This window comes from Plectropomus leopardus, chromosome 2 (genome assembly GCF_008729295.1).
Source record: "Plectropomus leopardus isolate mb chromosome 2, YSFRI_Pleo_2.0, whole genome shotgun sequence".
NCBI lineage: Eukaryota > Metazoa > Chordata > Actinopteri > Perciformes > Serranidae > Plectropomus > Plectropomus leopardus.
Window position 1 is genome coordinate 18,143,078 of NC_056464.1, and position 60,948 is coordinate 18,204,025.

Genomic DNA, 60,948 nt, shown 5'->3' on the forward strand with positions numbered 1-60,948 from the left:
AGGATCCCAGTAAGAGCCCCGCTGCAGCCCCTCCTGCCCAATAACACACAAGTAAAGGGTTAACAAGGCTGCACAGACACTTAGACACATCACTCCGAGGCTTCCTTTACACACTACGATGATGAGCAATCCATCGCAAGGAGAGATACATTTGTTGTGTGCTGTGTGATAACAGATAGGAATGTAGTGAAGATTAAACACAGCTTCTCTCCGTTTATTATGCGACTTATTGTAGAAGCTGGTCAGTTTTTTAGGATGAGGGGTTGAAACTTGAGCAACACTTGTAGTATTTAATTCAACTTTATTGCAAGACAAAGGCGTTTCGGCTTGTGGACTTCATGAGGGTGAAGCCAAAATGTGTTTGTCTTGCAATTCAGTTGTTCTAAATACCACAAGTGTAGCAGCCTGGCCGATTATCGGGGCCAATATTTGGCATTTTGCCGATTATCTGTATCAGCATTTTATTTTAATGATCACTGATAAAATTCATTAATCAAATAGTACAAAGAAATTGTCAGCATGGGAGGAAATTTTACTTTGTAAAACCTCAGGAAGCTTTTTTATTTATTTATTTTTTATTTCAATTTTTATTTGACTCCATAAAACAAGTTGCTGGGAACTTGCTGTATTTGATGTTGAAAGTCTCAGTTTTGAGTAAACATTTGCCAAAAGCATTTAAACACAGTTTTGTGTTGGCGTTTGTTATATTCCAAATTCTAAATATTGACAGAAAGTTTTTTTATTTTATTATAAATGCATATCTGTTCCAAATATCAGTTATCTGTCTTACCTCCTAATAATTGGTATTGGCCCTGAAATTTTTTTTTTGGTGTGACCCATACTTGAAAGTAGGCAAAGTTGTGCCACAAATCCTTACCCTGCTTAACAGCTTTCAGGCTGACACAGGTATTTCTGATGTAGAAGCACATTTCCAAAAGTGTGATTAAAAAAAGATCTTGTCAGTCATTATGCACATTTTTTTATTAAAGAGTCAGTATCTCAAAATAATTAGTAGGCCTATCTTCTTTTTCCATGAAAATTTAGAGTTTATTAAATGAGGGAAAACCTGTTAAAATAGCTGACAGACTTTTTTTTTTTTTTTTTTGCCAGCTGTAGATGAGTATGCTTTTCTTTTTTATTCTTTTATTTATTTTTTATTCTATTGTTTCACATTCAACATCACAGCCAGGCTAGACAACAGGGTAGGAAACAGTAGAATGCATAATGGAGGTAAAATAAAAAGAAATGGTAGTTACTTCTTATTTGTATGATACTTATTCAGGCTCTCTCTCAAACTATGTACCAACAAAATTTTGAACAATGTTCAAGCGCTTCTTGGACAGAGATCAACTGTATTTTGTGGCGGCCGGTTGTTGCATCTCACCAGCAAAGGGGCTAAAATAAGCACGTCTACCTGGGAGTCTTATTTCCATCACTGCAGATCTGAGCTGGAGCTGATAAATAACTGTGACTACTGCATTATTATTTGTCCCCAGAGAGAATGCCAGTTTTAACCTTTCCAATCAAATACAAAAGCCAAATGTTAGTGGCACAGGGACTTCACTATCTTTTTTTTTATTATTATTTTGAGTTTTTTAAGTCAATATTTCAAGGTTTCTCATAATTTGAGATACTATATCATTATTTTGAGATACTAACTCATAATATTGATAAAGTTACTTATTATAATGACATGCAAGATCTTTTTTTCCTCACAATGGCAAAAATTGACTTCCACAGCTTCTTTGCAGTAGATCTTTATAGAGTCATTTGAATCTCTCAAAATTAGTCTCTTAATGCCATTATTAAAATTAAACGATTTCTATTTATATTTCTGAATGTTGTCTGCATGATGATTTGAAAAAAAAAAATAAAAAAGATGTCTATAGTGGGTTTACCCATTTACAGTAACATCACTGACACTTTAATGCCAGTGTGTTTCATACTGTCACGTCTCTACAGAACAGTTCACACAAAGATATATTTTTAATCTCTTGTATTTTGGTTCCAATGAAATCACTGTTTCTAAACAGCAGCCCATGACTTCAGTTGCTCTGCTTGACTTTAAATAGACTTGGACGGGAAACCTGTCTAGCTGCTTGGAAAGACCTTCAGTTAGTGACCTACAGCATCTCACTGTCAGGGGTGGACATAGTTCCACCTAATTTACTGTCAGTCCTGTTGGGGGTCTGTTAAAGACGACCACGGATGCAGGTGGCAGTGCTCGCCCTCTGACCATAATTACTGTTTAGACAGAGCTGCTGTCACAATGAGAAGCATTTCAGTGAGCCGCGTGGTGACTCTTTCACAGTTTACACAAGCTCCAAGCCATCCTGTATTTCTTTTATACACACATTCACCAAAGTGCATGCATACACGCAATCACTATAACCACCTCTCAACACAGGGGACGTCACCTGTTGCCTGTGGCAACTGCTCATACACACAGAGGAGAAGTGGCCGACTGGCAGCTCTTGTGTCACACCATCAGATTGTGAGTTCAATTGATTTACTTGGTTGCCAGGCAAGAAAACTGACACAGGTCAGTCAGGGGAAATATCAGCTGAGGCAGAGAGACGCTCTGTGAGCAAACACACTGACGTGAGAAGAACTGCTGGCCTGCTGGTCGTCCCAAGGATCTGAGGGATATAAATAAGACAAACAAAAAACAAACAAAAAAAACTCAAGACATATCTTTTTAGCCTGACTTATGCTTCATGTTGCTTCATCATTTGTTGCCTCTGTTTTTAAGTCTTAACTTTGGTCCTTTGTAGCCTACTATTTTTTTATCTCAAGTTGCTTGTTCTTTAGAATTTTATGTTAACCCCTCTTTTCTCTATTGTAATAATTTTTAGGGTTTTTTTTTAATCTAGTTTTTTGTACCCTTTTTTTTTTTTTTTTTTTTTTTTTGTGCTGCAATGGCCTAACAAATTGTATAATGTCTACTGTATCGCCGAAAATGTCCCCAGAAGTCCCCTGAGTAAAAGCAAATGTCACAGTCCTTTTCCTGTTTTCTATGGACATGTCGCACTAATTTATAAGCGTTTGTGTATTTCTCCTGCATCGACAGCCCAGTTGAAAAACTGAAAAGACCAGCTTTCCAGCAGTGAAAAATGTATTTTAGTAGAGGCAATAGAGGTAGGAAAACAGTTTTCCATCCACTGGTTTGTTGTTTGAGATTTTGGGTTATTTTGCAACCAAAATATGTTTCTTTAAGACAAGTGGAATAGAAAATGTTTAGCAGACACATTAAGATGCTTATTTCAGTTACTTCAGTTCTGTTCTAAAAATGTATATTTAGCCTAATTAGGCCTAGATAATGCCTGATTTAAAAATTTGAATGTAACATTAAAAAGATGATTACAAAAAATAACAATATTAATGTAAGAAATTAAATGGGAAAGTTTTATAGTTTTATATATGTATTAGTAGTTTTTTGTTTTGTTTTTTACTTTACTTGGCTTTATCAGCTGTTTGAAAAGTCTGTAATCAGAGCATATTTGCTTAGACCTCACCTGATTTGCATATTATTCCAATTTGAATTTTGGATCTGAATTGAAACAGCCTGAATCTTCTTTTTTAAAATTATTATTATAAAACTTGATTTTTTTTTTATCTCAGTTTGTAAACACTGAAAAGGTATATTCAAATTCAGCTTTTAAAAGTGCAAATCAAGAGATTTAAATTTCAACAACGTAAATTCAGAACAAATAAAGTAAGATATTTGGTTTTCATCGTAAAATATTTCAAACGGTGTTTAAATTTCAATATCAAGTATTCAGCAGCTGTTAAAATTCAAATACTCATGTCTCTTTTTTTCTCCATAATTCTGGTGTACATGTGAATGTGGGGGGTCTAAAAAATAAAAATGTTTGGAAATCCTGGTTTAAGGCGCCAACAGCTGACAGATATCAAGGCATTCTGGGTTTAAACTGAGCCATGAGCGGCTGCCATGTGTCGTCCCTTTCTCTTTGTCTATTTTTTCATGGATTTCTGCTTATTACCTCCAACAACTGAGAGGGAAATTTAATCTAAATGTAGTCATTCTTTCATCTGAGCGAGAGCTCAGATTCACGCATGACAACTGTCAACGCAGTTATGTCTTGCTTGGCTCCAGGGGTTTTTTTACCAGCAGAGGGCATCATCCTAAAGCCTCCACCGCAGGCCTCTGTGAGAGCCTGCCAACATTTAACAGCTAGTTGGAGCTATGTGGGGCCCCAGGATGTTGAGCAGTAAGAAGCTGGAGCAGAAGCAGGTGAAGAGAGTCCTGAGGGAGAGCCCTGTGCTCCTGCTTCACTCTCCGAGACGTAACAGAAGGATCAGTTTGGCATTCAGAGAAGTGCTACTTCCCGGCAGCAGGCCAGACACTTGGACAGCTGGCACAGTGTGTGTCTCAATTCTCCTCTTCTCTCACACTGCATTTAGCGCACAATACAACAGTGTGTTAGCAGTCTGTTGTCATCTCCTAATTGGCAGTGCAAGAATAGTGTGAACATCAGAGGTTGGGGTCTCAGGGGGAGTCAGTTTACCTGCGGCTGATGGCAAAACGTAGGTGAGGGAAAATTTAAATGTGCAAAAGCAAATTATAGAATTTTGTGTCGAGAGGCAAATATTTCCTTCTGAGTGACTGTTTCAGGTCCTTATGGCAACTGTATATCAGTCAAAGGTGGAGCAAGTTCACCCTTTTGGTGAAACTACTGACCAATGCTACCCTCTACTGCCACAGAGTGTCAATCACATGTCCGCACTGTCACTGTTACCTCTATGATGACATTTAGTTTTTGTCTCACACTAAATGTATTTTGTTTATTTATGTATTCATACTTTGGCAGACACTATGGGTTCTTGAGGTAGGAGATATCTACATGAATTTTGAGATTAAAAAGCTCAAAGGAGCAGTGAGTAGGATCTAGTGGCATAGAGGATCGCAGATTGCAACCAGCTAAAACTTCTACCAGTTAGAATTACTTCAGTGTTCATTATTTAGGTTTTTTTTTTTTTACAGGGAACCAAATTATATACAGGTTTCTTCTTCTCCAAAACAGACAGACATAGTGATAAAAACTGATTAAAAAAAACTGAATAAAGCATTTTTACATTACAAATCAGTCTTTCTCCAGATAGGCCACTAGCCCAGCACCTGCCAATGTGAGCTCACCTATTTTTTTGATCCAGACATTCAGGGAGCTGAACCAGGGGCTGAATCATCTGCAGAGGTCTCCTCCTCTCCACAACAAATGGACCACGTGATTTAAGCTGGCAAAAACACAGAATAAAGCAGTTTCACATTAAAAATCATTGCTTTTCCAATGCTGTTTGGCTCCTCGACGAAGGGCAGCTAACTACAATAGCTTGTTGGAAAACGAAAATGGCAAAAATATTGAGCCAGTGTTTGGTTTGTCTTTTCTTGGCTACTGTAGAATTATGGCGGTGCAAAGTGGCGATCTCCATAAACGTGGACACGTGGATATAAACGACTCTTTTGTTACTCTAAGGTGACAAAAACACGATTCTCATTTTCAGGTGACTATACACATTTATTATATTATATATTGTATCACATTCCATTTTACATCAATATAGTATCTTCCTAAATCCCTCTAAAGAGAGAAAGAAAAGGAGACGTGTGCTTTATTGTGAATAAGGACTGGTGTGTTGGTGGACATGCGAGGTGCTTCTGGTGCAGCTGTTTATAACTGCCATAACATTTCACCAAGCAGAGGCGACTGCAGTGCAGCGCAGCAGGAATAGCGACCATACGGATTATCTTATTGGGAACAGGATGTGTGAACAGCTAAATCATCCCACAACCAGAAACCATGCATTACCAGAATCATCCAGTATCACGGACAATTATAAAGTAGCAGCCAACAATGTAAGAAGATGCAAAAAGGACTAAATCACAATGCACAAGTTAAAGAAACTGATGGGATCCCATTTCACTGGAATTGTATGATGATGTATTTTCACGTGACACATATGTGATGACAGATAGATGAATTGATTGATAAGTCCTACATACTGGACCTTTGTAATTTATGCTGTTGTGTTTATCTTGTATATTTATGTTGTCTTATTTATTGTGGTTGCTTTTGTGTTGTGATGACCTGAACCAAATGAGTTGACATCTAATCTAATCTATATGCAGAGAGGGAGAAAAGTATACATCAATGACTCGCACTTGCTTTGGAGGAAGACTAGCTGCCGTTAAAACTGTCATTATATTAGAATAAAAGAAAACACTAAAATAGTGTCTCACAAGCTCGATCCACAGTTCCATAGCAGAGGTCACCACATGATACCAGGAGCAGATGTGACCATTTCATGTTTTAAGAAAAGGTTAATTAATATTTATTGGATCACTCCAAATAAAGTGGATGTCCATCATCATGTACACACCTCTCCTGTGATTATTTTAAAGATGCAAAGTCAAACAAGTGAAGGTTTTGGAGTTTGTGCTTTTCTGAATACATCAAAACATGTCTTAGCGATAACATGATGACGAATGCTCAAAGAAAGTTTCGCCCTAATTGGTCTTGTAGCATTTTCCTCAAATGCCTGATAAGTCTTGTAAGATTGTTTAGAAAGTTATGACTAACTTTCTTATGTTCAGTATAAAGAGTTCATCTTAGGATCGACGACATCCTTCAAGATAGCACAGGAAGCAGGCAATAGGAAAATGGAAAGGGCCAGACACGCACCTCCATGATGACAGTTTTTATCATCACAGTGAACTACTGGTGCAGTGCTGCACCTTTGCCAGCAGAGGAAGCCCTGCTGCTGCACATGACCATCAACATCATAGTTGTGAATGTGCTCACATGTGGTGAGCTCAGTCTGGGAGGAAGCACAAAAGGAACCTTGTGAGTGAACTGCACCTTGCAAGCAGCTGGTTTCATGGCTAACAGAGACAGAAGAAAGCTCTTCTACAAAAATTAAACTCATGGTTTATCATATGCCAGTACTGGGCACAAACCCTGATACACTTGCTTGGCTGTAGTCGCACACAGAGTAAAGGCAATTCCACCTAAAAGTCATTAATATGGTGTTTCTCTATGTTTCTCAATGACAGGAAGGGGCTATCTCATAGGAAGTGGAAGTAGGAGCGTCCCTCTCTCTCTCTCTCTCTCTCACACACACACACACCCCCCCCCCCCCGGTTGTCCCCTTGCCTGCCCATCCTGTAGCAGTAAGCGATGTGAGCCAGGAACACCCCCTCTCTGCAGGGCCATGGCTGCCTGCTAGTATTTTGGTAATCGTCATCCTCCCTGACCTGCTGGCCCGATCCTGGCGCCAGGAGTCTCCACGCCTCCCCTCCACCTCCCAGAGCCAACTACCCCCGACCCCACGGATAATTCAGACCAGCTGTTGCAAGGTGCCTTGCCTGCTCCCACCCACTATACTCACACTTGCCTCTTCCACAGTTTTGAATTTGTCTCAGGGAGAAAAAAAACTGCCTGGCTGTGGGCTTTTTTGGAGGCCTCTCAGTCTTTGCATGGGGTCTCACTGGTGCATAAAATAAATCCAAGTCAATCACAGGCCTGGTTCCTGCTCTGCAACGAATCAGCACTGTGTCTGGATTTGATGTTGCAATATGGAAACACACATTCAGTGAGTATTGTGCTGTGGCAGGGAGTCAAACTCTGATATTTGCTGCTTCTCCACAAGTGTCACTGACCTGAATTTCTCTCATTCTGAACTGCTCAGTCTTAATGGAGAGGAATGTGTGTCACTGTGAAATGAGCGTCCCGGACAGAATTGAGTTTTGTTGCTATATGCCTCAGCAGAGGCATCTCTTCATTGGAGTCACATGAAGAGCATGTGCGTCCTCCATGATCAAGTGATAGTGTGGAGGGGATTGAGAGTTATTGCCAAGGAATGTTTGACGAGAAGAAAGAAAAAGGCCTTGATTTGCCACAGATCGTTTTCCTCCTGCGCTGAATTTATGTAGCAGGAAAGGAAACAGTGTGTGTGCTTCTTCTTTTGTGTTCTTGAGTGTTTTTGGCATTTGGGGGCTCTGTGTAAAATAAGGTGCCTCTCTGTCTATGGCCTAACCACAGTGGGACTTTGGACTAAGATGGAGGGGAACCCCAAGCTTTGATCCCCACTCCACAACCTCAGCACTGCTGAGTAACGGCCCTCGAGTGAACTGCGTACGTGTGTGTGTGTGTGTGTGTGTGACAGAGGTTTAGATTGTTTTTTTCATGGTGGTAGTGGCGGTGGTGGTGCGGTTGCTCTGTTGAACAGCAGTGGATGGCTGTCAGAGGCCCGATAGAGGGGGGTGGGGAGTGGTACAAAGAGCTGTTCTGGTGGAACTATGGAGGAAAATAGTTCATGCTGCACTGGGATTTCCTGCCTTTGCCCTGGCTAGCCCCCCTCCCTCTTCTGTCTACGCGCTCTGTTCTCGACGCCCTTCAGTCTTATGGAAACTGCTAGGACAATATTTCAGCTGGAGATGGGTGAAGCAATTGATTCAATGAAAAAGGCTGCAGAGATCATGGGGCGACAGATTCAGTGTTGATCCAGACTTTTGCAATTGGGTTTCCATAATTCCACCCCCTCCCCTTAATCTGGATGAATAGTTTTGACTGTGCACAATGTCTCATTCACATCTCTCACACTGACAACATATCTGATCTCTTATCATACACAGCTGGAATACACATTACTTCACCCTGACTTTGGTCCTGTGATTCTAAGCACAAGACCGCCATTGCTGCTTGTGTTAAATGTAGAAATGACAGGTGCGTCACCATTTGGCTGCCCTCAGACATATCGCATGGGTGTCAAAGAGGAGGTGGACGGGGATGAGGGGACCGGGTTTAATGTCTAAACCAGGCTCCGTCTCTTCCAGGGCTTTGATCTTAGGTGTCAGTGGCGGAGCTAGGGGGCATGTGTCACTCATTAGCAGTGTGGTGAGAGTGTGCTGGCTGAGAGTGGAGAGGATGCTGTGAAAAATGGCTGCTCATGGGATGTTCCTGCTAATAAACCCTGAGGGTGGCGTCAGGGCCTGGGGGTGGGGAGCTGAATGAAAAAAAACTCGGAGGAAGGCAGTTTAATAACTGTATGTGTTGAGCATCGCTTTCATTACCCGGCACACACTTATGCTAAACTGATAGCACAGGAAGTCGAATAGACGATTTCATTGAAAAGCCCCGCTGCCAGCACTCACTGTCTTGGGAGAGGAGGGAAATGGAAACCAGATGTCTGAGATCCACCATGAATATGTCAAAGCTCTCAGACTATGTCAGTTCCTCCATGTCCCATTGGTGGACTGAAACGTTTCTGCACTGTCATCAGTAATGTCTATAATACTCCCTCCCTGTGGACATCTCATACAGTCTTGGCTGCAGCTACGACCTGGAGACTCCGGGAAAGAAGCTTCACTGTTCCAGAAGATGATTTTTTTCCTCTGTTCCTTAGGTTTCAGACCTCACCACATTCCTCAAATTTCAGGGTAACTTCCCATATCCCAAGGCTCAGTCGGGTGGCAAATCTCTCAGCACTCCTTTGTGGATAGATTGCTTTCTCTTGCTTGAGAAAATAACAAGCTATAGAGTAATGACTTAACAAGCAACAGGATAATGGCTTCAACATGTGCAGGGCTGTGTGTGTGCGTGCATAGATTTGGGATTGCGCGAGTGCTTCCTTGCTCGCTAGTGTGTCTATTGTTTGGGAACCAACTGTGCAGAATAAACTGGGTCTCTGTTTGGTTGGAGTTGTTTGAAAGCTGGGTCGCTGATGAATGGACCGCTCTCCCCCCCAAGATCTGGAGCCTTGAAGGCTATGGGGAATCAGCAGCCCCGGGTGCGTCACAATGACAGGGACGGCCTGTGGGGTGTTGGTGGGAGTACCGGGTGTTTTCCATCATAACCAGCTGCTGTGTAGGCCTCCCACACAGAAGAGCGCTCCTCTGTGTGTTCACCTACGTCTGTATGTTTGTATCTAGGGATGTTGGAGACAGTGTGACAGCATGTGTGGTGATCTATGACAACATGACAGCTGTCGTTTGTACTCTTTGTGTGTGTGTGTGTGTGTGTGTGCGTATGTGTGTGTTTGTACATGAAGCAGACTGTTGGTGTTTTGGAGTGTTTTGAGGCCATGCATCTGTTTCTGGTGAGCTTCTTTGATCTCCACTGGAACAAATGGAGAGGACTCGACACCTCGATCTCTCCTGCTGGTGTGTCTTTAAGATGCTGTGAATCTGTTATTCCTGGGAAATGACATGCAACAGACACAATCATGACTCAATAAGCAATCCTCTTCCTGTCGGCAGTGTTCACCATGCATGCGACGGATTTATCCACGGCGTGATCCAGCTTGCCCGAGTAGGTGCTTCTCCTTTTCACACACAGCTTTTTAAGTTTCAGCAAATCAGAATCTTGAATCATAAGGATCAAGTGGAGAGACAATGTGTTTCCCAGCACACCACCTGATGCTGTTTACACACTGTTACACCATGACATGTCCCGACAGGTGGGCGCAAATCTACATTACTTCTTTCATAATACTCTTTCAGGGCCTCAGGCAACAGCTCAACGTCCTTTTGCACCTTGTCTGGGAAAATATGCTCAGGTGCATTCCAGTGTGGCAAACAGGTGATATTTCCTCCACAGTCAGGTGTTGAGGAGTCTTTAGTAAGGGTTCGACAGGTGGGGATGGCTATCTCTGATCTCTGACAACATGGCTCTCTGTTTTGGCAATGTTGGTAAGTTGTTTGGTTGGTCCATCAGTTTGAAATCCAGCAACAGCTATTGGATGGATTGCCATTAGACTTTGTAGACTGTCATTGTGCCCAGGGGATGAATCCTTGTTCTGTAGTGCCTCTGTGAGGTTTACATTTGTGTGTTGTTGTGTGTATTTGTGAATGTCTCCACAATGGATTGCCATGAAACCCCCCCCCCGGGATGAATTGTATTCACTTTGATGATCCCTAAACTTTTCATCTTTGAGTCAAAAAAATGTATATGCACAATACTTGTTTCAAGACCAAAAGCTTTAAAAACTAACTCTAGCATCAGCCTCAGCTGTACTTTGTGTTTCGGATATATAGCCTACAGTGGTGAAGGGATGATGTATATTTGGAAGGCCAACCCGGAAGTTAGCGTCACTCTGGTTCCCTCTTTAAAAAGCTTATGGGTTTTGTGCATTGGATTTTGGATTATTGCAGAAAATAAGCTCTGTGGCAAACAAATGTTTATGATAATTACATGTTTTATTTGGCAAGATAATCTACACAAATGAACACCACTTTCAGGATTTTTGAAGCATAAATGCAATTGCCAGAAGTTAAAAGCTAATATCGGCTATGAACCAACCTTGGTTGCATGAATTCAATCGGCTATTGCCACCACAACGAGGCTGTATGCGAGTATGGAGTGATGACGTTCTGTCTGTCATTTAGCCACTTGTTAGCAACCGTCTTATTTTAGACAATAAAAGCTTCAAAATTCACAAGTGTCATCTAACATCTACCAAAAACCCACTGACACAGGAGATGGGAGTGCTAAAATACTAACTCATTTCTAGGTTTTAGGACTCTTTCCTGCAGCACGCTATCAGCAAATGTTAGCATGCTAACACCCTAAACTAAGATGGTGAACTTGGTAAACATTAAACCTGCATGCAAGCTTTGTCTGTGTGAGCACTTTAGCATGCTGAAATTTTGGCCATTAAGCTCAAAGCACCACTGTAACTAAATACAGCTTAACAGAACCGGCAGAATGGTTTTAAACTCTGAGGTTTACGCAACCATATGGATCATGTTAATTTCTCCTGCTTTACTCAACTTTTCCTCCATATTTGATGCAAACATGCCACAAGTTTTTAGGCTAAAGCTGAAGAGCTGAGCTGTTCTTCATTAAACCGTCTAACGCTGTGCTAGAAAGTGCAGGAAGGTGAGATGGTGAACATGGTAAACAATATACATGCTAAACATCAGCATGTTGACTTTGTCAATGTAAGCATGTTAGCATGCTGTCATTTGTTTAGCATTTAGCTCAAGCACCACTGTACCTAAACGCAGCCTCACAGAGGTGCTCGCACGGCAGTGTAAGAGTCACATTAAATTTATGATCCCCTGTATTTTTCATTCTGTTAAGGTCAGACAAAAATGTGTTTTGGCTGATTTGTGTTCAGCAGTCATGCTGCTCCTCAGCTCACTGAGATGCCACACAAGAATTTGGGAGTAGTGATAGTTGAGAAAGCTGGGTCACGACACTCTCTGAGAATCTCTTGTTTCCTGTCCCAGGGAAGAAGTTGGGTTTATTTTGTCCCTCCTTCTCCTCTCCATTCGCACCAGCGCCAATGTGAGGCAATGCCCAGAAGGACACACAGAGGAAAAGCAGAGCACTCCGGCGCCATCCATCCTTCTACCCCCTCCCCTCCTCTCTCTTGCTATGCTTCTCACTGGCATCGAGTCCGCAGCAACACATGTCTCTGATCAAGTCCAGCCTGCGTCATCAGTTAGTAAACTCCAGGCTCCAGGAAAACCAACAGAGAGCACATTCATAGCCGGCGACCCTGTGACTGAGTGTGTGATTCATTACTCTTTAATATGCACCCCCTACCCCCATCCCCTAACCCACCCAACTTCTTCTCCAATCCAGCCTTGGGGCAACTCCACAGCCTGATCAAATCCTTCATTAAGCATACTTGTGGTGTTACTGCTGTTGGCCTTCTTATTTACCAGATGCAGCGATTGTGTCCCGGCCCTGTTTGCAGCTCAGCAGAGAGGAATTAGCTCTGCATTCTGACATTTGCACCAGTGCTCTGAACTTTACTGTGTTCACAGTGAGAAGACACTGCGGAAGATCGTCCAGGGACAAGAGCTCCCACCCAGCTTTAGACAGGGAAAGTTCTTAACACCAAAACACTAGAGAGTAATGAAGTGCTCTGGAGCAAGGTGACAGACATTGAGAGGTGCTAATCTTGGTGGAGGAGGCCAAGGAAGTAATACATGAGGTGAGAGGTGCCTAGGGAGTACAGCTGAGGATAGGATGATAGCTTCAATGCTATCAAAACTGCACAGTCTTTCTATTCTTAAGCATAAAGCGTGACACTGATCCCACTGTTGAGATTATATTTTACGCATTGCAACTCCCAAGTAACATGGTGATGTGGTCACACTTAATTTAGACTGTCCGCTGATCATAATCAGCTAATTATCAAGTGACTGTAACGTGTCAGGAAAATGACTACTGACTCTCAGGTGATAGTCACAAGTGTGAAAAGTGGTCTCCGCATTCACAGTGGCAATGTTGTGGCTCTTCTTTAGCTGGTCAATGACGAGCACCAGACTGAACCACAGTCTGGAGTTTAAGTGTCTGCAGGCTTTTCCTGGGAGAAATCTCTCCAGGTTTTGTGTGTCATGAGTGCAGGATGAGTCCTGTTTATGAAATGCTGACAGCTCCTTCCTGTCTCCCAGGCCATGAGCCCTAACTGCTGCTGCACCGAAGGCCACTCTACAGTTCCTGGCCACCCAACTCCACCCCAAAAAACTTGGCGAAACGAGCAGGCCTGGGTGGGACAGCTGATGGGGGGATGGGACATGGCGCTGGTTGTGGCAAAGTGCAGCAGCGGCGGCAGCAGCAGCAGAAACAGCACTTGAGCTCTGCAGCTTCTCCACCCAGGCTGCTTTTTTGGGTAAAGTAGGCCAAAGTAAACTCCCACTTCCTGTCGGCCTTGTCTCAGAGGGGGAGAGATGATCCTTCTGTGAAGAGGGAAAGGGCTGCTACTCTGTAGGGACCGTTTCTACTCAATACACACACACACACACACACACACACACACACACACAAATAGAAACACGGCTGTAGAGGCAGTCAAGAGAGTGAGTGGGAGAGAGCAAGCAAGCGAGTGAGAGAGCGAGGAATACACAAACACAGTGGGGTTCAGGAATGTTAAACACATGCTTTATGGCATAAATAGCAGCCACTTTTGGTAAATTACAGTGAGTGCTCTGGCACTGTAAAGCACACAGCAGGAAAACGCTCTCAGATTTCAGATCTAGGCCCTCCACTCTCCCCGAGGAACAAGAAGGGGAGCGTGTTGTGTTTTCATTTCTCTATAAAAAGGCAGAAATAAGTACAGTAACTTGTGATGCAGCAAAGATTTCAATGTAGGTTTTTTTTATGAGGCTATGCAGTTCCTGTGACAGTGGTGGCGCAGTGAGCCCAGAAAGATAGAAGACAAGATATGCTGAAATGTTGGTTAAAAAGTCACTCACTGATTAGTTGCCTAAGAAGTTAGGTGATGAGAAAAACTGCACAGCTGCTTATCAGAAAAAGTCAAACAACAAGCAAACATGAGAATAAAGTAAAGTCTAAATGGGGGACTTGTTTCAATTGTCTCTGCTAGCAGAACTAACACCCTCACCTCAGGACATAGCAGCTGAAATCATCAAAATAGTCCTGAGCTAACCTCCAACAGCTGAGATTTTAATGGCGCCTTTTAACCAAGAGCATCCTGGGTAAAAACATGAGAGCATAATGGCCAAAGGAACCGCAATCAAGGACTCTCACATTAGTTCCATATTGGAGCTTGTTGGCATCCGTGCACAGATGTTTGGGGAATCTGCATAAGCAGTTTGAAGTACTGAGTGTGCGAGGTGAGTCACTGCTACATGCTGCAGTGGTCGTCCTGGCTGGTAGCTGTGAGCAAATTTCCCTGACTCAGTAGGAAATAAGGAACTGTGCCGTGGAACAGCTTACCTCACTCTGTGCTGGCCCGGCTGGGCCTCAGCCCACGCACACCAACTAACTCACTGACTGACTAGTGGCCTGACTTGCTGACTGAGAGCAGGAGAGCCATGGGAACCTACAGCTCCAGTGTGTGCAGACTCTGACTCACCGTCTAGGCAGAGGAAGAGGAGAATGTTATACTCTCCCTGAGGAGGAAAAAAATATACACACACTGCAGTCAAGGCTTACTAGAAGTCCACCTTAAGGTCATTTTAAGAGCTGCAGTGAGCGCGTATGAATCCATGTTGAATCTTGGGGATGTCTGAAAACAGAAGTTGACTTTCACTCTCTTTTAACGGCACTCACTTGCACATCCAGCAGTGTTTGCACAGCGACAGTGAGAAGTAGATGGCAGGTGGAAACTGGAAGCAGGTGCAATCAGTTGCTCCCGTCCATCACACAGTGTGTTCACCTGCACATCTGCGCAATTCAGCCTCACCACAATGGTCAGCTAACTCGCCACACCTAATATCAAGATGCTGAACAGAAATCTCCCAGTTAATGATCAAACAGACCTTTTATAGGTACCAACGTATCAACTGCGCCCAGAGATAAAACTGTACAAGCGTGGGGTTTTTTTATGCTAATGCAAAGGACAGACTAAGTTTTAATAAACATAAATTACTTTATTGAATGAAAATGCATCAGTTACAACAAACAAGAAATAGAAGTGAACACACAAGCACGGTACAAAATTGAAATAACACATCGTCTGCACATTGCACTGTAAAACACTGCCATAAAATGTTTAGGAAAGTTTAAAAATTCATCTCTGTACTGTCCATTTACAGGGTTCAGATCACATATTAGTCAACCATGTCTCCATGGTGTAAACCTTAAAAATCTTTGGTCCCAGCCTTCTTGCATTTTGGCGCTAATGTCTACTAATACTGCAATCAATTTTAAATCCACAAATACTAACTGAGGTAAAAAAAAGGCACATTTTTTGGTTTCAAAAGTAATACAACTTAAAGGAACAAATTAATTTAAGTTACAAAATATGGCTTTGGCTGGTATTATTAACACTGTGGTAACCTTGAGTGCAACGCTTGCATTGCCATCCACATTATAGCGGCGCTGCAGAGTGAAGCTTCTTTGGAAAATAACAGACAGCATGGCTTTTCCTATCTCTGAAAATCATCAGATTAAAGAGAAGGTTTGGATGTAGACAAAATAGAGGCTTAAACTGATCCTCACGGGTGAAAAAAGACTAACTGATGCCATTCTTTTGTAATGACATGCTTCCTCTTTTTTCTTAAGCAAACCAAGGGCAGTGGAAGTCACCTGCTATCAGCCAGCGAAGGTCATGGCTGTAGCACCTGTTAGCACCTCGTCTATCTACACCACAGTACCAGGGACAGCTGTGTGTGCATTGGCTTTTATGTGTGTGTGTGACTTTGTGTGTGTGTGTGTGTGTGTGTGTGTGTGTGTGTGTATGTGTGTGCGCGCGTTGTGAGGCACGCTGAGAGATTTATTCCACCCACGCACCCCTACCTCTCAGCAGCTGTGTGTAGGCTATGATCCTGAGCTGGCCGGCACCAGGACAGAGACAGGAAAGAACACCTCTTACCCCGATGAGTTCACTACATATTTGGTCTTTGGAATGGGCACAATGGCAACAAAGGGGCTGATATTAAGTTGAGTGTCGGCATTGCTCAGTTCAGATTTGGTCCAGCCTCAATCTAGATTGTAAAGAGAACAAATCTGCTGCTCAGATGTTTTTGGGTTTTTTTTTTTTGCAGAGACGCTAAATGGCTTGTGAAGTCAGATCCGTAATGAGGCTTGATTCCCTCCAGGTCTCTTTAAAGTAGGCCATTTCATGCTCTTTGTGGCCTTACAGGTCGTCAACAGACCAGCTGGGCTTGTGTGGACCCCTCTCTCTGTGGCCACTAGCCCCTCCACTGCCCTGAGCTCTGACTGGATACCCTCTGTCTCTCTCTGTGGCGTCTCACACCGTGGAGGAGCAGCACCCGGAGGAGCTGTGTTTCTGCAGCAGCGACATGCGGCTGAAGGTGCGAGAGCAGACGCCACACTGGTACTTCTTCACCTCAGCATGGGTCTGCAGATGAGCCCGCAAGTTGGAGCGGTCGGCGAAGGCTCGGTTGCAGTGGGGGCAGGAGAATGGGCGCTCACCTGGGTAGAAAGAGGGAGGAAACACACGTCATATGACTTCACTGGAACTCATCAACAGCTGTCCTCATACATTTCTGAGTTTACAAGAGTCTTCATTAACACCTAACAAAAACAAACAGTCTGGATATAATGAAGAAGCACACGGCAGGCTGGTGGGGTCAGAGCCTGACTGAATTAGCGTGATTCAATCAGAAGCAAATTAGATTAGCAAGCTAACAAGTTGCTGCAGGTACAAAGTGCTCAGTGATAGCACAGAGCCTCCAGGCATTCTTTAAACCCTTTGTCCCCCTGTGTCCCCAATCTGCCGTCTTCCCCAGCAGCCGTGATAAGATAATTAGCCGACGAGTCATTGTTGCTGGGACATTAAACACAATGAGTGATCAATGAGCGCAGAGTCTACGGTGGGCTTCCCCATGTGATAATGTCTGCTGATCAAATGTTGAGCTCATCAAAGTGATTGTCATGGATATCCTGCTCTAAAATGACGCGGTGACTCACAATGAGAGCAACTCAAATGTAGATTTCACAGCAACACCTAGGTTGATTTCTTCACTCATTAATCAACAATAAAGTGGAAATTCAGCAGGTAAGAAAGGATGTGTGATGAGTCTCACCTGTGTGTGTGCGGATGTGGCCGCGCAGCAGCCACGGCCTGGAGAAAGCCTTTCCACAGGTGGTGCACACACAGGGCAGGGTGTGTGAGCGGATGTGCATCTTCAGAGCCCCCAGGCTGGTGTACTCTTTGGGGCAGTGTTTGCAGAGGAAGGCCGGCCTGGCTGCTGTGACGGGGGCCTCCCTCTCCTCCTCCTCCTCAGGGGGACTAATATGAGGCATAACGCCGGTGCATTTCATCCGCTGGCGAGGGGCATATGTGTGTACAGGTTCAGGGCTGGGGGGGTCTGAGGTGCGGCCTTCATCCTCCTCTCCACAACTGCTGGCGCTGCTGCTGAGGCTGGATGGGGAGCTGAGGTCCAAGGGGCCTGGGGCGGCAGAGGGCTCTGTTTGGGAGGTGGGCAGGTAGAGGGCAGGTAGGACGCTCAGGTCCCACACTAGGCCTGTTGTGAAGCAGGTGGATGTGTTATCCCCTGATGGCAGCTCAGCAAGAGGAAAGCGCTCCAGTGAAGTGTCTGACACAAAAGAAAAAGGATGGTTCACACATACAGCCAGTAACAGACAGTACAGAAACAGTTTTTAATTGAATTAAAGAACAGACAACAAATTCACCATTTCAAATGTATCATTAACTTTACAACTACATCCAAACTGTCTATATTAATTTAAGTGATGGTCATCTACATCTAAACTGTCTGTATTAATCTAAGTGATAGTCATCTACATCTAAACTGTCTATTAATTTAAGTGATAGACATCTACATCTAAACTGTCTATTAATTTAAATGATAGTCATGTTTTTCTCAACATTTCTGAGCATAAAGCTGGAGCCATGGGAAGATTTCATGGGCCGTTTCCTCCCACGTATTCACAAGGGCTTGTAACATGAATGGAGCTCTGTCTGGTTGCAGAAAGGGGGGAAAGTGCATCTAACGGGCCCCGACTTGAACAGGGAGTAGCTGGGTTTGTAGTTAAACCAGACACAAAAAGCATAACACAGTGTGTTGTTTTGTTTTTTCTAAAAAAAATTACATTCTACTTTTTTTAGCTGAATGTGCCACTACACTTGAGAAAACGGGTACTTTGGTAACTTTGTGCACTTGTGTAATCACTTACATAATTCATACAAAAAGTATTTTCAACTCACCATTTTGACATTCCAGTTCACTGTAGTTTGGCTTTTGTTTCGCGAAGTACTTTTTGACCAAGAAGGATCGAGGCATTGTCCTTGCGAGCGTTGAAGAACTGTGCGTAAAAGTATCCTGTGGTCACGACGCACAGTTTCTACAAGAGTGAAAAATAATCGAATCGTGGTCCTCGGATCCGCACGACACAAGAGAAATGTCTTCCTATGTAGTCCACAAGTTAGAGGAGTGGACTTGGGCAGAGACGTGCGTGTGTGCAGTTTTCATGCAGAGTGACTAAATACTGGTCTCTGTTCTGAAATACTCTGACACAGGCGGTAGGGGTGTGCTCGCCCCGAGGGCCCTCCCCACCTCCCCTATCACTGCTCGAGTGCGCAGGATGAAGCCTTCACACTCTTTACAACAACAAAAACACGAGCCTCGCAGCGTTTACACACGGGGACCCATTGGTGTTTGACCTGCAGACGAGAGAAGGTGAAGAAACAGTAGCCAACTATGGTAATTACTGTATGTAAATGACGCGAGTGTCACAACTTTTAATCACACACCGTGACACCATGCAGGTGTGCAGAAACATAAGAATATTATTAGCAATTTGCTTGTTTAATTCCGTTTTAAAATCCAACAGCACCTTGTATAAATACTGATGTCAGGACTTCCTGCTGTTACTAACGTCTGCTGGGAAACATTATCAAAAACACAGCCACGTTCAAACATATGATTCATTTAAAGTCTCCAGCTCACCGCATAAACGTGTCCGTGGATAACAATTGGCTGTGGTTAGAGTTATTCCCCTACACTTAGTCATCACAACTGTTTTGTTTTTCTGAATTTGGGATTATGTGAAAGTGAATGGGATCTAGACATTGAAAACACCAAAAATATTTCGACTAAATTGTACATTTCATCACAATTAAAATAACAGAAAGAAACAACTTTTAAGTACTGCTCTCGGGCTGGCTCGTGTTGTAAGATGCTTCTTGTGTTGTTTTGGTGGCGTCACAGTCATTTATAATTGATGATTCTAAATAATTATTCATCTATCTAAAGTTTCACCTTGACACACAGGCTGCAGCAGCCTTGCAACAACTCAGTAGATTAACAGCGACATCTTGTGGAGAAAAGGTAGTGCTCACATGTGCTCTCGTTATGCTAATGAACACAAAGTATCAGAAGAATCAAAATCAGAAATACTTCATTGATCCCGGGGGAAAATTTTGGTTCCTTCCAGTCGCCCTGATACCAGCACAGAAAATTATAGCAAGTATAAATAAGTACCATCACAAGTATATAGCATATAAAAGAGAATTTACTTATTTTTTGTCATTTAAATACGTCTCATATTTTGCATTTATTGTAATTACACTACTCCATTTTGTATAGACTACCATTTTTAATATATGAGGAGCACTTCTGTTTTCATTTTATGCATTTTTTTTCCTTTCTATTTTTTTTTCCTTTCACTATATGTGTTACATGATTGCAAAAAGATGTATTTTAAAACATGCAAAATCTAAATATAAATACTGTGGAAAAAAATCGAATAACACAGAAATATAAATACAGTGAGAGTACACAATTAGCACAGTATGTAAATATTTAAAATAAAGTATGTAAATATGCTGAGTATGTAAGTGTTTAAAATGTAAAAAAAAATTAGAGTAATAGACAATAACACTCATCAGCGAATATTTAAATTATAATATAGATGTGAGGAGTGTAAAATGTGTAAAATATAAAACTGCCTTATGCAGTTTTACAGTTGTTTACAATCCATCAGAGCGTTGATACAGTTAATCTTAAGTGATGAGAATCCACAGTTGTCACATATGAAATGACAAACTGTCCTGTTGGACTTGTTCTCCTCTAATTCTTCAAACAATGATTAAAATCACTTATCACTGATAATGAAGCTAGGAGATTTGCCAAGGGTTTTAAAAAAACAAAAATGAAAATAGCAGCTGTGAAAGTTGTGACAGGATGTCCAGGACACATGGCAAAAAGTTTGATGTAAATATATTCATGAAATCAAAACTGGGTCATTGACATAGATACTAAGGGATTTTATGAGGGTTCGTTTCCCACAAAATAATTGCTGTGAAAGTTGTGACAGGATGCCACAGATAGGACTGCCCTGTGGACATAGGCTGTGTCCTCGCCGCAGAGGTCGCAGTTTCGGGTCTGTCCCCGGCCCTTTGCTGCATGTCAGCGCCTCTCTCTCTCTCCACCTTTAACACTACATCTCTCCTATCTAACGGAGGCAAGAAAACCCCCCAATGTATATATATATATTTAAAAAGAGAAAAGAAGATGGTTTCCATCACTGAGTGGGATTAAACCGCTAGTGGGTAAAACAAAGAGACATTAATTTTGAGTTTTTGTGCTGGTGATGCAGCACAACTAATAAAAGTAGCTGGACTGAGACACACGCTCTGTGCATCATATTCACATGTATCAAAACTGTCACATGAATGAAGAAGCTACTGAAATCACAGCTTGATCTGTATTTGAAATTCAGAACAAAACCCTTTTTGGTTGTAATGCCACAGCCTTATATAGATCTATCAAAACATCAAAGGTGCCTACAAAAATGATCAGATTGACACTCAGCAATGGTGAAACTGCGACACACTAACTGCAGGTAAGGACACCGCAGAGCTACTTTCATTCAAGGGAAAAATTAGTGCATTTGTCAGACAATAATATAACCATAGTTACTTATATTAGAGACACATTTTCTGTGATTTTTATCCTCAAATTGCATTTGACGTTTACTGCTTGGTTGTCTCATTAGGAGACTATTTTCGCACGAAGCCATTTATGTTAACTTTAGTAAATCTAGATATCCCATAGGTGTATTAAGAGACCCATCCATAGGCTGAGGTCAGGTTATGTGGGACACTTTTTGGTAGATTATCAGGAAAACCACCTAAAAGTCTGCAGACTACCTTAAGTGTTACTTTTAGAACTTGTTATTGCTCTCTGCTATATTTCTATGAAAAAAAATATGTTGTTAAGTAAAATAATTTAGAAACTGTGGACCTTCAAACATGACATATTTTGGTGATGACAATATGGTGACATTCAGATAAAATGACACAGCTGGAAAGGCAAAATGGGACAATCATGTTTGTTTTTTAAAATGTTAAATCCATGTATCAGTTCAGTCATTAATTCAGTAAATAATTTATAAAATATGTGGCTATTCATTAAAAAAGATTGCCAACTTTTCTGATATGCTCTCCCGTTCTTTTGTTGCCTGTTTCCTTGGTACTAAATTGTCTACAATGGGCATGTGTGTGTTATGTTTATGGCTAATTCTGAAGTATTGTTGCTGACATGGACGCACAGAATCATTTTAAAAATTGTTTTAAGTGACAAAATCTTAAAAATGTCTGAGATTTCACAGGATGGCACACAATAGCATAAGTCATAATTTTATGGCAAATAAAGGCATAAAAACATGCTGCTTTCACTGTATAAAAATGTCGTATTTCAGCTGAATTTTTTACCCGATTTTACCTGAATGCATTAAGTACTAACTCAAAACCCTTTAACCCAAAAAAAGTCAACCCTGCTGAGAAAAACACAATGACCAAATTAAGATGGTTAAGTTGGTCGACCAGCTTATGATGTGTTTTTGCATCGTTTTTGATGATTTAACTGGTCATACTATTCTGTGATGGTCACTCTAGCTGCTCAAGTTTCTGTTAATAAAATCAATGCCCTTGAATATGGAGAAATAACAGTGTCATAAGGGGGGAGTTTTAAAAACAAAGGCCATCAATTATTTACCTCCCCTGTCATGTGGTATGAGTAAAAATAAATGTGCACAGCTTGACAGCCTGGTCACACCAACATGTCCAACCATCCAAGACCAGCAAGAATTGGGTCAGGACCATCTACGACCATCTTTGACCAGCAAAAGACTTTTTTCAATTTAAGTCAAACATTTAATATAAAGCAACACCCTACAAACGTTTTTGTTGTTATACTGTTGGTGTTTTAGCTGCAGAACTCCTACTACCAAACAGAGATGATCAACGTGCCACATTTCCTTACAAGTTCTGGGACCAGTCTGGCTGCTAATATTTAAAGAGGCCAGGATGTTTAGACTTATTTGTTCCATTTAACCTGATGTCACAAACTTCACCAAACATTTTGACAGAGTAAGCATCTCACAGGCTACATCCGACTTTGTCACGAGCGTTTCATGTGGTCAAACAGCAAAATACTGACGAATAAATTGGTGTAGGTGCTGTCAGTGCTTTGGATATTCACCAGTGTTGCAGTTTGGACAGCTGGGTAGACATGCGAGGAGCCGGCAGACAGTACAAGTGAACGCTTCATAAACTTTGACAGGCATGAATCACCATGTGAATCACCGGCCCAGGATAAGCGGAAGACGGTGGGTGGATGGATGGGCATTAGGGCGCAAGCGCATTCCGCGGCCTGTGATTGGTTGTTTGCTCCTGGTGGGCGGGGACAGAGGCGGGTCTTGTGTTGTTCTTGATCGGTTGAAGATTTGAAATACAGAACAACAATCCTGTTTGGCTGTAATGCCACAGCCTTATATAGACCTATCAAAACATTAAAGGTACCTGCGAAAATTATCAAACTGACACTCAGCAATGGTGAAACTGCGACACACTAACCGCAGGTAAGAACACCTCAGAGCTACTTTCATTCAAAGGAAAAATGAGTGCATTTGTCAGACAATAATATAACCTTAGTTAATTACATCTGAGAAACATTTTCTGCGATTTTGTCCTAAAATTGCATGTGACGTTTACTGTTTGGTTGTTTCAGTTTATTTCGATAGCAGCCATTGAAGGTCATATAAATTGCAAACATCTGAGGACACTGCATGACCCAAAAGACCTGAAACAAAATCAAAAAATACATTTAAACTGACTGAGTAAGGCTTATTTGATCTTTGCGGCTGCAAGTGTTGTTTTTTCCTCCAATTTTGTTTGTGATGTATCCCGTATTGCATGGCAGTGAGTAAAACGCAACACAATAGCAAGAAAACAACATTACATTAATGTGCATTGCAGGAAATAATAGTGTTCATTTTTGATTCAGTGCATTGGCTTAACATGGTGCCATCTCAGTCTATCTAAAGGAGCAGACGAGTTTTTGCACTAACAAGATGTTTGATAAAAGGAGCCCCTCCCCCATGTATCTGGAGACAGATGGACCCCAACAATGAAATTCTGGGGAGTGGACATAATCATTCAGACCTCTGTATTAAAGGAAATTTCATTGGACACCCCAGTCAGCTGACCCAGATTGCTTTAAATTTGAAAAATAATAATGAAGGAGGGGTCTCTTGGCATGGTATCACACCCAAACAGTCAAAGAGGGATTAGCATTTCTAGCAGTGATGCTGTGTGAATATGTAGCCCACGTTTCTTGTCTTTAGCAGTTAAACACCGTCCCAACACCCGAGCCTCCTGCTGAACAAAGAGGGAAAGGAAGACGGAAAAAACAGCAAACACAAACACCTCAACAGAAGACAAAGAGAAAATGTTCAAAACAATCACCCGTCTGTTTTTTGGGGGAGAGGAGGAGATCCCAGAAGACGTGAAGTCTGGAGAAGCAGTGGAAGAAGGGTGGTTGGTTGTGAGTCATCAAGGTCAGTCATGGAGCTTCTTATTCTTACTCTGAGGATATCTGTGATATGACAATAGGAATATGCATTGTTACAATTTTGAACAGGCACATTTTGTGGCTTATTTTGGTGTTTTCATCATTGCAACTTAAATCTGACACCAATGACCATGTTGATAAGTGGAAAAGTAGGACAGTGCAGTTGAAATTAATATCACATTAATAATAATCATATTGTTGAGCATGGTGTGTAATCATATTGTTGTGCATGGTGATGTCATTTTAGACTCATGAAGGAGGACCTGCTTTCAAATGAATATTGTACCCACAAAAAGACAATTTTTTGAACCAATTAGTCATGCAATGTTACTTCAAAATGGTGAAGAAAACTACATTTTTTTAAGGGGGGGGGCTAAGTATTGGACTTAAGCATTGAAGAAAATGTAGATAAGTTTCACTGTCACGCATGTGTTTGTCAAGCTCTGGGAATAGGACTGGATAAATAAGACTTGGATTATACTGCACATACTGTGTAAGCAGTTTTGCTGTTGTTAAATGTGTTGCCCAATCAATAAGTCAATATGTTTTCTGTTTATTGTGGAGACATGCGAGAAAAACGTTTTCTCCATGAATTTAAGGAAGCATAGAATGACTACCTGATATACAAATGGTCATTGTTTGGCTGAAGTGTCTCTCCATAATAAATTATTGCCTAATTATATGACTTTATCCTGTCATCACAGAGGCAGGATCAGCAGAGAACCAGAGTACAGAGCTAACTGACACCCAGCCACTAGACTCTGCTCCTCTTGGAGACACAGCTGCAGTCATGCAAGCTGACATCAGGTGAGCAAGCAGGAGGAATCCTTTCAAGAAATCAATACCATGGGGCACCCTGGTAGCACACAGAAGTGGGAGAGGCGGGTTTAAGTCTGACCCAGGGCCCTCTGCTGCAGGTCCTCTCATCTCTCTGCTTTCATATCTCTCTCTCACTATCATGAACAAATGCTACATACCAGCTATCAACGTAGTCCATTTCTTTGCAAATGCCACACAACTTTTTTTCCAAAATCTCCAAAAATTTCACATTGACTCATATTGATGAACACTGACTCAGGCTGTTAGATTTACACGGTTGCTTATGTTTCTCTCCAGTGTGTTGTCTCCAAAGCCTGCAGTCCAAACCAACAACAGCAGCAGCAGTCGAGCTATCGCAGACTCTTTTCCTCAGCCTAAAGCTCTGCTGGAAGTGACACAGCTAACCTGCGTCCAGAAGGCGAAGGCCTGGGCAGACCCACATCACATGTCCCGTAACGCCATTCAACGCCAGAACCGTGTTCGCCAAGGAGTCCAACATCATTCCTTCCACCTCCAACAGCCAGGACATCGCAACCTCAGCCACTGAGGCTCTGGTTGTGCTGGGAAATATTCCTCGTACATCTACGCATCATACTTATTAAAAACATACTCCAATACACACATAATATCACATTTCAGTCGTGTGCAGATTTAAGCTCTATATCTGATCTTGATGTAACTCATCACAATAACTCTATAACAGGCAGCTACAATATAACTCGTACTGTACATGAATTTGGAATGAAGATGTTCACCTCATGAAATGAGATGTTTTCTTGTTTGTATGCATGTGGATTTACATGTGGATGAGTGCAGCCTATGCAAAATGTATTCTCTCACATTTAAGACAAGGTGCTGTGATCTGTGTATGGACGTGCATTTATTTACCTGTATGTAACTGATGTAAAACATTTTTTTTGTACCACAATAAAAAATTATGACTTTGCAACTTGTGCTTTATTTATGAGTAAAATGATAATCTCCAATGACATTGAACTAGTCACAGTTTGACAAGTGGAAATGTTGAGATCTCATTGGTTGGGAGGCGATTGCACCTTCTGTGTTTGATTACTAAGGAGGGATGCAGTTCATGGAGTTTTACAAAAAGGAGACCTGTGAAGAACTGTTTTCTTAGCCTGCGAGTGAGTACAGTGAGGATGGATGTTTCTCCTGAAACCAAACTCAACAAGCAGTTACCATCCAGTTATAATAGTTTTGCTGGTTCATCACAGTTGGCTGATAGCTCATCTCCGAACTTCACCTGTGACCTGAATGAAAACCATGGTGAGAGGAAATATAACATAAGCAGATTACAATGGTAGCTCTCACTACACAAGATGCTGTTGTATTTCTTTTCAATTGATTTACACCTGCTATGATGGTAATTTGTGTATGTAAATCACCTGAATATAAATCAAGCAAGAAAACAGACAGGGTCTTTGGGTCTTCAAGACCTGGGTCCAGTTGTTCAAAAAAAGAATCTGGGTCAGACTGATCTGGATTTGGAAATCTAATGTTTTGCTGTCTATGATCAGCTAATCCATTTTACTTTTGCACTTTTTTTTCAAAGCAGAATAGGACTGGATCACACTGATCAAGATACAAACTTTTCAAGATAACTAAAACTGGATAACCAGTGCTCTCAATGGGACAGCACATCACAGCGTAGGTTGCTAGCTATGTAAAGCTTAATGTCTATTTTATCTACTCTATTGATGTAATGTTTAAACAAATCAAGCGCAAAACTTAAATAAAAACATATATATTTGACCAGTTAGAAAATAAACATTTTGTTCCTGATTCCACTCTTGTGCTGGGATCAGAGTAATCCCAATGTTTTTTGGACCACAAGTATCCCAGTTCTTCTAAAAAGTTTTGAAATACACATACTGAAGGTGTCTCATCCAACTGGACAACTGGGCCCTAAAAAACAGTTCCATTTTTAAAAGATTTAATAAAGATTTAAATTTTGTTTCCTTGCTGCTGCCACAGACCTCAGCCATCTCCCAAAGGACATCCCTCTGAAACAGCTGGCCTCTGGTAGCCCACATTTATTAGACGGCAGCGTGTCACAGCTCAAAGAGACAGACGAGGACTCCTCCACTGAGGACACACCCATGCGTGTCTACGCTGCATCTATCACCTTTGTTATTGCAGTGACCGTTGCTCTGATCTTACGTATATATCTCGGGGAGTGTCTGGTATGTCATGCTCTATAACATACACAAGAATTACCACAAGTACATCATGTATCCTTATTACAGTTACTTCCCAGGTGTTTGTAAAAGGTGTGGTGGTGTCAGATCATGAGCGCTGCACTGCACTCGGACAGATAGTCCTTCGTGATGGTGGATCCAGCGTGGATGCAGCCATCACTGCCGCTCTGTGTTTGGGTGTTGTGCATCCACATGTGTCAGGTGTTGGTGGGTATGTGACTGACCTATATGTTGAATGTAAAAAATATGTGCATGTGTCTCACACACATCACACATTCATCCTTTCCTAATTCTCTTTGTGCAGCGGCGGGGTAATGCTAGTTCATGACAGCCATAAGAACAACACCAGTGTGATTAACTTTCAGGGGACTGCACCCAAAACACTCAAAGTGGAGATGCTGCAAAATGCTTCAGAGTTAAAGGTAATGAAATAGGGGGAAGGGGCTCGATTAATCATTTTATCAGCCCATTTAACATGCATCGTTTCACACATGCATATTCAGGCAGGTCTGCAAGTGGGAGTACCAGGTATGCTTAGAGGGTTACACCGTGCTCACAGCCAGTATGGAAGGTAAATTACGTTTAGATAAAGTGTTTCTGTTTTTCTGTGGTCAGTCTTTTTCTACCATTAAATCAATATGACATACCACAAAATCTCTGCAGTCTATCATGGGAAGATGTGGTCTCAAGAGCTGCTGCTGTTGCCAAGGAAGGTTTCAATGTGTCTTTCAGTCTTGGTAGGTCAAAACATTGGTCTTTACATTTTCTCGCGTAAAGGAATGCCTCATCTCCCCAATGATCACTTGTATGTCAGTTAGTCACTCTTTGTTACTTTGCATGCCTCTACTGTGAGCGCCGAATCAAAAAGAAAAAGAACAAATAGTGACATTTTTGATGAATTTAAGTAAAAGGGGGCACTTAAAAACAATAAAACCACATCAAAGCATCTGTTCACACTGTCTCCCACAACTTGTGCAGTATAATCCAAGTCTCATTTATACAGTCATAAAGCATTTCTGCATCAATGATCTTATGCAGGGATTAGTAGTGCACCTGTGTTGAATATGCAAAAGTGTCTTAAGTGGTTTTAGTGAAAATACATGCATTTGACAAGTACTAAGCAAATGACTGGATAAATAAGACTTGGATTGTACTGTAAGAGTTGTGTAAAAGTTTGATATAGTTTTGCTGTTGTTCAACATCCTCTTTACTTCAATTCATTAAGAATGTTTGCCTTTTTTGGATTTTCCACACACTGTGGAGGAATGTGAGAAAAACAAAGTAGTCTTCCTAAATTCCCTGTAACAACATGACATACAAATGATCATTTGGGTGGTGACATGTATTTAAGCACTTAATCACAATCTAACTTTACAATATTACCTTAGAAGATATACCAGAGTTTGACACTCTTTTGTGTAATTCTACAGCTGAGGCTATGTCAAAGGTAAAGGGTGAGCAGCGGTCACAACGATTTAGGGACATGTTCCTTCCAGATGGCAAAGCTCTGCTTCCTGGTTCATTTCTGAGGATGTCCGGTCTGGCTGGAGTCCTCGAGGCGGGTCTGTTGAACTTCTATGATGGGAATTTCTCACAAGAAATAGAGGAGGAGGTGAATGACATCCACACATTAAATGGGTCTGGTTTTGTAGCAAAATATATAGTAAAATTTACTTCAAATTTCAATTATGTTTACATTTTATGCTTGGTTTTCATTCAAAGGTTCGAGCTAATGGAGGGGTCCTGAGCAGAAATGACATCAGTAACTACAGTGTACAAGTGGAGCAGCCAGTGGAAGGCTTTTACAATGGTAAAGACTGAACTTTCTTCAAAAATAGACTGCATAAATGTGTATGTGTGATACTTTTATCTATATTGTGTTACTCTTAGACTCAGTTATTCAGGTTCCTCCTCCACCATCTGTTGGTGCAGCACTGATATCAGTGGTCAACCTTTTGAAAAGCCTCCATCTCAATGAGAGCAATAACACTGAAAATCAAATACACCACTGGATCGCTGAGGTACTGGATTCCAAAGCTTAAATATCATACTTGATACTTATATATCTATATATATATATATATTCCTACATAAGAATGATTCATTTCTACCTATTAAGGCTTCAAAAGGAGCTTTGGCTGTGGCTCGTGGTTTGGGTGACCCTAAATACGACTCTTCTGTGACTGAGCTGCTCGCTGACTTGCTGAGGTAAACCACATTCAGGAACCATGAGTATAATTAGGGCTGCAACTAAAGACTATTTTCATGATTGATTAATCAGACTTTTTTCTTTAAATAAGTGATGTTTTTTTATTCTAAGAAATGCCAGAAAGAAGGACTCAAATGTCTTTTTTTATCCAACCAAGAGTCTAAAAACTGGCAACATTCACTTTACTAAAGCATCACATCCTCATATTGGAAGCAGAAAATAGCTGGCATTTTTCCTTGAAAAATGACTGAAATGATTAATTGACTCTCAGAATTAATTTTCTTTTGATTGATTGCTTGAGGCATTCTGCTCTAGTTCAGCTTGAGGTCATAAATCATGACAGATCAGTTTTGGGTGTTACCTCTTTTGTGTCATAATTGACTGCAATCTCTAATCAGTACATCAGGCATTTCAGTCAACTTCCTGTACATTTCTTTTTCTCTGCTCTTGCTGAAGTAAGAGTCAGGCTGAAATCCTTCAACAGAGGTTTAACTCCTCCCATACACCTCCACCTGAGAACTACTCCAGTGTCCACTCCCCACACACAGAGCTGAGGGCTGGACAGGTAGCAGTCATGGGACCAGATGGCCTCGTGGTGTCAGTTGTAAGGTACCTACAGTCGGAGATGAGTAATCACAGCAGGAGGATACTATGTGTGGTATGTGCAGCTGGTCACACTGACATTCTTACCTCTTATCTCTTGTCTTTATTATCTTGCAGTTCCTTGAACGCACCATTCGGAAGCAGAATCATAACACGGTCAGGAGTTATTCTCAACAGCCTCATCCTTGACTTCGCCTGGCCAAACAAAACACAAGGGCAAATCTTTACCAACCAGGTGCATTATCATTAGAAATCTCACCCAATACAATCAGTCAAAGTGTGTTTTTTTTTGTTTTTTTAAATATCACTCACTGTTCAGCCCAGTCATCAGAAGAAAATGTTGGTATTGTACATTTTTGCAAATCACAAAAATGTAACATTTGCATGTTTGATCCTTATCATGTCAGTATTTCTAAAGTGATTTTGTATACAGCAGATCATTGTTTAGGACCAAAAAAACAACAAAACAAGTTGTCTTTTAACAAGTCATTTTGTGTTTCCAGCAGACTTTTTATGCACCAAACATGTTTGGTTGTTTTTTTTTTCCGGGGGACCTATTGCTGTAATTATTCAGTGGCTATTTAGGCCCCAAACTTGAGTGTTTGGTTAGAGTTATGGCTCAAAAAGCAGTTTGTTTTTACAAAGAAATTGCTGCATTTCCTGCAGGGAAAGTGCCATGAAAAAAGATTGTTTTACCAAGGCATCGCTGCATTTCCAGCAGGTATTAGGCACCCTAAGCCAAGCATTTTAAGCCAAAACATGAGTTTTTTTGTACCTAAACCTAACCCCATGCTAACCACAGCATTGTTAAAGTGTAAAGTTTTTAGTATCCGCTACAAAAAAAAATTGCAAATGTAACCTATCTGTGGCTTGAAGTAACATACAATGTAAACATTTTTTTCTGGGAATTGGATTCACTGTTTGCTATTTGTGATATAGAAAAACAGAGTCCAACCAGGAAAGAGGCCCCTATCATCTCTAATGCCCACAATAGTGGTGCCAGCATGGAATAAATGTGGGATCTACATGGCACTGAGCAGCTCAGGTGGACAACAGAGTTTAAACGTGATCACCCAGGTTTGATCCATAACATTTTAATGGTTTTGACTCTGATTCAGTGGGAGATGTAAGAATTTTTAATGCAAAAACATTTTTTGTGCATTAGGTGCTGATCAGTGCACTGTCCTCCCATAAAGAGAAAAATGACAGCCTCTCACAGAGACTTCTTGTTGACAGTAAGTATGACAAATTATTCAATAGTTTGCCTTTGTTGCTAATACTATTAGTCATTTTTCCCATATTATTTCAATAATGGCCCACTTTCCAAACCCCTTCATCAGTTGAGTTCCCAGAAGAGAAAGTGCATGAAAAGGACCATGTAGTTCAGAGAAAGAAGATAAACTCTGCTGTCCAGGGGATCCTGAGGAACAGAGACACCATTACGCCTATAACAGTACCTCAGTTATCTGATAGTTTATTCTAGTTTTATTGTTTTCATTAACTTTGTTTTTTCATAAATATCCTCAAAGAGCATATTATGAAATGGTAGCATCTGAATTGAATTCTGAAGATACTGTTGTATTGTATGACGAAAGTTTATTGTTCTCCAGTGTTTGATATGTTATGTTGTTTTGATCATCAGCCAGCAGAGGGCAGTCTTTCAACAGGTACTTTCTATTAAGAAAGCAAAATGTCTATTCACAAGAAATGTCTTCAACTGATTAAAGGAATAACATCATACTTGAGCTCCAACCTGATACTTTGTTATTTATTTCTAAACAAAGGACAATAGACAAAGGTTTTATGCCGACTGAGGACACATGGCTGCTATGTACGCTGAAGAAGCTATGTTATGTAAAGCTGACGTGAAGGCAACATACTGTCACACATGCATACCAACTGTGTCTCAGGGTAGGACATGTCACATGTGTTATACGTGTACTAGCAGACAAACATGTCACTCAAGGCAATGGTTACTCAACAGCAACAGTTTGCTGTTGACACTGTTTCTCCTGAGCTGCTGGTGAGTAATATTTCAGTGTAAACGGAGACTTGCTGTCTTCGTGTAACTTTATTCTGAGAAATTAAGCTGCACTGGAGTTTTTTAGGCTAATCCATATGTCAGTCCTAATGTCACAATGCAGATTATGACAGAAAAGCCAAGAAGACAAGAGTCAAAGGTCATGAACTGGATCTTAAAAAATGTGTCAATACATATATGCAGCTAAACAAGGGCCTAGGTTTTCTTGAACTGAGGGTTTAGTTGTCCTCCATCAGTGACTACTGAATGTCAAGCTCTTAATTTACTGTGATTTTTCCTGCATCAGTTTATAGTGTCAGTGTTTGCAATTTTGTCAAAACAAAAGTTGGTACTGAGGAGTCAGTACATCAATAATTCAGTCAAACTTAAACGGATTCCTAACTGATAGCTATGGGTTAAAGCTATATGCATTTCACTTATACAGAGAATGATCTTAGACCAGATTTTTCTGAACTCTTATAACCTGTGATTTCTCTGCACCAGAGACTGTTTCCTGTAACCTCCTACATGTTTCGTTTGTTTCTGTTAGTAGTGTTTATGTTTGTCTTATATTGTTCTTGTGGAAAATACAAGTAAAAGTCCTTCTTTCAACACTTGATAAAAGTACAAAAGTACTAAAATAAAAAAATAGTTTGGGTACCAAAAGTAAAGGTACTCATAATGTAAAACTGCCTATTTCAGAATTTTACTGAATAATAATTGATGCATTGTGTTCATCGCTTTGATATTGCAGCTGCTAATGGTGGGACTAGTATCTGCTTTATATACTACTAAGATGATTGACCTATGGTAATACGTCCTATATTCTTCAGCTGATTTAATGTTAATATATTTCAAATGACTGATCCAAATTTGCAATGTAACAAATAACATTTATCCCAAATGTGGTGAAGTAAAAGTACAATATTTGCTAATGAAACCTAGAGGAGAATAAGTTCTATCACTGTTTAATATATTCATTAAGACAACAGTGGTAATAAATCTACATCTGTGTATACATTGTTTAGCCATAACAATCAGGCAACACATTTTTCCCTTATGTTATCCTCTTTGCACAGCCGTTCCCAGTTTGACTGAGTTTACTGGTATCTGTGCATCACCCTCCTCATAATAATGGGTTTTTGTTGCATGTAAAATTAGCAGCTTCATTTAGTTTAAACAAATAGGCAACATTATAATCCCTTCTCTTATCAGACCCACAGTCACGCATTGTTGCTTTTAGGGCGGAGATTTTTGGGAGTTGCCAAGTGGGCGTTGTCGGTCACATCCAGGTCAGTATTTAAACTCCTGCAGGTTAACTCACCTACTCAGATACATTCAGGAGGAAGAGGCTTTCTCAGCGCTGGAGTCATCCGCTGCTTTTGTGGGCAAATTCATTCATGTTGCAGCAGTGGTGTAACCGGTCGCGTAGTAATTGTCCTTGACAAATAAAAAGTGTAAGTACAATATTTTCTAATAAGTATTTGTGATTTGGAGTACTGTTACAGAGCAGGGTTGCTTTATTAAAGAGGTGAATGAGTTTGTTCCAAGGCTAGCTCTTGTATGGACGTGTGGGCATTGTGATAACTATTTTATTCAATATTCTCATACATTCTTGAAATACCAGTTAATTCTAGCTATATAACCTCTCTGTATTGTCGATGGCAAAGTGAGTACTGTTTAAAAGGAAATTAAGGTGAGTGCTGGTAAAAGGGAAAATATGTTTTTATTCGAAATGAGTGCGTAATTAAATGCTCGTAACTTTTGTAGTTAAGAAGCTTTAACTCGTAGCTGTTGCTGCTTTGTTTCCAGGTTATCTGCTTCTAAAAGCAAAATCCCTGCCTTGAAACTGTCAGTCAGTACTGATGGAAATATGGATCCAAAAACAGTAGTGAAGGATAAGTTTTTCATCGTGATCCGCGGAAAGTCGAGGAAAGGCTTCTGCAGAGGATGTATCGGCCGCGTGGAGGCGGAGGTGCAGCGCGGGGAGCTGATGGGGCTGCTGTACTGCGGCGGCAGCAGCGCGGGGAGCCCGAAGAGCGGAGGCATCGTGCGGAGGGAGGACACCTACCCTCTGACCCGCCACCAGGCCCAGCTCCTGCTCTTCATCTCTCTTGCGAGCAAGCGCCTGGAGCTGCTTTGTAACCCGCAGCTGTTCTCTGCTATCTGCGAGCTGTCTCAGGGGGACCTGGTGGTGGTGAAGCACAAGAAGGGACACTTGCCAGCGCTGGTCAAGAACCTGATGCAGATTGGGAGGAAGGAGAGCAAAGACGACCTGCACATGCTCGGCTTTGAGTTGGAATATGTGGTGGGTGGCTCTGTTTGTCTGGTTCAGTAGTTGCAGCATCAAAAATTGGGGGTCAAGTATAAAGAACAAAGCAGCAGAGATGTTGGTTCCTTAGTGGTTCTTTGAGGTGCTGTTTAGCACCACTACCACACAAACACTTTCCCAGTAAACTAAGCCGAGGAGAAGCCTCTAAAAGACCATCCAGGGACTTTAAAGGTTCCTAATGGTTCTTCAGCTTTGTTCACTGGTGAAAACAATAAAAACTCTATATGTAATGCCATGATACTGGAATTTCTAACTTCAGTAGCTTGAAGAATATTCAATGGCATTTTCAAGACCACTGTGAAGTTAAAATGTTTGCTAAAAGATAAATATAACAAGGCTCTAACATTACAAAGGTGAATTGACCTTTCTTCTTTCGTAGCACAGAACAGCAGAACGACTGATGTAAACTAACAATAAGCGAGAGTGAGAAAACAGCTGGTACTGTTGTACTGATACTCCGTATAATGGGTAGGCCTACTGATAGAAATTTTCCGAACCGATACGTATCAATAAATTGATATTTTTGATAACATTACAACATTAAAACAGTTTATCTCCAGAAGATAATGCATCAAGGCTGAGGCTCTCAACTTTTTTGCATTCTAAATGTTTAAAGTAAACATTTGTAAGACATGATCAATAAGCATTTATAATTTAATTAAAAGTGTAATTTAGAAGCACACTGACTTATCTGTGGTATTATTTGGCCTCATTCAAGGGGCCCCAGGCTCCAAAATTTAAAAACTATATGGTGTTACATGGCATCTCTGTGTATGTGCTATTAGGGGTGTGAATCACCAAAAGGCCCCACGTTACAATGTTATTGCAGCATTATTGCTATTTAAATGGTTTTCAATATGAACATTGTAATAACATACATGGCTTTTTTTTTTACCTTTTCTCAACTACAAATTATGTCCCTGAACAAAACGTTAATATCTAAGTTAACATCTAACGAGATAAAGTGTAGTTGTAGGCTGAGTCCCTATCAGTGGCCTGGGTTCGAGTCCAACCCGTGGTCCTTTGCTGCATGATGTTCCCTCTCTCCCCCATACCTTGTTCATCTATCTGTCTATCTGTCCTATTTAATAAAGCAAAAAAGCCACAAAAAAACTAAAAGATAAACGTTTTAGTCAGTTTATAGCACTTAAATAATTATTTTTGCAGCAAAATTATCTCACAGACTGATAATGAGATTTATATTAATACTATGGTAGGCTGCCAAAGGTTTAATTTGTATTTGCAATACTAAACAATTTATATTAGAAAAAATCTATACTTGGCCTCCATGTTTTGATACAATATTGACATGCAAAATATTGCAATACTGTACTGTCTCTATTTTTTTCTCCTATCCTTACTGCATAGCATTACGATAGTGACTGAATACAAAACAATTCGAATTCTTTTACACTTTTTGCTGAATAAATGTAATTTGAGGCAGCATTGCAACCTCTTTTGCAATTTTCACTTGCCCCCAAAATTCCATTTAAAGAAATGCCCGTAAAAATTGCAACACGCTTAGAAAAGCTGTCGTGAAATCAGGCATTTCAGGCTGGAACATTCCCAAAACAGCCCACAAATTCCTGGTGGGACTGACTATTTGTCAAAGGTGCTGTCTAGTACCTTTTAAAAGATGGGTGCCGTATAGCCCCAAAAAAAGTTCCCTGATGATTATGAGCTCAAGAACCACTTTTGTCTACTGTTCAGCACGGTTTTTGCTCAGAGTGATAAATATCTGGTTTCCCTGAAGCTAATAATTTCATACTTCATAACTTCACATGTATTATGACCAGGTTGACCAAACAATTTGCATAACTTGTTTGTCTTTGGGGGAAAAGTGATATGTCAAAACTGCCAGAGAGATATGCCACTTTCATTGTTATTAGTGCAAAATGTACACATGTCTGAGAACATATATCTGTACATCTGAGCATGCAGGTATGCTGTTTTTTTTCTCTTCCCTGTAGGACAGTGATCACAATTTGTCATCCAAGAAACCTGCTCCTCTGCCCCTGTTCAGTGCTGCAGACATCGTCCAGGTGGTCCCATCCTACTCCGTTCCCCTCGGACTCCACTGGAAAGATGGCCAGTGTGGCAGTAAGTAAAGTGGCCATAAGTCACAACCTTCCATGGGATATTTCTTAAAAATAAAATACGATGCAATCCATTAAAAAAAAAAGAATAAAAGAAACGGAATCCCAACGTTCATCCCCCTCATTTAAATCAGTCAATGAAACCCTGCCATTAAAAATCTTTAGAAAACCCTGGTGATCCCAGATGGGGAGCAGAGACAGCGGTCCCAGTACACAACCAGAAAAACCAGTCCTGTTGCTCTGGAATGCAAAACAGCCGATTCATCACATGGTCTTGCGTTTTGGCACATTGTGAACTCTGAGCTGTCTACATACCTCATATCTAAACCTGTGCTGTGTTAGCCGGAGGTCAATCTGATGAGGCAGCATGTGACAAGCTTGAAAAAATTGTCTTATGACTTTCTAACCATCTGCCGCCACACCTCCACACACCCTCCATCTGTCTCCGCAGGTCTGCACAGAAAGGCAGTGACGCGCATCAACTCCATGCCAAATATAGGATCTCATGCACGACCAGTGAGGGAGAGCCTTACAGAACAGAGTGTCATTCAGAGCCAAAGTTCAAACACATCTCATGTGCCTTTGGAGGTGGGGTCCATGGTGGAGGTGGTGTCCAACTCGGGGATCACAGTGTACGGAGTCATCCAGTGGTTGGGGTTCCTCGAAGGCAAGACTGAGGAGTGGGCTGGCATTGAACTGGTGAGTGAGGAGGATTTTGTGCAGTTGCATCTTCTGTAAGCTTCAGGTACAGTATCTCCCTCATGCCTGATTTGGTTGTCATTGTTTCAGGACTATGAGGTGAACGGCTGTTCTGATGGAAAGTACGGAGGCCAGAGGTATTTCACCTGCAAAGGAAACAGGGCTTTGTTTGTTCCCATCACAAAGTGCAGCCCTGACAGCAGGTTTGTCTGCTCCTCTACAGGAAGGGAGACCCACAAACCCATCGACACACCTCCAGGTCAGACATTTCACAAGCAACTCAAACTTGCACACAGTTGATATTATTGGTTTAAGTGTTGTTCAAAGTAAAAAAATTAACTCACATTTTTAGTAAATGTGAAATGTTATGTGCACAAAATAGAATTAGGTTTTCGCTTAATATTATTCATTATTGTCCACTCTAAACTGTGATGGATATAGTGGCACTCGACATAAACTTTAAGTGCTATAGAGGATGTTTTACAAGCTGACCTTTTGATCAGGATGCCAGTACTATATGAAGTTTAGGGATTTACCTAAAGTTGCATTCATTACATTGACATTTGAATTTTAAATCATGATTTCGATTAAATGTCTATTTTTACACGTTTAAAGTTTAGTGTTATACTGAATTCGATTCCAGTGTCGGCAGTGTAGGACTGTTTCCGACTCATGTGATACAAACTTTGACATCTAACCAATAACTCTGGAGTGTTGTAAAGCCCAAAAGTCAAAACTTATTGAAAAAACATTTATAGATTGATTGTAGATATATATGTAGATAGATATGGATAATGGGGACATGGAAAACAATTATAACAGTAGGATTGTACACAAGTGAAAAATCTGTTACAAAAATAGCTTGACTTCATTTTCACACCGTTCTGCCTCGGGCGGCATTAGTGAAACCATGCACGGTTTGTGACAGTGTTACTATCAGTGCAACATGTTTGATAGTCTTGTGAACTTCCTGCTTTGTTAAAGCAGATTAATCATTATTCTTAAAAGCCTGTGTGATTGTCCAGCTGGACCAAGTTTTAACCAGTAAGAAGCTGCTGCAGAAAATCATGTTTCTCATATCTAAAGAGTAATGAGGTCACTGTTGAAATGCCATTTAATAGGAACATCTGTTTCTGTATATTTGCTTACTGTTTTCAGTTCCTCTATTTGAGGACCCAGACGAGGATGCACCACCTATTCCTGAATCAGAGGTCCTGTCTTTATTAGTGGGCAAAATGAAGGGGATTCAGGGTCATTTTAACTCCTGTTACCTTGATGCCACTCTCTTCAGGTAAAACCAGTTCACCACCCCTCAGGACATTTGATACTCAAGCAGCACAGTGTTAAAAACACAGCTGAGATTTACTTTAATCTCCCAACGTTAGTTTGTTTAGAGAGGATCATGTGCAACTAAATGAGAATGATGAACTGTAGTCAGATAAGTGCTGAGTTGATAAAATGATGTTTTTCTCTCTTCAGTTTGTTCAGCTCATCTATGACCCTGGATAATATCTGCCAGAAGCCTGCTGACTCAGAGCAACCCATAGCCTGCACTCTCAGAAAAATAGTCAACCGTTTACGCAGGTATAAACAGTCTTCAAGGCTTTTTTATATGACGCCTTGCATTATCTTTTAGCTTGAAAAACAAGAACATTATGACATTTCAGTGGTCTCGAATGGTAAACAAGGACTCTCTGTCCTGAGGATGCAGATATTGTTTCTTTACTACCTAGCTAACTAGCTAAAAAGTGCAAATGCTTCAAACTTTCTTACATAACAAGGAGTGTCTTTGTGTTTGCTCTTTGTTGTTTTACAGCTATTTCCAGTATGTGCGTTCTTGTGTTTGCTTACTGATAAGTAATGTATTTGTTGCAGACAAGGATTTGTGCCTGCTGAGAGTGTGATGAATTTCCGTAAACATCTTGGCTGCGACACTTTCCGAACAGAGGAAAAAGGTACACACCCATATATTGCAATGCATTTTCTTGATAGATTTTAAGTCATTGCATCATGACATACCACAGCCTTATGGTACAGTCCCATATGTTTTTAATTTCTTTGCATCACTGCAGACCCGGAGGAGTTCATTACTGTCCTCTTTCAGAAAGTGCTCTGCATGGAGCCACTGCTTAAACTCAGGTAAGATCTTAGCCACCCAGTATTAAACATCCCATGCTATTCATTGCACTGCATGTTACCTTGAACTTGTAAAGAAAACTTTGTTTTTCTGACATGCCTCCATGGTGAACAGACAATCCAAAAACGCAAACATTCTTCATGAACTGAAGCAAATGGGAAACATGTTTACCAACAGCAAAACTATATCAAAACATCTCTTCAAAAACTCTCACACAACTTGTGCAGTATAATCAGAGTCTTGTTTATCCAGTCGCTCAGTACTTCCTCACACATGCATTTTCACTAAACTGTCACAATATAAAACACATGAGCTTATGAATAATGCTCCCTGTGCAGAGTTTAAACACACGTGCGAGCCCAGGTTCGCTACTCGGCCCGTATGAGTTGGTTTGTAGTCACGTTTTTTAAACTGTAATGTTTCAGCTAAAATGCACGTGTTAGGGAAGTACTGAGCAAACAAGGTGGCTGTGGCTCAGAGGTAGAGTGGGTTGTCTTTTAATTGGAAGGTTGGCAGATCGATCCCCATCTCCTCCAGTCAACATGTCAAAGTGTCCTTGGGCAAAATACTGAACTCCAAATAGCAAATTATGGCTGTTCACTGGTGTTTGAGTGTGTGTGAATTAAAAAAAACTGAGTAGCAGTTGGCACCCTGTATGGTAGCCTTGGACATCAGTGCATGAATGTGTGTGTGTGAATGGATCAATGTGACTCATAGTGTGAAAGCACTCTGAGTGGACAAAAATTACTAGAAAAGTGCTATACAAGTGCAGGTCAGTTCAGTCATTTTTTGGATTCTTCATTCACAGTGGAGGCATGTGAGAAAAAGTGTTCTTCAAAAAATTCAATGTAACACTCACTGAGTAACTGAAACACAAATGGTCATTTACGAGTGAAGCATTCCTTTAAGTTAGTGTTATTCTGTTTCTTTTTAGATCGAGAGAAGAAACATGTCAGGGTGCCTACACCTTTCAGATTTTTCTAGAAAAAGAACAGATGGGAAAGATGCCCACCGTCCAACAGCTACTGGACACATCCTGCCTGTCAGGTGACCTCAAGTTTGAAGAGGTGAGCATGTGCTCCTCTTAAAAGCAAAAGGTCATCAAGTCTTCTTGAGTACGTGTAACCTTAATGTCGACTTTCCTATTTGTCTCTCAGATGCCATCCTGTCTAATAGTTCAGATGCCAAGGTTTGGAAACAAGTATAAGATGTTTTCTCACATCATTCCCTCCACTGAACTGGACGTCACAGATCTCCTATACAACTGTGAGGAACAGACATAATCTGCACTAAATAAAATCAGAATATAAAGAATTTAGAGATGCTTATGGGTCACTTGATTTTCCTAACAGCTCCAAGGGAATGCTTCATCTGTGGGCACTTGGCAGAGTATGAGTGTCTTCAGTGTCTACCAGATCGCAAACTGCAGCCAGGGAGAATAAAACAGTACTGCACTATATGCAAAACACAGGTAAGCCAGAAGGTCATTTTAGAGCCCTGACACACCAAGCTGAGGGTTGGTCCTCGTTCAACGTCCAACCAAAATTATAACTAATAACTGAAATTTGATGATTGCACTTTTTGCATTTTAACTGGAGATTGTGCTCGCTGTTTGTATTGTGTGATAGTTGTATTTGTCTGTCTATATTTATTGTTGTCGCCTTGTTTTTAGCTGCCCTTTTGGTCAGGTCACTTTTGGAAAAGAGATTTTAAATCTCAATGACTCTTTTACCTGGTTAAATAAAGGATATATAACCATTTGTAAATATCTGTCACCCTAGTTTTGCAGTGTTTTCAAAGACACGTGATGTGAGGCAATGCAACAGTTGGGCTTTGTTGCTGCTTGGTCTTTGATATCTGTTTGGTGTGTCTTGGCCTTTAGATGTCATGTATCCCAATGACCAAACTTATACACGTATGTAACTTAATATTTTCTGTTCTTAAGGTACACACTCACCCTTCACGGCAGGGTCACTCCCCCAAAGCTCTAGCAGTACCAGCAGGTGTAGCCTCTGATAGTCCTGCACCCAGGCACATGATGCAGCTGTTTGCTGTGCTCTGCATTCACACCAGCCACTATGTGTCCTTTGTCAAATACGGCCCTGATCCCCACTCCTGGCTCTTCTTCGACAGCATGGCAGACAGATGCGGTAAGAAAATTTAGCTTGTTTAATCTGCTTGAATTAAGTTGATTTGTGGCATTATATAATCACCAAATAAGGAATTTTATTCTGATGTTCGTGCAAACTTTGGCTTGTTTTTGTTTTTCTATCGAGCTGTTACCCATGACTGCCTTATTTCTGATAAGGCAGCCTTGACAGTATTGGATAGCACCACACTCTGACGTCTGTGACTGGTCTTTATCTCTTCTCAAGCTGATGTCTTATCTTAAGGCTATTCTTTTGGGTTTTTGTATGACAGGTGACGATCAACATGGCTACAACATTCCAGAGATCCGGGCTTGTCCGGAGCTGGGTGACTTCCTGTCGCAGCCAGAGGAGGAGCTGGCCTGCTTGAACTCCTCCCAGGCTCCTGAACTACTGCGTAGGTTGCTGTGTGACTCCTACATGTTTTTCTACCAAAAGCCAGCCACGCCACTTTCATAGCCAAACCATGAGGACTTGTGAACGCATGCGATGACGAGGACGCAACGTTCCCACAACAGTGCCTTAATAACCTTGCATCTTTGCTTAATCAGCAAGATTTTGTGTTGGTTATTACAGTCATATAGCAGGAACTGAAACGGATGTTTTAACATCACAGGGAAAAAAATGTATTGTTCACAAAAAAAAACAAATGTATTTTTCTAACATTTAACTATGAATGATGGAAGTCAGAGTTAATGTAGATATGTGAGGAGAGATACAGCGAGCAAACCTATTACACTCTGAACTCCTCACCATTGCTTTCTTTATCTCCTGAACATCTTGCTGTTGTCCCAGTCATTATTTATACTATGATTTTTAAATGACTTTATTCTAGATGTTTTTTTATACCTGTTATTTGAGAAGTTAAAGTCTGCAAGCACTTGATACCATGTTTGTGTGGTGTTGCATAATTGTAACTCTAGATTGTGAAATGAAACCTAGGAAACAGTTACTGAAGCCTCCCAGGTCATTTAAACTACATGCTTTTCTTTTTGATGAGCTTTCCCTTGAAAAAACTGAATGTTGGAAAGTACATGTATGGTTGTATTGCATTTACTATAAACAGTTGCACAGTGTTCAGTATTCACTAGGACATATTGCTGGATCTGTAATATATTTTAATTTATCAATAAAAAACGTAAAAATTGTGGTTGGATATCAGTGAACTAACCCTAACAAAGATTGTTATTCTACTAAAACTCTGGCAAACACACAGAAACTCTTAAATAAGATAAACTACTGCAAATTATCATGTTCTTTATAATAAAAATAATAATAATAATAATGATGTTTCAAAAACAGAGTTATAAATTGCTTTACAAGACAGCAAAATCAAACCCAAGCCATAAAACAAGCAGGTTTTTAAAGAAAACGGATTAAGAAAAAAACAATTATGCTTGAAATTGAGGAAATAGGCAGTTTAAAGGAAAGAAGAACTTGAGAAAAAATTAGAAAAGGCTCTCTACAGGACTTAAAAGAGATCACTGTCCCAGCCGGCCTGATTTCGTATGGCAGATTGTTCCAAAGCCTCGGGGCCCTGAATGTGAGCGCTCTGTCCCCTTAAGTTTTAAGCTGACACTCTTGAACAGACAATAGACCTATTTTGTGTTACAATAAGATCTACTTAATTGTCCCTGTATGGAAATTTGTCTTGGACTCGGATGCCGTGCCCATAAGTGCCTTCACAGTCACAATAATACAAACCACATATGAACGTAATGGCACTAGCTTTACCAAATCACACCAATAAATTGCACAAAGTACAAATTGCACATTCAAAATACTGCACATCAATTGCATGTAACATGTTGGCAGAGTGAAATAATGCATTTCTGTTTGATCAACTATATCTAAAACCTCTTTTATGCTAAATCTTGAAAAACACTCAGGACAGAGTACAGTAGTGCAGGTAAGGACTGCTAGGTAATAGAATGGACTGAAACGCCCTCTTGTGGATAAAAATGACTTTATCATAAACATCATTCACTCTAACAGAAATACTTTTTTCTTAATGTATGCAGGCCCATACACCAGCATGTGCATTATTTTCATAACCTCTGAGGGAAATACATTTATCTAACAAATTTTTTTTCTTTTTTGTACGATATTTTGTCCCAGAAACTATTGTGACACAAAATTATTTTCATTTCAAGGCAATTTTATGACACTGATTATGATGATAATAATGAAATTATATTATAGCACAACAATGGAAGCACAACCTTTAAAAGAACAACTACCTTTTTATTATGGTGGAAGTGACAGCATAATGTGTCTCATAACCCTATATTTTTTTCAATTAATTTGGCTTGGATGCTGTAAAAGAAATGCTTAGACGCTGCATCAGTCTGATAATTATGAGCAGATAATGAGTTAATGGGCCCCAGGGCACTGATTTGAAGGGGAGCAAAACAAAGACTTTGTGATGGTGTTGCCTCTTTTTAAATGCATCTTGAGCAATCTTAGTTTTAGTCTTAGGCCGGTAGTCTAAGTTTTTTTTTTTTTTTTTTTTTTTTTTTGGTGGTTCTGTGTGTCTTTGTGGTTATTTTGTGTCTCTTTAAATTCATGTTGTGTCCTTTTTGATAATTTTGTTTGTCTTTGATGTTGTTTCTGTATCTCTGTGGTCATTTTATGTCTTTTTTAAGGCAGTTTTGTGGCTCTTTGTGTTTGTGTAGTCTGTTTTATAGTTATTTTGTTTCTCTTTGCACCTCTTTATGGTCATTTTGATACACATCCTGGTCACTAGGTGTTAATTTGAGTGACATTTTGCAGGTGAGGGCCTGAGGTGCCCTGAGGTGCCCCTGAAAACTTACATGGTAATAAATCTGATTCTGGTTCTGATAAACTCAATTGAGTGGCATTTTTGCTGAAGTGATTGTTTTTGCATTATATTTAGTAAATGTACATTTTCAATTTAATCATTTTTACAAAGTAGTTTGACCTACTTTTCCTAGGTAGCCTTAGTTAACTTAGATTTCACCATAGGGCGGCTAAGCTGTGGGTAACTTCGTCCAGTCTGAAGTAATTGGTAGGTTGCACAACTATGATTTCAAAGTAGCCTCCTAAACACCCAACATTTCAATTCACTCATCAACTGCAGTCTGAGTCTCTTTGGCTTTGAGCTGTTATGTGCTAGGCCTGTTGACTGTCAAGGTTGTGGAGGGCAGGACAAGCTCCTGTGTGTTATGTGCCCCCTACTCTGACCAACCGCATGCTTGAAATCATTAAATGACGTAAAACTCGATAAGCATATTTACTAAATGACATGAGTATGAGCATATATGTGGAAGAACAGACCTCTTATTTGACTGTTTAAACTATTAATTTATTTCATTTCATTTCTTTTATTGGTTTTCACTTCGGTGTGCTTTTACTTTAACTGGTGTATCTATTATTTTATCTAATTTTGTTGGTTTTACTGGTGTGTTATCATCTTTTATTGGCCTATTTATCTTATTCGGTTTGAGTTCTTTTATTTATCTTAATTCATATGTATTATTGTATTTTTATGGTCTACTTTTAGCCTTATTACTTTTCAAAGTTTTACGCATCAGTTCTGACTTAGATGTCTTTGTATGTTTTATTGGTTTATTCTTGATCTTAACTACTATTTTACGAGGTTATGTTCTTAGTTTTAATGCATTTGATTCACTTTTATGATCGGTTGCTGGCATTGTTTGGTGCCTGCAGCTTCTTTGTTCAGCACAATGTGCTTCCGCCTAGAATAAAATGCGCTATATGAATAAAGTTTTGCTTGCTTGCTTGCTCCTATGACACGGCGATAAGGATGACTGTTATTATTATTACTACTAATACTATGCAGCCTGCAAAGGGCTGCTCCTTCCTTTAGCTCTGAGGCACTTATCAGATCAAGTGAATACAAACAACAAACATATAAACAAGTACTGCGCTCCTGAGCCTGGGGTTAGTTCGTGCTCCTGACACATGTGTCCCCCTTCACTCGGGACAGTGTGTGACCATCGTGGTCCCGGAGCACAGCAACACGTTTTGTCAAGAGGAGGAGCTACACGGCTCTCTACCATTTAAATTTACGCGCATGCGCATTAATGTACAATTGGGACTTATAGTCTCTTACACAACTGAGTCTCTTTTCTTCATTCTGCCTGCATCTCAGCGCCGGTGTGTGCTAACCCCACACGTTACTCATTCTTGACATTTCAATCAAACATCGCATAGGAAATGAGTGGGGACCATTCCCACAGTGAGGACCAGGTAATGTCATCCCTGATTGTCAATGGGTATAAGTTCCTACCGCCGCTGTAATGGCTCGGTTTGACAAGATAACTTAGCTAACTGTGAATAGTACCTGCTAGCGCGCGTTAGCCGAATGTGTTTGTAACATTGAGATAACTCATTTTGTTGTTAACAGCGTCCTTACACGTTTGATCGTGTTTTTATTGGTAATGTCGCTAAGAGGTACTGTGTAGTTTGCTATCGGGACAGTGTAGCAGGGTGTGAACTCAAAGACAAAGTGGGGTAACGCCACATCTAAATTGGCGTTAGCCGGTGTTAGCCGTAGCGGCTTCGCTATCAGCCGCTAAGCCATACTAACAGTCAGCATAGCAGGCTAGCCCGGCTAGCGGGCTAATGTTAGCTTACAAACTCGCTTTGCCATCCAGCAAGTTCAAAGTTAGTTAGCCGGCTAGTTAGCCACTACGATATTTAACATTCATCTGCTTTGATTTTTCAGATCGACGGTGGCTCTCGTTTCAATGGTAAGTTTATGACACGAAGATAACAAGTTGAAATGAGGACTTTCCCAAAATTCGGACGTCTTCACTGATCAAATGTAACGTTACGGTAGTTCTTAGTGGAGGACAGAAATGGCGTCCAGAGACTAAGTCCTCTGTCTCACTCACAAGCGCCTATTGTTCAAAAGGGAGGTCTAATAAAAGCGTTTCCGCATATTATTTTCCCGATCGGAGTCATTATTGGTACACACCTAGAGGTGTTTTATCAGTTTGTCGTATCAGAATGTATTGTTAGTTGGCTTTTAACATCATATTTCCCACCTGAAAGTGAGGGTTTGGGGGTTGAGGACTTAGTCTCTGCGCCATTTTCTTTTTCGGTGTAGCGGCCTGACTGTACGTTACTGCAAGCTGAACCCAGGCTGTGAGGTGCAGATGGCTGTGTGGACGAGAAATGCGAAGGCATACTGCCTCATCAAGACCCCGCGTAGTGACAAAGACTCTGCTTATTTGTAATACGCGACCACGAGCGCTTTTTCGTATCAAAAGTTGGTTTTATGTTATGGCTACATGGACTGAATATTCCCACATGCTAAGAGAAAGTGGACCATTTTAAGTTAAATCCAAATTTCAACAGTCAACATACCCTTCGAACAACTTAAATTCATCATTACATCCGAATTTAAACAGTATACTGGGTGTTATAGCATCTTTGCAGTATGAAGTGTGCTTGTTTTGGGAGTTTGAAATGTTATTAGCACGTATCTCTGAGCTCTGGAAACCTGTATCAAGGATACAAGGTACTGTCTATCACAAGAAAACTATCTAAACTATCTAAAAAGCTTGCCTACATTGAACAAAATATTCAATGTCTTTTTTTTCAGTTGAATTGTTTATTATCTGTCCAGTAACCAAGCATGGGTTATTGATATGACCTCTCTATTCTTCAGTATTTTAAAAAAAATAATTTAGGTAACTTTATCAGTTCACTTATTTGGTTTTCATTCATTAGCACTGAGACAACCTTTGACTGTGGAACAGAAAAGGCTTTCTCTGACAGCTACTAGTTGTCAGAGAGTGGTATTCATTCGCTTCAGACAGGACTCTCCAACTTTATTAAGATTAACAAACAAGGCTGGTTTTTCCAAAAATGCTGTGACTGGCTAGATCAAAGAAGATAACGCTCTCAACCACTTAGGACAAATTGTACTTTCTGCGTACATTGGACGATTTAGCACAACTGGTTCGCTAGTCCATCCTATAAATCATAAATTCTGAATATGTGTGTTTCAGCTTTTAGCTGTGAACTTAAGGGTGCAGTCTTGACCAACAGTCTGTGGAATATGTCCTCAAGTGTGTCTTCAGTGATTTAATGGAGTGCTGAAGGCCCCGTTCATTAAAACGTACCACAGTTTAATCAAATAAACTGTCATCTTTTATAATGGATGAGCAAAGGCAGGTAGTTTTACATTGATAAATGTAAAAATCAAGGCAACGCTCCAAGTCTGTTTTGAGTTTAGGGAGTCTTTGAGAATAAATTACTCATTGATCAAACATTTTCATCTGGAACATGTATGCGAGGACATGTTAATAGACTAGACTGTCAGCTCTGCTTGTGACTGCATCTATTGCCTTAAACCATTTAAAGCACACAGACTTAATTTGGTGTTTGTTGATATCAAAGTTTGAGTGTCAGCTCTCTCATTTTGATAATTGCCTATTTTTCCTACACTGAGAGGATTTTTTTTGGTCTGCTGTGGTTGACAAATTTAAGAAAGGGTGAAAGCCTACTTTGTTCCCTGGCATGTTTCAACCTGTCTGTTGTTTCATATTATCTCATAAACAATGGGGCTCGTGTGGGCAGTAGGTGGTGCTGTGCTAATGTGTAATAGATGTTCAGTCTACATTCTGCATGACATTCAGTTTATAGCGCATGTTCAGACGTTGTGTGCAGCAGTTAAGTCGTGTTTTTACTTAGAAAAACTATGTGGGAGCGACTGAGTGCTCCTCAGGTTTTCTGTTGATTGTCTTTCTCAGCTTGACCAAAGTGGCACCTGGCTGAGTACACTTTGTTCGCATCTTGTTTATGCAATCGTACTTGTTATACTATGAATGGCCATTAGGCAGATCTTGTACACAGCAATCAAAGCTTTTATTCATTCCATTGTTGTATTTTAGTGTTGTACGTTTGAAGGAGGTAACATTGTTTTCTTCTTGTAGACTCTCACAAGTATAAAGACAAGTATAAAGAAAAGGAACACAAACATAAGGACCACAAAAAGGACAAGGAACGTGAGAAGTCAAAGCATGGCAACAGGTATGGTGTGTGCTTCTGGGCTCTTCATAAATGCATGTATTTTCTGTATTGAATAGTGGAAGGTGAAACAACGTAAATTGTAATATTGTTTTTAATCTCAGCGATCACAAGGACTCCTCTGACAAAAAACACAGAGACAAGGAAAAGATGAAGCACAAAGATGGCAGCGCAGACAAATACAAGGACAAGCACAAGGACAAGAAGGTGAATTACCATGCACATAATTCATTGAAGAATGCACATGTGGTTGTGCATGTAATGTGTGATTTTAGGGTTCGTTGCTATGTAGTATTCTGAGACATTAAGCTCTGTCAAATCATACACTCGTGTTCACAGCCTGCAGCTATTTAAACCACAAACTAAATATAAAGCTAATTATTTTTTGTTTGCATCTTCTGACTGAAATATGTTAGACTTATTGAGTCTGTCCTTTGAATCAGTGGTTGGAAATGATCGTGAACACATTTTTTTTTTTAGTGCCACACATAATTTGAGATGACTTGAAGCAGCCGCACAAATTTGCTTGCATTTTTGCTGAATTAAGAATTTGGTTTGGTACTGCCTTTTGCTAAACTAAGAAAAAAAGTATACTTAATTGGTTTGCAAATGAGGTGGATGTTGAAGGTAATGGGTGTTTAAGACATTCTAACTCACTGCTATCATATAGTCCTTTTGAGCTGCTCTTGCCTCTACAAAACCAACCATGTTTTATTTAGGAAAAATACTGAAAACATAATTCATAATTATAATCAAGCATTTATGATTAATGGCCTCAATTACAATATATGGAAACAATTAGACTGTCATTTAGCATCTATTATACAGACAGGGCTGATTATCATTTGATGTTGCACTTTTTACAAGTTTCTTTTCCCTAACAACTTTGTGTTAAACTTTCAGGTGAAGTCTGCTGATGTTAAAGTCAAAAAGGAAAAAGAAAATGGCTTTGCCAGGTATGTCTGGACATTTCAGGGTGTGTGTCCACATAATGTTTCTCTTCACAAAAGCTGTGGCAGGATGCTGGGGAGTGCCCAGCAGTCGTCCCTGTGCTTTTTTTTTTTAATGATGTGGTACGTGTGGGCATGCTTCAGCGACAACTATATCTTGACACTAACGGAAGCAAGGTAGCAAACACAACGCTGCATGAACAGACGGCTTAATACGCAATTAACAAGTTTTCAACAAGTATGGTAACAAAAGCACATGACACATGCAACATAAATTGTCTGGCCGATATCTTCCCACAAATGGGCTTTTCTGTCCTTGTTATAATAGTTTCTGACTGACACATCATACAGTAGCTAAAGGAGCGGCGGTGACCTCACCAACGTCCTTCTGAAAAGTAAGAATAGAATAGAAGAATATGTCTTGATTGTCATTGCGCATATACAACGAAATTAAAATGCAAGCTTTAAAAAAACGATGAAATGAATAATTAAAAACAACACATTACACACACACACACACACATTCACATTCTGCAGGCATTGCACAATCCGTATCAGTGTTTAAATTTTGCATTGTTTAGTGCAGTTATGGTTCTGGCATAAAAAGTGTTCTTGAACCTGTTTGTGCTTTCAATGTCCTGAAGGGGCAACAGTTTAAAGAGGGAGTGTCCAGGGTGAGTTCATAGATTTTCAAATAGAGCCGATTGGAAAGGCGCACAAAAGTGCTGGAGCACCCTGGAAAAAGATGCAGGGTACAGCACTTCTTCTCTAGGTGGTGGCATATGTGCTCTCCTTATTGGGAACAAGTGAAAAAAGATGCTAGTGTTAAGAAAAAATGCCGTGTGGACACAAGCTCTGAGTTAAGTACTGTGATGATCTATTCAAAAACAGAAACGGCTTCATATAAAAAAACGCCTCTGTGTTTTGTTTTGTTTTTTTCCTGCAGCCCTCCACATTTGAAGTCTGAGCCTGAGGAGGATTTTTACCACTCTCCTAAACAAGAGAGGTCTCTGAAAAGAGAACGTGATGATGATAATGAGTGAGTGGCCAATGTGGTTAGACTTCCTGCATGTTTTCCATGTGTCCATTTCTTAGGGTATTTGAGCAGTTGTCTGTGACCAAATTTGTAACACAAGTTGGGTTTTTTTCAGCTCTGAATTCAAGCCCAAAAAAATTAAGACTGAAAATGACAAGAAGGCCAAGAAAAGGAAACAAGAAGAAGAGGTAAGCAGAATGCAAACTTGGGTTTTTAGATTTTTTATTTTTTTTTTTTAAACAAAGAGACCCATTTTTGCCAATATGTTTAGCTCAACTCAAAATGAGGTAGCACCTGAAGAATTGGGGAGGATTGAGTCGCAGTCTTTTGTGTTGATGCTGTGATTTTTTTTAATTGTTGTTTTTTGTGCCAACCTGTATGTGAAATAATTCATAGTTTCTCTTCCCTTTTAGGACATAAAGTCCAAAAAGACAAAAAACAAAAAAGGAGAAGTTGCTGATGGAAAAAAGAAAGCAAAGAAAGAGCCAGAGGAGAAGTGGAAATGGTGAGTTTTTCATGTCAGCCAGCTGTAAGAAACCTACATGCTGATCATTGTGTGGATGTATTGTGTGATGTTGTTGAATCAAGTAATTTTTTGTTTCTCTGGTATATTCAAACTCCTTATTGCATGGATTTTTTTGGTTTAACCAGGTGGGAAGAAGAGAGATACACAGACGGCTCCAAATGGAAGTTTCTGGAACACAAAGGGCCGGTGTTTGCACCACCTTACGAGTCTCTTCCTAGCAATGTCAAATTTTACTATGATGGTAAGATTGTATTTCCCACATACTAAACTTCGACATCAGTCAATGGCTATACTGTTAGACCATGTGAGAGTATCGCGATGGTTAACACTGCACTGTTTTTGAAAAGGTAAGCACATGAAGCTGAGCCCAGAGGCAGAGGAGGTGGCCACGTTCTTTGCCAAAATGCTGGACCACGAGTACACCACAAAGGACATCTTCCGCAAGAACTTCTTCAAAGATTGGAGGAAGGTAGGATGAAAACACACTTATGTGAATAAATTATAAATGTCCTGGCTGATTGAAGTAGAAATGAGTATACTATGTTTTGCTAATGCAGGAAATGACTTCAGAGGAGAAAGCTAAGATCACAGACCTGAACAAGTGCAACTTCAATGAGATGGGCGAATACTTCAAGGCACAGTCTGAAGCCAGGAAGGCCATGTCAAAGGAGGAGAAACTGGTAAACTACTATATGTATCGAAACTATGGATGAAACCAATATTGAGAGCCACACAATGTATCAGTGGCTCCAGCCCCCCCGCGACCCTTACGAGGACAAGCGGTTACGGAAAATGACTGACTGACTGACAATGTATCAGTTAACCCCAAAAGAGAATTTTACTGAAAACACAAATCAGACGGTGTCACTGAGTCATAATTGACACTAGGGGTGAGAATCAAAGAGTAACTCACAATATGATACTTTAGTGATATAGTGGTTCTGTGATACTTGAGACATTACAAGACAGTTGTTTACAATACATCACAATGTCTGTAACTGAAGAAGAACAAGAAAACCCCTAAAATGGCAAAAAACAGGAATTATGTATGTATCCACTGCATTTTGATGTCAGTTTCACAGAATTTGACAACAGATCAAACGATGTACAAAAAGCTGCAAATAGTCTTAGCCCTACTCTAAAAAACTTGGGCCTGGAAAGTCCTTTTTAAAGTTATTGAATTTGATGTGATAAAGGGATTGTGACAATTCAAATGATTAACCCCAACAAGATGGAGTTCTGATGTTTTTTTTTCCTTCATTTTTTGTAGAAAATAAAGGAGGAGAATGAGCGCATCTTGCAGGAGTACGGCTTCTGCATCATGGACAACCACAGGGAACGTATTGCTAACTTCCGCATTGAGCCCCCAGGTCTATTCCGCGGTCGTGGAGACCATCCTAAGATGGGCATGCTCAAACGTCGCATCAGGCCTCAAGACATCATCATCAACTGCAGCAAGTGAGCGAGGGGTTGTTTTTTTTTCCCTGATGCTGATGAGCTGATGTGTTAAGTGCGTGTAATGATTAAATGTTTTATTAATGTGCTCCTCATAGGGACTCCAAGCATCCAACGCCTCCTCCAGGCACTAAGTGGAAAGAGGTTCGTCATGACAACAAGGTGACCTGGCTGGTGTCGTGGACGGAGAACATTCAGGGATCTATTAAGTACATCATGCTGAACCCCAGCTCCAGGATCAAGGTGGGTCAACTAAAATTCAGCTATTCACAACAATAACCTTCTAATTTCACTGAGTTCACATGACCGTCTGCACATAGGGTAAATATGACCCCCCATCTAATTAATTTGGCCATGCTGTGTATCCTCTCTGCAGGGAGAGAAGGACTGGCAGAAGTATGAAACAGCTCGCAGACTGAAGAAATGTGTGGACCGCATCAGAACCCAGTACCGTGAAGACTGGAAGTCTAAGGAGATGAGGATTAGACAGAGGGCTGTGGCACTCTACTTCATCGACAAGGTGAGCCGCATGATTACTGTTGACATTGTCTGCAGTGTGTATGGCTTTAGGGAGTATAATGTTGTGTAATTGCTTTTTAACTGTAACTCGCAAGTGGGGGTTTAACGGGTGCTTAAACACTCGCTGCGGTGAGGGTAATGTCTCTGTAAGCCGGCTTTAATCCAGCTGTCCTGATGTGCTCTAGCTGGCTCTGAGAGCGGGTAATGAGAAGGAGGAAGGAGAGACTGCGGACACTGTGGGCTGCTGCTCGCTGAGAGTTGAGCACATCAAACTCTATCCAGAAAACGATGGTCAAGAGTACGTGGTGGAGTTTGACTTCCTGGGTAAAGACTCTATCCGCTACTACAATAAAGTCCCTGTGGAGAAAAGGGTAAGAACTGTAGAACGGTGGTGTTTTTTTTGGTTAACTGTTCAAACTTTGCCTTTGTATTTATGTGTGATCTGCCTCTTCTAGGTATTTAAGAATCTTCAGTTGTTTATGGAGAACAAGGAGCCTGATGATGACCTGTTTGATCGCCTGAATGTAAGTAAAATGTGAAAGGAAAAAAAAAAACAGATATCTTAATTTAGTTTATAATATTTTTTTTAGAAATATTAGACATAAAAAGTCAGTCTTAAATTTAAATTTTTGTGCATTCCTAATATTCACAAACATTTTGTCTAATTTCATTATCCATCTTTGAATTTCTTTTTATCAAAATGAGCCAAGCTCCACATTTCTGATGAACCTACCAGTAAACCTAATACTTTACTTTATACTTGTACTTAACCTGTTGGCAAAATGTAGATTAACCTACCTTACTCTAATAACCATATTCCTACATAAAATCTAACTGCACACGACCACAAATGTACTACTTGCCTTTATAGCCTCCTGCAGTGCTCAAATTAGAAAAGTCAGTCTTATATTTGGCTAAAAATGATCTTGATCAGTCTTAAAGCATTAAATTAAGTGTCTGATACTTGTGAACAACCTGTTTTGGCCTTTTATAAACCAGTTTTGTATAATGATTGTTTCCCCCCCGCAGACTTCTGTTCTGAACAAGCACCTTCAGGAGCTGATGGACGGTCTGACAGCCAAAGTCTTCCGTACCTACAACGCCTCAATCACCCTGCAGCAGCAGCTGAAGCAGCTCACAAGTGGTACGTCTCCTTCTGCAGTCAAAGGATCCAAAATTACATTTTCACTCCAATCCAGCTTGATTTAGTCGCATGTAGAGTTAAATAGAAGGTGCAAACAGCATCATACATCTGAGTTACTGTTTCATAATTAATAATAAGTTTCTAATTTGGGTGTGACTGCTGTCATGAATCATTCTGCATACTCAAAACTCATAATACTCGTTGTCTCTCCAGCTGAAGAGAACATTCCAGCCAAGATCTTGTCCTACAACAGGGCCAACAGGGCTGTGGCCATCCTGTGTAACCATCAGAGGGCTCCACCAAAGACATTTGAGAAGTCCATGCAGAACCTGCAGACTAAGGTTAACTTTTTTTTAAAAAACTGCAGTGATACTTTTTTTGCCAAACCTGAGGTGGGGGTTATTTTTGTTTACATCTTATATTTCTAGGGCTGTCCCGGATACAGGTTTTTAATATTCAATGAGAAATATCTGACTAATCAAAGTTTTTTGACTGGGGGGCTGTAAGTTAGAGTGTGAGATGAGAAAATAAGATGGGACTTTTTGCAGACTCGTCACAGTACCATATGTAATAAAAACTAAAATAAAATAAAGCTGTGCAGACACCTCAGTTGTTACTGTCACTTACAGATTTCAGGTGATTTGCCAAGCTCTTTGCAGATTTGCCAGTTTCATTTGAAATATGTCACTTGACTTTTTGGGTGTCATCCTTGCAAATTTTGAAACTGTTCTAGACACTTACTTTTTGCTAGCCTATCTGTAAACAAAGATTTATAGTTGTTTTCTACGCAGCGCCTATGATGTTCCAACATTTATATTTGTGCGGTGGTGTGTCTGTCACTCTGCAGTTAAACCTCCAAAACGCCGGTCAGCAGTCAGGTTTCTGTGAAGTGCTGCAAAGTTTGATCGATTCAAAACACACCTAAAATGCACATTTATCATAGCTTTTTTGGTGACAATTTGAAACAGAAAAAAATAAATTAGCTTCAATATAACTCACAATGTTCAGAGACAAAACATTTGTCTTCTGCAAATGTTTGTAATGTTTTACAAAGGTGAAATTATTTGGGAATTTTGTGGTAATGCACTTGGATACTGATACTGGACGTCGATTACCATGGCAATGGTTTAAGCTTTGAAGTATTATGTTTAGCCCTACACATTTCATTTGATAATATGGCATTTCAGTGTAACATACAATTGATAATTTCAAATACCCAAATGCTGGAATCTCAATCATTGACTGACTGTTCTCAAAGTGGAATTGGTAAATGTTTTTCTAGTAGCAAATATGATATATGGAAATCTATCTGGGAAACATTCATTTGGTCTTTTTATCTAGAAAGAGCTTGATGGGTATTGAAATTAATGCAAGAGCAATTGAAAATGAATGTTTTGAGTGCCCTGACCCTTTTCATGTCATGTCCTGCTTTGTGAGTTAAGAATTTTTTAATTTCACCAAAATAGTTAGTAACATTTTGAAAAGCTCTCGCAAATGGTGCACAAGGTTCTGTTCAATGATAAAGAATTACCACGTAACTGTCAATGTTACACAAGTACAATTATCTGAGTTTCTAATTTTTTTAGACTAATTACTGTCTTTTTTTTTTTTTTTTTAAGATTGATGCTAAAAGGGACCAGCTATCTGATGCCAAGAGAGAACTGAAGAGCGCCAAGGCTGATGCCAAAGTACGGAAAGATGAGAAATCCAAAAAGTAAGTATCTAAAAGTTTGCCATAGACTACCAGTTATCTGCCTGGTCAACCACATTTCTGACCTAATGTGCTGTTTGTCTCCTCTGCAGGGCTGTGGAGTCCAAGAAGAAGGCGGTTCAGAGGATAGAGGAGCAGCTGATGAAGCTGGAGGTGCAGGCAACTGATCGCGAGGAGAACAAGCAGATTGCTCTCGGCACTTCCAAGCTCAACTATCTGGACCCTCGTATCTCCGTGGCTTGGTAAGATAACATTCTCGAAAATATTTTTGGAAAGCATCTTGTTTTCTTTAAAGGTACACTATGCACCAGTTGTTGGTTACTCTGGCAAAACAGTATTGCAAGCAAAAGTTGAAGCCAAGCCCAGATTCACTCTCGTTTGGACGTTTTTGCCAAACACAGCGAAAGATTAAAATACTGGCAGACGGCAGAGTCTCTGCAGATAAAAAAAGGCTGCAATTAAAAATTATTTACATTGTCAATTTATCTATTAATCTATTAGTTATTTGGTCTATCATATCAGAAAACTGTAAAACATGTCAACCAGTGTTTTCCAAAGAAAGGGCTCCTACAGATCCTTAAAGTCTGAAGGACTGCCTTTTTCAGAGGGTGCATTGTAAAATCTTAAATTAACTGGTAACATCTATTTTTGAAAAAATAATTTTAAGAATATCTTTTGCATTAATGTCATGCAGATTGTGATGGTGGAACCAAAAACACTGTCCCTGTGCCTGGCACTACATGGGAAAGTGCAAATTTTATGGAAAATTGGCTATTTAACAGAAATATCACAGCATGGGTGAAACTGGGGGAAAAAAGGAAATTATATCAAGGTTTGGTGTATCCCACATGCAGAGAGAAAAACGAAACTGCCAAGAAAACCAAACAAAGGCCAGGTATTTCCCAGTTCTGTCCTACCCTCGTCTCTACCAACTAGACAAAGTAATTGGCTTGCTGTGAGGACAAACTGCATGTAGTTGAAGATCCAAACGTCACCGTTCTGCATCAGCTCACAGTTTTGCAACCAAGTATAACCAAGCTTTAAGTATTTGAGGTCTGCTCATGGTTTATTTTGTTGTTTTTAATTGTGGTAATAGTAAAACTGGTCTTAAATATCATTCTGAGTGTCATGAAAAAAAACTTCAAGTTTTTAGACTAACTTGCCTTAAGATGGAGAAACCCTGCAGAGAAGAAGTTAACGTCCTGAACATGGCATTTTGTCTGTTACTCAAAGATATTCAGTTTTCTGTCATGGAGGAATAAAGAAACCAGAATTTAGAAGCAGGAAGGTGAGACATCACAGGTGAGGTTAGGTCAAAACGTTTAACTAATAGATATAGCCATGAAACGTACCCAATTTATTACTTACAGGAAGTCAATCATTTTTAAATTACAAGATTTCAGATTTGCAACTATATCATACATTTCCAGAATAGAAATCTAAACCTATCAGTAGGCAATGGTCTTCTTTGTTTTTCACTTAAATGTGTATGTTGGACAATTTCTTTCCATTAGCCTATAGGAAGACCTGGAAATAAAATAGCACAAAATCTCAACCAAAAAAAAAAAAGTTTTTACCTGCGGTGTCTCGCCTTAAAAATTACTCAAACCGATGAATTGATTTTTTAAAAATTAGTTTGCGATTAATTTAACACATTTAGTGATAATTAAGAGGGGTTATTTTTGTATGAGTATACATAGTTTTTAGGAAAGGCTTGCATAGTGTGCCTTTAGCATCATGGTTGAAGGCCCCTCCCCTGATCTTGCAGTCGGACAAAGCATTGAATTTAAATAATGAACTAAAAATAATGTCCGTACTAATTTCTGTCTGTCTTTTTCTCCTAGGTGTAAGAAGTGGGGCATTCCCGTGGAGAAGATCTACAACAAAACCCAGCGTGAGAAGTTCGCCTGGGCCATCGACATGGCAGACGAAGACTTTGAATTTTAAATCCCAGTTTGTGGTTTTAACTATGATACACTCATTCTCTTTTTTTTTTTTTTTTAATCGGATACTTGTTTTTTAGCTTAACCGAATTTTGCTCGATGGCCAGACCTGATCAGGAATTTCAAAAAGTTTGAGCAGAAAAAACAGCGGCGACAAGGTAAGACGAGATGGTGAGGCCACAGGGAAGTGGCAGGAGGGTGTTGTGGGTAGTCTAAACATCTGATCCCAGATCAGGCATCAAGGCTGAACTATACCCACAACTGAGCACCAAGGCATATTCCCAGTAATTGGAAGACCTTTTTACCTTTGTCTCTCTCCCTTCCTGGGGGCAAAACCTGACATTGCCTGAACTTTGAACTCTGTGGTCCTATAGCTACTGTATTCAGCAAAAACAAAATGCTTTGTATCATTTTATTTTCTTTGTTCACTTGCTCTGTATTTTAGCCCTCCCATGTATTATTAATGAATTATATATTTTGATAGACAAAGTAAAAGCAAATGAATTCCTTAACTACACCCACGCGCCTTTCGAGGAAATGGAAATGTGAGCTCAACTTTTGAGTTGTGTGTGTGTGTGTGTGTGTGTGTGTGTGTGCGTGTGCATGTGTGTGTATGAGGGGCTTGGCCATGGAAATTGTTTGTTAGGGTGAATATTTTAAACTGGACTCTGTTGAATTGTTTAGCATGAAAGAGGATGTCTGGGCAGGCAACAGGGGGAAAATACTGCAACCATGTCAATATTTACTTAAGCAAGCAGAATGTGAATATTTTGTTTTACAGCCTCCATCAGGGACTTCTTTTTCAGTGTAAATGTGAACCAATCATTTGTATCCTTCAAGTCGCAAGCATCCTCTGAATCTTTCTGCATAGCCCTGTCTACATTTGATTTTAACTTAATTTAACAATTGTTCCAAGACAAAAAAAAAAACAAATCCCGTATCTGTTACTTGAAGATAATGCTATGATAATGTATTTAAAGTCATTTAAAGGAGTGTTTTTCTTCCCATAGGGGTATGTGAGGGATATCAACTTTGCCAAAAAATCACCAATCTGTTACAATTTAGGCAGTTTTTTTAATTGTGTGAAGATTGAGGATAAAATAATGTAACATTTAATGTGAATTATCAGTTCATTTTATTCCACTTTTATGATAGGAAATTTGATGTAAGTAGCTGTAAAGTCAACATCCTATTCCTGTTTTACTTTTTTTGTCATAGCCTTTTATCATGTTTCATTTGAGTTTTATGCTCATTGTAGGTTGAAAAATGAATAAAACCCTACAAGTAAAATACTGTGTTTTTGTTTTTCTTTTTAATTTCTTCTAACATTTCAATTGAGCATAGGCGTACGGTTGGACATTTTAAGAAATATAAATTGAGATTAAACTTTCTTTGAAGATTCCCAGCCTGTGGTACACTATAGGCAAACTTTAACAAAATGTATAAATGAACAGTTTTCAAGAATGAATTTAATCTGGAAGGGTGCATCTACTCCTGGACGACAGGCTTAAGAGGCCGCGAGAGATTTCTTCAGCTGAGCTGGTTTGTTGGTTAAGTGATGCTAGATGAGGTAACAGTAGATGCACACTTTTTTTCTGCGCAGTGATGAGGTTGGTGGGTGTAGTTTGGTGGAAAGAAAAAAGTTCATACATAAATCTGATCACAACAAGGCCTTTGGATTATATTGAGTTAACTGGTCATGATTTCTGGAAAGAGACATTGGTGTTAAGTTTTTCAAATGTATTTTTTTGGCGTTTTGAGCACCACAAGTCAACTGCCATCCAGTTCCAATATACTTCACACAGCCGATAACTCCAACAGTCAGCAACTTGCATCAACATGATCTAAACTGATAGTCAACATCCCAGTCTTCAAGATATCTTTCAACATACGATAATCAGACAGGCACAAAAAATCATCTCAGATCCAACCCATGTTCTTCAACCTAAATATCAGCTCCTCCTCTCAAGCAGACAGTGCAGAGTCCCCCTAATCAGACACGACCGCTTCAAAAACTCCTTTGTCCCACTGTCCATTAAAACCCTCAACACCACCTAGGCGAAATACGTATAATTGTATTTCTTTCTTGATGTTCAGCAAAGTATTGTTGTAACATGTGCATTATTTCATTTCATGATGTGCATGTACAATTGATGAATCAATGTATTTGTTGTTTTTTAATTGTGGTGTTTTTACTGTGTATGTATTGTTTTTTTTATACTACAGACAATGAAGTCCAAGGCAAATTCCCCAATGGGACAATTAAGTCTCTCTAATCTAATCTAGAAATATTTTTGGACTTTTTTAGACCACAGTGATAACAAATTAATTTTGAAAATAGGTGTAGTTCCCCTGTAAGAATATATTACAATGGAAAATGAACTGCGGTGTAACTGCACTCATTACAATCTTGTACATTTGTGTGATTCCTTGTGCTCTCAAAAATTTTACTTTGCTGTTAATATCCGGCAGATATTACCCACATTCTTCTTTGAATAGAGAAACTCTGGTCAACTGTCAGAGCCTCTGCAGTCATTTGACTTTTTATCCGGTTTTAATCAAATTTTGGTTAATCTATTTTTAATACACTTTTAGATATTGGTTAGTTTCAACAATTGCTTTTAACAAGGTAAATGATTTCAGTAATCGGACTTGGATTCTAACCTGTTTTATGAACTCGCCATCTGCTGGAGCGCGCGCAGGACAGTAATTCACCTGGGATGAATCACTCTCAGCCTGTTGCCTCACATAAACTTGTTTTTAACTTTGCTGTTATACTGATCGCGGGATTACTTTTATCTTGCTATTTTACATTTAACAATCGTGTTGGTTGAGGATTTATTGCAGAACTGAATTTTAGTCATAATGGCTGTGTGGCTGATAAAACCTTTATCCACATAGGTACCAATGACATTTCCAACAAGCATTTCAAACGAATAAAATGTGACTTTTTTGGTCTTTCTGACACAATAAAACAGTCCCTCTGCTGCGTTTTCATCTCCGGTCACACTAACAGCTGTGGCCTTGTACTGAGGCATTTCTCGTTTACACTCAGGCTGCATAGTTACATGTTATATGCA

At 40.1% G+C, this 60,948-nt stretch overlaps 5 protein-coding genes across 6 annotated transcripts; 4 read left to right on the top strand and 1 right to left on the bottom strand.

Annotated features, from left to right (window-relative positions):
* Positions 1-15,346: 15,346 nt before the first annotated feature.
* Positions 15,347-18,993, bottom strand: snai1a (snail family zinc finger 1a). Its single transcript, XM_042511147.1, has 3 exons — positions 18,634-18,993; positions 17,489-18,001; positions 15,347-16,874 (listed from the first exon to the last, which is right to left on the bottom strand). Exons 1-3 carry the CDS (start codon positions 18,707-18,709, stop codon positions 16,690-16,692), a joined length of 774 nt encoding a protein of 257 aa, XP_042367081.1. The 5' UTR covers positions 18,710-18,993; the 3' UTR covers positions 15,347-16,689.
* Positions 18,994-23,144: 4,151 nt separating this feature from the next.
* tp53inp2 (tumor protein p53 inducible nuclear protein 2) lies at positions 23,145-26,023 on the top strand. Of its 2 annotated transcripts, none has more exons than XM_042509225.1 (4): positions 23,145-23,291; positions 24,057-24,269; positions 24,988-25,090; positions 25,400-26,023. In XM_042509225.1, exons 2-4 carry the CDS (start codon positions 24,161-24,163, stop codon positions 25,647-25,649), a joined length of 462 nt encoding a protein of 153 aa, XP_042365159.1. In that variant the 5' UTR covers positions 23,145-23,291; positions 24,057-24,160; the 3' UTR covers positions 25,650-26,023. The 2 variants fall into 2 exon arrangements, with proteins under 2 accessions (XP_042365159.1, XP_042365166.1); XM_042509232.1 differs by having other exon boundaries at positions 24,060-24,269.
* A 161-nt stretch (positions 26,024-26,184) lies between these two features.
* Positions 26,185-31,829, top strand: LOC121953615 (glutathione hydrolase 7-like). The gene is made up of 15 exons (XM_042500803.1): positions 26,185-26,386; positions 27,095-27,303; positions 27,378-27,529; positions 27,623-27,740; positions 27,822-27,889; positions 27,982-28,055; positions 28,749-28,930; positions 29,041-29,128; positions 29,209-29,339; positions 29,438-29,526; positions 29,984-30,136; positions 30,248-30,365; positions 31,070-31,207; positions 31,296-31,365; positions 31,471-31,829. The coding sequence occupies exons 1-15, from the start codon at positions 26,260-26,262 to the stop codon at positions 31,611-31,613; spliced, it is 1,860 nt and encodes a 619-aa protein (XP_042356737.1). The 5' UTR covers positions 26,185-26,259; the 3' UTR covers positions 31,614-31,829.
* Positions 31,830-33,500: 1,671 nt separating this feature from the next.
* Positions 33,501-42,708, top strand: cyldb (cylindromatosis (turban tumor syndrome), b). Its single transcript, XM_042496703.1, has 14 exons — positions 33,501-33,607; positions 33,963-34,458; positions 36,453-36,582; positions 37,030-37,277; positions 37,368-37,536; positions 38,436-38,568; positions 38,757-38,861; positions 39,153-39,232; positions 39,350-39,416; positions 40,349-40,481; positions 40,572-40,680; positions 40,767-40,885; positions 41,360-41,564; positions 41,836-42,708. Exons 2-14 carry the CDS (start codon positions 34,024-34,026, stop codon positions 42,018-42,020), a joined length of 2,118 nt encoding a protein of 705 aa, XP_042352637.1. The 5' UTR covers positions 33,501-33,607; positions 33,963-34,023; the 3' UTR covers positions 42,021-42,708.
* A 2,948-nt stretch (positions 42,709-45,656) lies between these two features.
* top1a (DNA topoisomerase Ia) lies at positions 45,657-59,158 on the top strand. The gene is made up of 21 exons (XM_042503365.1): positions 45,657-45,794; positions 46,273-46,297; positions 48,491-48,587; positions 48,689-48,791; positions 49,488-49,540; positions 50,481-50,573; positions 50,686-50,758; positions 50,984-51,075; positions 51,222-51,337; positions 51,444-51,565; positions 51,654-51,776; positions 52,367-52,554; positions 52,650-52,794; positions 52,928-53,071; positions 53,256-53,441; positions 53,526-53,594; positions 54,100-54,214; positions 54,428-54,555; positions 55,834-55,928; positions 56,018-56,167; positions 57,770-59,158. The coding sequence occupies exons 1-21, from the start codon at positions 45,762-45,764 to the stop codon at positions 57,870-57,872; spliced, it is 2,253 nt and encodes a 750-aa protein (XP_042359299.1). The 5' UTR covers positions 45,657-45,761; the 3' UTR covers positions 57,873-59,158.
* Positions 59,159-60,948: the final 1,790 nt, after the last annotated feature.

Bases quoted from the DNA above. Each gene is read 5' to 3' on its own strand.
- top1a (XM_042503365.1), top strand. From the start codon at position 45,762: ATGAGTGGGGACCATTCCCACAGTGAGGACCAG. The intron at 52,795-52,927 runs GTGGGTCAACTA...TCCTCTCTGCAG, and splicing joins ACCCCAGCTCCAGGATCAAG to GGAGAGAAGGACTGGCAGAA. The intron at 54,215-54,427 runs GTACGTCTCCTT...TTGTCTCTCCAG, and splicing joins GCTGAAGCAGCTCACAAGTG to CTGAAGAGAACATTCCAGCC.
- snai1a (XM_042511147.1), bottom strand. From the start codon at position 18,709: ATGCCTCGATCCTTCTTGGTCAAAAAGTACTTCGCGAAACAAAAGCCA. The intron at 18,002-18,633 runs GTGAGTTGAAAA...CTTTTGTGTCAG, and splicing joins TGAACTGGAATGTCAAAATG to ACACTTCACTGGAGCGCTTT. The intron at 16,875-17,488 runs GTGAGACTCATC...CTTTCTACCCAG, and splicing joins CCACATCCGCACACACACAG to GTGAGCGCCCATTCTCCTGC.
- tp53inp2 (XM_042509225.1), top strand. From the start codon at position 24,161: ATGTTCAAAACAATCACCCGTCTGTTTTTTGGGGGAGAGGAGGAGATC. The intron at 24,270-24,987 runs GTCAGTCATGGA...CTGTCATCACAG, and splicing joins GTTGGTTGTGAGTCATCAAG to AGGCAGGATCAGCAGAGAAC. The intron at 25,091-25,399 runs GTGAGCAAGCAG...GTTTCTCTCCAG, and splicing joins GTCATGCAAGCTGACATCAG to TGTGTTGTCTCCAAAGCCTG.
- cyldb (XM_042496703.1), top strand. From the start codon at position 34,024: ATGGATCCAAAAACAGTAGTGAAGGATAAGTTTTTCATCGTGATCCGC. The intron at 36,583-37,029 runs GTAAGTAAAGTG...CTGTCTCCGCAG, and splicing joins GAAAGATGGCCAGTGTGGCA to GTCTGCACAGAAAGGCAGTG. The intron at 39,233-39,349 runs GTACACACCCAT...GCATCACTGCAG, and splicing joins TTTCCGAACAGAGGAAAAAG to ACCCGGAGGAGTTCATTACT.
- LOC121953615 (XM_042500803.1), top strand. From the start codon at position 26,260: ATGGATGTTTCTCCTGAAACCAAACTCAACAAGCAGTTACCATCCAGT. The intron at 27,304-27,377 runs GTATGTCATGCT...GTTACTTCCCAG, and splicing joins TATATCTCGGGGAGTGTCTG to GTGTTTGTAAAAGGTGTGGT. The intron at 27,890-27,981 runs GTAAATTACGTT...AAATCTCTGCAG, and splicing joins GCTCACAGCCAGTATGGAAG to TCTATCATGGGAAGATGTGG.